The sequence below is a fragment of the Carettochelys insculpta genome, chromosome 3, assembly GCF_033958435.1.
Source record: "Carettochelys insculpta isolate YL-2023 chromosome 3, ASM3395843v1, whole genome shotgun sequence".
Classification (NCBI taxonomy): Eukaryota; Metazoa; Chordata; order Testudines; family Carettochelyidae; genus Carettochelys; species Carettochelys insculpta.
This window is the reverse complement of record NC_134139.1, coordinates 146,477,673-146,549,761: the sequence shown is the minus strand read 5'-3', so window position 1 is coordinate 146,549,761 and position 72,089 is coordinate 146,477,673. Positions and strand designations below refer to the sequence as shown.

The 72,089-nt window shown below is 44.4% G+C and overlaps 1 long non-coding RNA gene across 2 annotated transcripts; it reads right to left on the bottom strand.

The window, feature by feature from the left end:
- Nucleotides 1–16,160: 16,160 nt before the first annotated feature.
- LOC142010514 (uncharacterized) lies at nt 16,161–47,893 on the bottom strand. Of its 2 annotated transcripts, none has more exons than XR_012644822.1 (3): nt 47,792–47,893; nt 40,548–40,628; nt 16,161–16,339 (listed from the first exon to the last, which is right to left on the bottom strand). It is a non-coding gene; the product is annotated as an uncharacterized LOC142010514 (long non-coding RNA). The 2 variants fall into 2 exon arrangements; XR_012644823.1 differs by lacking the exon at nt 47,792–47,893 and adding an exon at nt 41,295–41,360.
- Between the last annotated feature and the right edge of the window lie 24,196 nt (nt 47,894–72,089).

Genomic DNA, 72,089 nt, shown 5'->3' with positions numbered 1-72,089 from the left:
TGTGTTCCTAGGACACACAGTGCCAATTATGGTGCCATGGATGATACCGGCCTCTGAATTACTGCTTTCACATCTGCTACCTGGGTTGCTGCTCCAGACTAACCACCAGATCAATTTTTGTAGGCCTCCTGCTCTGCTGCTTATGGAAGACAAGGGAGCACTGTGGTGAGACATGTGTAATAGGAACTAAGGGGGTACATGTGTGATGGGTGCCTTCTTAGCTGACATATGAGGAATTGAATCAGAGACCTCAGGAGCTAAAAGCACCAGCTGAGCTAAATTTGTATGTGTGGGTGCTGTGTGCAGTCACAATCTTTGCCGATCATATGTGTTCCATAGGTGCACCTGTCTTCACCTCTCCAAAGAAGATCTTTCCTTTTTATATACTTTTCTACTGTATAGTCCCACTGTACAGTGAGGGCTACTGTGTCCTGTAGTGTTGCTTGTGGATATCTTTGGTTGTGGAAACCACACTGAGGCCAGACCAGCCCTTTCTGAAAATCTTCCCTCCTGAGAAATGAGGCAGGTGACTCTGGGGACATTTTCATACCTCCTTCCACATCCTGTTAGCCTTCAGAAAATTCACCCCATATTCAAGGTGGCCAAAAAAGAGTGCCCTCTTCTACCACAGAGCACCCATCTCAGCACATCTGAAAATTTCACTTTCAATACTTTCATAGGGTCGCTGGGTTGTTTGAAACAAAAAACAGTCAAGTAGCACTTTAAAGACTAGCAAAATAGTTTATTAGGTGAGCTTTCATGGGACAGACCCACTTCTTCAGACCATAGTGTGTCTTTGCCATGTATGCCAATTTCACATGCAATTCTTTATCACTTAAGGGATGATTAGAGATGGGCCTGAACCAAAATCCAGCCCCTCGCTTCTTGACTCTGCTTCTCCACTGCTTTGAGTTCTATACAATGATTCATGTCCATGGAGAGCTGGTGTAAAGCACTAGCATTTTGTACCCACCTTTTACAGATGTAAATGACTCACCAGCTAAAAAGGTGTTAAAGGAGCAGGTCCTGCTTTCCTAACGTGATGAACCAACCACCTGAATCCAAAACATCAAACTTAGAGTCAACAAGTCCATAAGTCTGAAGGTCTCACCTAGCTGAGCACTGTCAGAGCATATATTCTGATTGCTGTAAACCTCTTCTGTCTTTAGTCCACTCCGTCTCTAGTTCTTTACTCTCCTTGTGTCTGCCTAACATTAGACTGTAATCTTTTGGGGGCAGGAGTCTCATGAAATGCTTTAATGTACTTTGTAAAGTGCCTGACACATTTCTGATGATGTTTAAATAATAAACATTTATTGTAATGACTCATTTGTAGGACTGAATGCTTACATTTAGTGTTTTTAAATAGAGTTAGAGATAAGAGCAAAACTGGGATATAATATTTTTATAACACAAGTTTTGTTTTTATTGGACTGTTTATATCCAACAAATCCGAAGGTCTGAGGTTACAGTTTCATTTGGGCTAACTGTATTAATGGAATTAAGTACAAATCAGAGTTTAGCATCTTGAATTTATTAACATTTTTGCATTCCTTTTTACTGCGGTAAGGTCCTTCTTTGGTAACCATGTACAGCTGAAATTGTGTGAATAATAATAATGTGCAGACTAGCAACATGGCAAATAATTGCCCTTATCAGAAAAGCAAAACAAATCCATAGCACTAATGTCATATATTTTTTCAAATGAGTTGTTTGTCTTTATAGAACTGCCGATTTTGACCTGATGGTTTGGCAGGTCACAGTCTCATTTAAAACAAAGAAAAGATGAAATAGATTCTTACTGATCTCACTGTAACCTCTAAAGCAGCTGTTGCTATGGGAAACATATTTCCTCAGTAACTCTCTTGAATATTGCATGATGACCTTAAACCCCACTATGCATGCACATTGAGAAAGAGTATTTTTTTTTCTGTCCTATCTTTTCATCCATTTGTCATGTTTGAAAATGGTACTGTTCAGGTACAAATGCATTGATTTATACTTCCAGTTCCTATCCCAATAATACAGATTCCACGTGTTGATGAGTTGAGGGAGAATTATTTTTAATATCCCCATCTTGCATTAAAAATGACTAAGCAAACTGTAGTAACAAAGAGGTAGCCGTGTTACTCTGTACTGCAGGAAACAAAGCAGCAGAAATGTAGCACTTTCAAAAAAATGATTTATTCAGTGATGAGCTTTGGTGGGACAGACCCACTTCTTCAGATCAATTTCGTTTCCAATACAGACTGACATTTATAAGTACAGAGGACCAGAAAAAAAAAAGCAAACTATGTACAAAATAAAACCAGTGTTGTGTTAATATGGGCCTACTATTGTTTTATTTCTGTAGGAATGCCAGCTAAACTTCCCAGGTGCAGCTCCTACCCTTCCGACATGGCGTGCCAAATCTCCGATCTAGTACAAATATACCAGTGCTTATAAAAAGCGCCCCCAAAATGTCTGTGCAGTCACCCAAAAGAAGCACATTTAAAGAGCCAGTCTGAGAGAGAATTTTGGAGGAGCTCTGAGCAACCTTTCATCAGCACTGTTCTCTGAAAAGAAATGTTTTCTAGTGTCGCTTCTGGCTCTTTATGAATGTGCTAACCTCAGACATTACCAGACACCCAAACAACAGGACTGTTTTAGACTCACACTGCATTAATAAATGATAAGGTTATGAGGCAAAGGGCAAACTGAATCAAAACAAAAACAAAACACCAATGGCCAAAAGCAGTCTGTCAGTTCCGTAGTTCTCTGAAGACTCAGAACATGTAAGTTTAATGTAATATGTGTGTGTCTGTGGGATGAAAGACCACCATTTATGAGCTCTTACTTCAGTGCTAGGGAAAAGAACATGTTTCCTGAGAACACATACTGCTTCCTGAATTAGTTACACACTGTTTGTTTTTATTTCTGTTAATGAAAGCCCAGCTGCCTTTTACAGGATCTAAATGTTGTAGGAAACGTCTGAACACCCAGTATCGAGGGGACACCTGCAACCAGCAGAAAGAGTGTGTAATGGGGGTACACATACTAATAGAGCACATGGATTTTTCCATAATATGTGAGGGATGTTTTCTATTGGGCGTGGGGATGGAACACAAATTGCTTCTTTCACTTGTTTTTTTGTGTCCTCACACAAGTTTTAGGAAGATTTCAAATGACATATTACAGCTGTTAAATAGGATGACTGCTGTCTATTGCCAGCAGTGATGTCAAAGCATTATCACAATGCTCTGCCATCAATATAGATCACTAGTGGCTTGGTTAAAGTGTGAGTATATTGGGAATCAAACGGGCAATGACTCACCCCCTTGTTTTCTGGCAGAATTGTTTTAATACACATGGAATACATTAAACATAACTTAACCAGTTAACAAAAAGACCTTTGCCCTGCACTTGTAATTAGAGGGAAAAATGATCAGGGCCAGTGGTCAGATTCTAGGAAATCTAGATTTTTTCACCATGTAGATTCCTTCTCCTAGTCCACCTGGCCTGAAAACTGAGCGGTCAGTAAGCAGAAGGTGTAGAGAGAAGAGAATTGTACCAGGCAACAATCATCTTTAATATTGCAAGATGGCAAACGCATCACCCTTGACACATTATCAGTGAGCCATAACATAAACAGCAGGTTTCACAAAAGAGGGAAAAACAAATGCTCTAAAGTTTCAAAAAAGCTGAGTGTTGGGGGAATATATGGACTAGGGAAATATTATTTAAGCAAAATAGTAGACCAGAAAATGCAGGTCTTTTAATTCCCCTCTTCTGAGAATATTGGATTAATGTAGCTCCTGCAAAAGTAACTCCACTAGTTGCGCTCAGTGTTAAATTGCTGCCATAAATCACGGAACTCAGTAAGAATTGCATCTGCTCATGTCAGGGGTCAGCTTAGTCTGTTTTTGACGCCTGTACCGAAATGTTCTTTTAGCTTTCTGTGTGATGCTTCAGCCTTTAGTTCCTGTGCTGCACAATGTCCTTTTTTGGCTTTGTACGTGTAATGTGCTTGGGAAACACGCCTGCATGCTCCCACCCACATCTGCTATGGTGAAAGAACGATAGCAGGATCCATGAAGCAACAAAAGTTAAAATATGGAGATACGCATCTCATAGAACAGGAATGGAGCTCAGCAGGTCATTGAGTCCAGTCCCCTGCCCTCTTGGCAGGACCAAGAACCATTCATTTTTTTTTTTTAAAAGAGACTACTTATTTGCCCCAAATGGTCCCTACAGGAATTGAACTCATAACTGTGGGTTTAAGGAGGGCAATGTGCAAACCACTAAGTTACCTCTCCCCCTCCCAAAAAAGGGGTTGTCTGGGACTTGAAACCTGACCCTCTCACACCCAAAGTAAGAATCATACCCCTAGACCAACAAAGCCCCTGAAGCTGTGGCCCTGCCCCCATCCCTATGGTCATCTTTAGCTCCGTCCCACAAACCCCCTATATGCAGGCAGAAGAGGAGCCCTTGGGAAGCTGGGATCAGCTCTGTACAGGTAGTCTATACTTGTTATATACCCCACTCTCCCTGCCCCCCACTAACATTCCCATGATCACAAGCAATATGCCAGTTTTGTTGCCATCTGAGCCTCGACAGACACTTTAGCCAGGGCTTTATTTACCATTTATTACTACTAATGAAAGATGCCAAAAAAGCAGGACTGGACATTATCTTTTTTAGACACGTAATTGGTACAGTGGCTCAAGCTTCCCCACACAATTCCCAGCTAACAAAGACCTTGATCCAGTACCCATCAAAGCCAATAGAAGGGCTCCTGTTGAATTCAATGGGTGTTAGATCAGGCCCCGTATGATCAGGATTATAGTTTGACTATGTGGACCCCTTACAAAGATAAGAGTAAAATTCACTCACAATCCCCTTTCAGTCCTTCTCAAGGACTCTCTTTCATGGCTGTGTTTTTGGAAAGTCAGTTATGTTTCTCCTGTGTGGAGGGGAACATCATGATGAAAAGGAGTATGATGAACTTCGAACATTTTCACTTTGGAAAAACATCCATTGTGCATGGGTCACACTTCCTAAGTGAACATCAGACAAACAGAACATTAAAACGAACTGTATGGTGGCCATCCTCAGCACATTTATGCAAATAAAGTTGTGCTGAGGGTATGCAGTTACCCCTTGGAAAAAGAGCCACAGAGCTAATAAACTCATCGAGTTTGACCATACAGAGCTGTCACTGAATTGCTCTGTATGTTAAATGTAGCTATTAAAGTTACATACATTTAAATCCACATCATTTGGATAACTTGCATTCAAGCATTTTAAAAGAGCTTGCTGAGGAACTTACTGGATCATCATAGTTGATTTTCAATAACTTGGGGAGCAATGGGGAAATTGTAGGAGACTGGAAGAAGGCTAATGATGTGCCAATATTAAGAAGGGTAAATGGGATGCCGAAGAGAGTTATAGGACTAAGTCTGATGTTGATCCCAGGAAAGTTCATGGAGCAGCTGATGTAGGAATCAATTAATAAAGAATTAAAGGAGGCTAATGTAATTATGCCAAGTAAAGTGTTTATGGCAAAGAAATCCTTTCAAACTAACTTCACATCTTTCCTTCTCTGATAAAGACAATATGGTTGGTGAAATATACTGGAGATTTGTAAGAAAGAAAAGGTGGGTAATAGCTTTTATTGGACCAGCTTCTGTGGGTGAGAGAGACAAACATTTTAGCCACACAGAACTCTTTCTCTGGACCTGAGGAAGCGCTGGAAAGGGCCATTGGGAAAAGTGTCTGAAGCTGAGGTGTCACATGCCCAGGGAGTGAGTCTTGTTTGTTTGTGGAGCCTAGGGCAGAGCTCTGAAGGTCCTGACTGCAGAGTGGATTGTTCTGGAGATCTTCTAACAGGGTAGGAGGAGATGACGGACTAAAATTTTGTCTAGGGTGGCAAATTGTCATAAGCAGTATATTTCCAACCTCATCTATAGGAGGGGGAGTCAGAGTCAGGAATATCGCCAATCCATTAAACAGAAGTGACAATCAAGGCCTTAGAGCCAGAAAGCACATTGGATTGCCCATAATAGTAGGGGAAAAATCATAGGTGCAAACTGCAATTAGTCACTTAATTCCCTTTTAAAACCAAAGAGAGCCAGGTGCCTAACTTCCATTTACAGCTTTGTAAGTCTTGTATGTAATAATAATGGCTGGCAATAAGCATTACAATGCCAAGTTCTTAATTTGTATGCCAAGTACCTATGGTGTTCTATGCAGGAGTGGCAAACTTAATGCTCCACATATAATTTTTCAAAACATAAGTATGATTTTTGGCACAAACTATATTTGATATAACCTTCGCTTTTCATCCATACAATGTGGAAGAGGTGTGCTGAGATTACCTATGTGCCCGATTTGGTGCTTTGTGTGTATTTGCGCTTCCAGGCTGAATTAATTTATTTCATGTCTTTTACAAGCACTGTGCTTGTTCGAAGGGATTAATTTATCATCTAAATAGAAGAGTTAATTTTTACTGCACATTTTTATTCACTGGTCTGAATCTCACTTTTAAATGGAGTTAGAGGTAATTGTCACTTCCTTCACAGAGCTTATAAAATGATAAAAGAAAAATGTTAATCAAATAGCAAAATTCATTGAGGAAAATTGGATTTAGAAATAAATTATTTCAACATGCATTACTTTTATCATGTTGCCAATGTAAATCTATGCAGTAGGTCACCAGAGTGGAATTGGTAGCAGCTAGTCTTGAGCTTCTTATTACACTTAAAAAAAAAACCATAGGTATTTAGCTTCATGGTCTTCTGGGGAAGCAGGGAGCTAAGAGGAGAATTGTTCTTTGTTACAGTACATACTGAAGAAGAAGCCATATAATACACTTTTGCTGCCATTAATAAGCTCTGAATAGTGACATTATGCCAAGAACAGCTATAATTTATTCTGTGGTCCAAGTCAGATGTATTTATCTGCAAAATCTCAGACTAATTTTTATTTGCGGTGGTCAATATTGACCACTTGGGCAATTTAGGTTGACATTGGTTAAGATGTATTAGTAAAATTATGATAACATTAAGTCCCAGGAGGATAACTGAATTTTTGTAGAATACTAAATATATTAGGATTAAAGGGGCACTGTTTGATATATTTTAAGAAGTGACCAATTTTCCTCCTGGTGTTACAGTTTAACAGATGTGATGATTTAGAGGAGTCAAATTAAAAGTGAGTTAATTTTTATTATTTGTGTGGTTTGTTTGCTTTTTTTGTTTCTTTAGCCTTCAGCAATGAAAATGCTAGTCAGTTTCACTTTCAGATTCGTATACAGAAACAGTATGAGGCAGTATGTGCATTAGGATCTCTAAATGTCATTTTAGTTAGGGGAACTTGTTTCTGTTTTAGAAGATATTTTAATTAGTTATTTTTAATAAACCATTGAAATACTTCTGTTTGTACCAGATTCTGTACAAGCTTGTGGGCTTGCAACAGCTTCACGCTACCTTTAAGCTCCTCAGATCTTTGGCTGGCTGTGTGCTGGTGTAATTTAGAGCGGCTTCAGAGCTGCTCTAACTTACTCTGGCTACAGCCAGAAGCTGTGCCAGCTGAGGATTTGGTAGAATGCCATGTGTTTTGTTACATCCTTACACCTATGTGGAAAGAGGGGATGTATCAGGGATGTAACAGAGCACAAGGCACCCCATGTCACAGAGGTGGAAAGAGGTGGAATGATGAGTTGCACAGGGCAGATTTCTGAGGACAAGAGCAAGAATTCCATTATTCATTAAATAAACATAAATAAAACAAAAACTAAAAACAAGCAAAAAGTTAACTTGATGAAACATACCCAAGGTTTGACTAGATGGTATCACTTAAAACAAATGCTAAGCATGTTGCAGTATAGAAATGTATATACCTGTGCAAATCTAGATTTTGGATGGGAGTGTGTTATAAATGTGGGAAAGAAGCCAGTATTGAATTACATGCCTGTTGTCTGAAAGCAGTGCTATTTTTGTTTAACCATATTTCAGCACCAAAAATGCAGTTTTGCTGGTACTCTGATGTTTTGGTGGCAACTCTGAGCATGAGGTAACATCGTTTTCACACTTATGTGTATATTTTCGCAGGAGACTGGAGACTCACATGTATACCTAGGCAGATTTAAAAGGGTAGCTGGGCATCTACTGGGATTTTCAGAAATACCTAGGTACCTAAAACTCTTGGATTCCATTGGATGTTAAGCAACCAGATTCTTTTGAAAATAATTCATGCAGCATGGAGCAGATATCTAAAGACATCCCTTCTTTCTCTTCTGGCTTCTCTCTAATTATTATACATGCAATGGTGCACTCATAGTTTATGTGCATAACAACTTAAAACATTTAACAAAATGTTATGACTTGTGAAATAAACAATCCTATATTACATATTTACACAATACTAGGGAGCCCTGTACACCCTTCTCAGAAGAAACAGAGCACTAGCTTATTCATGTTTCATACAGTGTAATATTTACCTCATTCAATAACAATGTTAAAATCCTTTTCTAATAATTTCTGATTTTTTAAAAACTGTCATCCAGCACAGTCTGTCAAGCTCTCAGATGGAACCTGCAAAGACAAAAGAGGAAGATGTTGGACAAGATGGAGAAGCTTGACTGAGATTGAAGAACAACAACTGGGATACTCCTGGAGTCAGCTAGAAGTTTTGTCCTGAGACAGAGTGAAATGCAGGAGACTTGCAGGTGACCTATGCTTTACCCAGAATACAAGGGTTTAAGTCAAGTAAGGCACTTTGGCTGCATCTATACTACAAAATAACTTCAAAGTTAACTTTGAAGTAAGGGGCTAATTCAAAGTAGCCTGCAGAGCATCTACATGCACTTTTTCTTATTTCAAAGTTAACTCTGAAGTACGGGAGGCTAACTTTGATGTCATTACACCATTCCCAGGGATGGAGTAGCGCCCAACTTCGAAGTAGGATGTGTAGATATTCTGCACTCACTACTTTGAAGTAAAGAGTCCGCCGTGGCAGCGGCCACCCCTGGAGTGAGGGAGACACTCTGGCCAGCCTAGGCAGGGCTCTATGGTCCGTGCCGGCCGCCTGACAGGAACTAGCTTAGGCAGGAAGGAAGAGTGTGCCACAAGCAGGGACAGCATGAGCTCCCTGTCGGACTGCCCTGCTCGAGGCTCCCACTAGCACCCACATCATCCAGTCACCTTGGCAGCATGCTAGGACCCCTCCAGCCCTCTGGAAGCCCTGGACAACGATTCTGAGGTCTCGCAGTGCCAAGGCAAGAAACTTGGAAGTTATTTTGTAGAGTAGATGTAGCCTTTAAAATACAATGTGAATTTTTGGAAGTTATTTGTTAAAGAGGCTAGTGAGTCTTTCAAAAAAGGAGCTGCAAAATTTTGACATCATAGCACTGGTCACCATTGAATGCTTTAAATTAAAAAATAAAGGGCACGTCCTTGAAATTATTTAGATGGCTATTTCCTTTTAAAAATCAATGTACGTTAGCTCCTAAATCACTTTAAGAATCTGTGCTGAGCTCACCAGGCATATAAGTGTGTAAACCTAAGCAAGCCTGGGCACCCAGAAAAAAAGGTAATTTTTTTTAATACTTTAATTTTTTTATGTTACTCTTGAGTTATAAGTGAAAACTTCTCCCAATCTCCAGGGGTTAAGAAAAACACAAAACGTTACTGATCTGTGCCCCAGATGCTCTGTTGAAAAAGGGTCAGAGAGTCCTGTGCAAGAAGTGGGATTACATCTCACAAGTTCCTCACTGTGTAAGGTGGCTGTTCTGAGTGTTAGACTTCAGAATTTATCCAAGAATACAAACAAAAAAACAACAAAGAAACAATTGGGTCCCTCCCATATTCGGAGAATTGGACAAAGTGTAGCAAAGTGAAGTGTTACATTTTGCTGGCAAATGCTGATTGGTTGATAAGCGATTAATGATTTATGGCTGAGATTTAGAATACTGCAGTGGAGGCTGGGTGAGAACAAGCAGTTCCAGATAAATGTGTTCAACTCATCTCCTTTTGTTTCTATCTGTGCTGAGAAAATTATTGACCACTGAGGCACTGATTCTCTCTGTAACTCAGTCACTTATGATGCCCTTTCCTCCAGTTCACCTTTCCGGTTGGTTGAAGATTACATTATATGCTGTGTTCAGAGGTCAGCAAATCCAGGTAAAATGATTGAAGGCTGGTGGGGGAGGTGAGATTTCACAATAGGAAAAGAGTAAGAGCCAAGCAAGATATGTGTTGAGTTTAGACACAACAAACCTTCATCTTGGCAGGAGGTTACACCAGATGAACCTTGTGGTCCCTTCTAACCTCTCTGACCTGAAATGCTCTAGGCCTGGCTACTTTTAGGCACCCACAACTTCCCCAGATGGTGTGGGTTTAGGAATGAAAGAGGGGAATAGGAGAAGCATGTGGGGGTGGGGAGAAGGCAGGTTATCTGAAGCCTTTCTGTCTTCCACACACACACACATGCCTCAGTTTAACAGGATTTATGAGGCTGCTCAACATTTCTCTTATCGTAGAGCTCAGGTTCTCTGCATTAGTGTCAGAACATTTCTGTGAACCCTCAGTGCAGCTGGAATGTTTATACCCCTTCACAACTCTTTGAGGAGGAGGGACCAAAAATGAATTGTATATCATTTTCTTTACTTTTTGTATCCACTTTCTTCCAATATGAAGATAAGTCTGGAGCATATATTGGTATTGACTTGGTACTTATCACTATTAACAATCCAGAAAGAGCATGAAAGTGGTCAGAAAACTGGATTCATTTTGGCCACTTGGACTTACCAGAAGGTCATGTTTTCCTTGCTGTTGCTGTGTCTTTAAGGCAGCTTGTTTTTATCCTGTTTCTGAGGAGTAGCCCCTGTGCTTTCTGTTTCAGTGACCCATCACTGGATGGGCAGCTCCTTTGGTTGTGGCTTGGAATCCAATTTCTTGGCAGAACATTCTTTTCAAAGTGTTCCTATTTTCTGACCTTCTCATCTTTCTTTCTATCTCCCTAGCAAGATCTTTGCCCTCAGAGCTTTAGCTGTTCCTCTTCTTTTTGCTCATTACATTTAGTTCAGGCAGCCCAGTTACTCCAGTATTTTGTGGAAGGGAGGAAAAGAGAGCATTTCCTACCTCAAAGGTGGTCTACTTAACCTGGGGTAAGATCTAGCTAGATCTGTCACTGGCTTGTGTGTCTTGATCACAGAGAGCGATTACCTTTCAGGTGAGTGCTCTGTTCGAGTTAACTGTAAGGTGGGGCAGTTAACATTCATTACATCTGGGTGTATTAAGACAGTACCTAGCTGAGCATTCCAGAAATTGAGAAGTGACAATAAATCTATGCTCCATTAACAGCTGCTAAGTAGAGCACAAGTGTGTTTTTTTCCACTGTTAAGTCTATTTTCCTGACCTACAAAGGTATTTTAATGTCTTTGTGGTATTCATGGAAACCAAGGGGCCTGCAGTGGTGGCTTATGTTTCATAATTATAAAATAGTTGACATTGTTTTGTGGTAACCATGTGGTAGTCACATGCAGCCAGTTTGTTTCATGTGAATCTGTGTTTAGAAGGTATCCTCCAGGTATACATCTATTCCTGTCTGTGTAGAAACAGGGCCATGTGACCTTGACTGGGAGGGGACAGATTTGTGGAATCGCTTTTTACAGAACCTTCTCCTCCTAAATTGTATCCATTGGGAATTCATGCTGTTGGGAACAATAGTAGTGTCCTGGAGATATTGTTCCAGTCGTGGGACCAACACAGGAAGGACCTACATCCACATGCACTCTGGAGGGCCCCAAAGCCATCTCACTGCATGACTCATTGGTAAGAAACTCAGCGATTACAGATTCACAGATTTATTTCTCCACCCCCAACCCCTAGTCCTGTAGGTTTCCTGATGGGAAGGAGCAATCAACCCAATAGCAAATGCATTACAAACAGTTACAAAAGTTAACATTAAAAAGCAATCATTTGCCAACAGCAACCCAGAGGCCTAGTCACAAATTGTCAAGTTTTGCAAAGTTTTTGCAGAAAGGGACTTTTTCTTTTTTTACAGAAGCTTCCACATTTTCCTCTCCTGCCCACCATTTTCCAAGCAGATCTAATTACTGCCTGAGATATTTCCTCTGTACAGAGGGGAATGTTGTAGCATCTCAGATACCTCAGTGTGGTGAAACATAGCAAATGTTAACATTTTAATGTTGACAAGGTATTGTCAATTTACACTATTGAAGTGTCTGTTGATAATTGTCTGTTCTACTAAAGTCACTCTGTATTTATAACTGTTAGGTGACTTCATAGAATTAAGAACTGAAATGGCTGATATTTCTAAACATTGTCTCATTACAGACGGAGGCCGTGTCTACAATAGCCAAAAACTTTGAAATGGCCTTGCAAATGGCCATTTCGAAGTTTACTAATGAAGCGCTGAAATACATATTCAGCGCCTCATTAGCATGTGGGTGGCCAGAGCACTTCGAAATTGACGCGGCTCCTGCTGCATGGCTCATCCAGATGGGGCTCCTTTTCGAAAGGGCTCTGGCTACTTCGAAGTCCCCTAATGCCTATGAGCAGATGGGAGTATGGGGACTTTGAAGTAACCAGGGTCCTTTTGAAAAAGAGTGCTGTCTGGATGAGCCGCGCGGCAGCGAGCTGCATCAATTTCGAAGTGCCGCGGCCACCCGCATGCTAATGAGGCGCTGAATATATATTTCAGTGCTTCATTAGTAAACTTTGAAATGGCCATTTGCAAGGCCATTTCAAAGTTTTTGGCTAGTGTAGACGTAGCCACTGTGTTATATATCATCCAGATCAGGTTTCCTAGATCTTCTGTAGCTTCTCTTCTAAAGATTCTGTAATTTTTCTCCCCACGTATAAAGATATTACATTTATGTTTCCAATCAACAGTATAATATGAGTAGTGTAGAACATTATTTGATCAGAGGGAAAACAACCAAATAATTGACCTTACATTCAGTGCAGCTGCTCAGGAAGAAATGGAAACATAGTTCCTTCTTAGATGGCATCCATCACAATGGTCTAAAAATCCGAAACAGAGATATTCTTGGCATTCATGGCCTCTTGAGAATGAAGGGTGCATTGTTTCTTGGAAACCCAGTGCACAAAGATCAAGAGTTCTTTTCATACATTTATATGCCAGCCAGAGAACCATTATTTTTTTCATTCCATGAAGCACAATTACAATTAAAACAAGTTAGATATTAGTCAATTCTGCCTCTAGATGCTTCTTATTCATTTTGTGGCTTGCTTACAACTGATTGAAAGATGTACAATTTCCAGAATAGCACACGGTCCCCAAACATGATAATCTCTTTTAAAACACAACCGTAATCAGCAGTCCAGTGACAGTCTATGGGTACCTTGCTGTAAGCTTAACTAACATATTTCTGTAAATCCCAGAATTTTTATAGATGCACTCTTTTTTCTTTTAGAATGTTAAAAAGCGAAAAAAAATTAATTTGGATGATGAAATCACCCCCTACTGTCTCTTTATTTTATTCTATTACCGTAATGGAACGCAGTATGATGGGATGTAACCAAAAAGAATTTTTAAAAAAGTAGAAGAATAAGTCCTCACTTGTCATAAGTAATTGTCATAAAATTTAAAAGGAGAGGAAGCCTGATAGAGACCACTACAGAGACAATTGTGCTAGGACACTATTTAAATGAGGGGGATCTAAATCCCTGGTCTGTTGACCATTTTGCTAGAAAAATATGAAGAGCTAATAGTTTGCCTGAAGTATACAGCTGAGATAGCTATTTTTTGTCCATTATAGTCCTTCTCAAACAGAATTTTACTTAAACAACCATACCATTTGTTCTGCCTGTAATGAGAACATCAGATTTTTTTTTCCAGATATGCTTGTATTCTGACTTGTTACATGATGGGAACAAATCTATACTATGTGATTACAACAGATCAGAGAATTCAGATTATTTTAGTTTTCTATGCCACATATAAAAATCTATAAAGTCAACTTAGTTCTCACCTAGGCTACACCTACACTAGAGAGTTTTGTCAAAAATACTTCTGGAATGTCGACACACAAAAGGCTTTTTGTCAACAGATTCAGCTCTTGTAACAATGGCATTCTGCCTTTCTATGAAAAGGAATAACACCTTTGTTGACAGTTCCTGTTGACAAAAAATCCATGCTCTGTTGATAGATAGTTCACTGGGAAGCTGTTTTTGCTGAGCTTCTGGTTGGCTGTTCTGTCGAAAGAATAGCCGGGAAGACCAGCCACTGACTGTTGACAGAGCAGATTGTTCTTTTGATCCCCTTTGTGCGTGGACGTGATCTGTTGACAGAAGTTTTGCCGGAAAATCTTTTCCGACAGTAACTTCTGTTGATAAGTTGCTGGAGTGTAGACATAGCCATAAAGTAGTATGGAGGCTCTAGTCACAACATAGGCAATAGCAATTCATTCATTCCTCCCTCTTCATTGAGTAATGGGCCCTACCCCGTCCTTGGTCTTCCTCTTGCTTCTAGGCTATGGTTACACTTCCAAGTTTTGCGGACAAAACCCTGCTGTTGTTGACAAAACTGGTGGAAAGTCCACACACAAAATGCGTTTTGTCAACAGTCGACAAAATTCAGCACTTTCATTAGGAGCACTGTGCCTCTCGACCATGAGGCATAACACTACTGTCAACAGATTCTGTTGACAGAAAAGCTGTGTGAATGCTCTGTGGGGCCTTCTCTCAACAGACAGGGCATCCAGAACAATGGGCAGCCTTGTTTGCTGTGCTTCTGGGGACCTGTTTTGTCAAGAGAGTAGCCAGGCATTCTGGATGCTCTGTCGATAGAGCAGAGTTCCCTTCCTGTTGGCTTTTGTGAGTGGCTGCCCTTTGTTGACAGAAGTTTTGTTGAAAAATCTCTTCCGACAGTGACTTCTGTTGAAAGAGCACTATCCTGTAACCATAGTCCTAATGTACTTGCAGAATTTTTTACCCTTTATTTCCCTAGCTAGGTTTAGCTCATTTTATACCTTCACCTTTCTAATTTTGCCCCTACATGCTTGTGGTGTTCATAGTCATCCTTTGTAATTTGATCTAGTTTCCACTTTTTGTAGGTCACCTTGTTGATTTTCAGGATCTCTGATTAAGACAGGATGTTTTTTGCCATACTGTCTGTCTTTCTTGCAAAGTGGAATAGATTGCTCTTGTGTCCTGAACAAAGTATTTTATTGTAAAACTGCCAACTGCCAGCTGTTTTGCCTCTTCAACTTGCTTCCCATGGGATATTGCCTACCAATTCCATAAGTTTCCTGAAGTTCGCCTTCTTGAAGTCCATTATTTTTATTTTGCTGTTTCCCCTCCTACTATTTCTTAGAATCAGGAACTCTATCATTTCATGCTCACTTTTACCCAAGCTGCTTTCCACTACCCAATTCTCAAACAGTTCCTCGCTATTTGTAAAAATCAAATCTTGAAGAGCCTTACTCCTTGTGGCATTGTCCTCCCTCATGAACGAAATGTGTCTCCAATACATTCATTGCCGGATAATCCGTGCTCTACTGCATTATTTTCTCAATGTTGTGTCTGGGTTGTTGAATTCTCCTATCACTGCCAGGTCCTGTGCTTTGGATGATTCTGATAGTAGTTTAAAGAAAGAAAGACAAAGAAAGCTTTACCCACCTCTTCTTCCTGGTTAGGTGGTCTGTAGTAAACCCTTGTATTTTACCCCTTTTATCTTTACTCAGAGAATCTCAACAAGTCTGTCTCCTAGGTCTATCTCAACCTCAGTCCAAGTGTACACATTCTTAATATATAAGGCACCACCTTCTCCATTTTTTCCTGAGCAAGCTGTACCCATCTATAACAATATTTCAGTCATTCATATTATCCTAAGTTTTAGTGATGCCAAGGATGCCATAATTGCATTCAGGTACTAGCATTAAGCATTTTCCTGTTTATTCCCCATACTTCTCACATCTGCATACAGACATTTAAGATACTGATTTGACCCCTCACTCCAGTTGTCTTGTCTCTCTTTTATCCCTGATATTACAGCCCATGCTCTGCCCAATTTCAGATACTTTTCTCAGGTCCCTGTGTTTTTGACTGATTTATGGGCTTTGGTCTCCTGCCCCCTTTGAACTTAATTTAAAGCCTTCCTCTTTAGGTTAGCCAGTCTCTATCCATATATGCTGTTGCCCTTCCTTCATAGGTGGATCCCATCAGTGCTTAGCGGTCCTTCTTCCTGGAACAGCATCCTGTGGCCAAGGAAGCCAAAGCTCTCATGGTGACACCATCTTCACTGCCCGGTATTCACCTCCAGGGTGAATCTGTCTCTGCCAGGGCCCCTTGCCTTCACCATATGTAGACTCCTACAAAAAACAACACAGTGCTGATCCAAATATTATGTTGCTGTAGGCAGCCTTGCAAGTATGTCATGTCAACGCATTTTGTAATATGTGACATCTCTTTGTAAAATACTATTTGGGATAATCCACCATGGAACAATCTTTTAGCTAATCCATTGTTAGCCAGGCCTTTCAACACCAACATCCTAATACATGTGGATCAGATAATACTATTGGTGGTTTGGAAAACAATGTGTACCAAAAATTATGAAGATTACTAAGGGAAACATCATATGTTTTGAAGATAGTTAAAAAAACAAAGATTTTGCTTCATTCTAAGAAAATGTGTTTTCATCAAGCTCACTGTATGTGGTTGCTGTCCATGTGAGTCTGGATGCATATTTTTAATGTGTGTATTGGCAAGTTCCTCCCATGGCCACGTACACAACAATCTGGTAGAAATCAGATGTTCAAAAATGTTCAAGTGCTTAGAAATGGGACCACCTACAGCCCTATGTGCTTAACGAAAAATAAATCAATACCAATGTATTCAAGTGACAAGTGATTCTAGGCACCCTGATTTTGAGACACTAGAAAATAGTCTGATTTGAAGAGAGTGCTGAATACCTTGTCTCTGGAAATCAGGTCCCTTTAAAAATTGATACCAGGACACCAGTCAAGTTTGAAAAGCTTGGCCAAGAAGCATGGGCCATGTTTCCAGGATGGGTTTTGTGCACATTTGTTTTGAAAAACTCATGTAATTGATCTGGCGAATACAAAAATCAAGTATCTGGTCTCCATTGTACTGTGCATTGTACAGGCAAGTTACATACAATGGCTCCTATTTCAAAGGTGTGACCTACCGAAGTTGTGGTAAGAAACTTCTTGGCTGAGTCATCTGACGTGGGTCAGGGTTATAAGAGGGGTTCTCAGATGCTGGTTAGAGCCATCCTGTCTTGAGTCCGAAAAATGTACAGATGATTTGGCAGTTAATAAGCTGTATGTTAATTTTCACACTACTTTGGAAAGAGAGGCTGCTGAACTCTCTTTTATATTCAAATTCAACACATTAACACGTGGTTTGAACTAGGATGCAAATTCTCTGGGACATTATAGGGGCTCTTTTGCGTACTTGGCTTAATCTAATTCTTGACTCCCCCCCCCTCACCCATCTACTCTCTGATTTGCTCACCTTGATAATTTTTTTTCTGATTTGTCCACCTTGATTGCTATTTTTGTCTCTCTATGCCTTAAATATTGAATCTGTTCTGGTATGGCTCTGGTCTGAAGAAGTGGGTCTGTCCCATGAAAGCTCACCACCTAATAAATTATTTTGTTAATCTTTAAAGTGCTACTTTACTGCTTTTTTGTTTTGTTTTATCTAGTGTTTTTACTCAATGCTTTCTACAACGTATAAAACAAGTTTTATTATCCGGCATCCCTGGGGACCTGGGGTTGCCTTGTAATAAAACACAATGAATATTCGAGCAGCACAGATGTAGCAATGGGCAGCCAGCCCTGCTCAACTGGCTCTGGGCAGGCAACGGGCTCTGCTGCAACTGGCCCCAGCTGGGCAACTGGCACCATTGTGCCCAGCCCCTGCTGGTCAGCCAGCTCTATGGTAGCCAGCCCTGACCAGGCCTTTCTGCTGGCCCCAGCCACTCAGCCGGCCCCAGGCAACTGGCCCCAGCTGGCATTCTGGTTAATCAAATGTGCCAATTATCCCAGTGCTAGATAACATAACTTTTACTGTGCACATTTGAGCTAGTTTTCAACAATCTATTATTAGAATTGTCCACTTTAGTTTGGATATTTCTTTATTGGGGCCTCATCCAAAGCCCACTGCAGCCAGTGGATAAACACCCATTGACTTCAGTAGACTCGGGAATGATTGAAGATTTATGTGGATAATGAGAACATCTGTGGGTAAAACAGGTAGAAATGGTTAAAACCCCTTTGTGATTGAGGGGATGAACCAACCAGTCAATGAATAAAAGTAGGAACCATCTTCTCCTAAATGCATGCTCTTCCATAATAATGCACTATGGGGAGTCTAGTATTTTCCTTGAAAGAGTCTCTATTTGTTTTTCTATTGGAGGCTGGATATCAGCCTAGTTGGACCCGTGGACTGAAATAATATGGAAATAAATCTGTACTCATATATCAGGCTTGTGCAATATTTATAAAGCTGGTCCACAAGTATTGTCAATGTAGTCCTAATAGCAACCCACAACAAGGGGAATAGCTTATGAAAGGAATCATGAACTGCACTGCAAAAATTATTGCCAGATAGTTCCTGGATGTGCTAAGCTAATTAAGATGTGATCTGTCCAGACATCTGTTTGGAAAGTGATAAGCCAAAATACACATCTCCAATAACTTCTTGGAATGTGTCAGTGACAATTTTTTGTTCCAGAAAGTGGAGGAAATAACCAGAGGAACAGCCATTTTAGACTTGATTCTGACTTCAAAAATAAAAGACTTTAACAAACTCAGAGATTCGGTATGTAAATTCCCAGGAGAAGAAAATCTAAGGGAAGATAATTCAGTGGCAATTCCTCAAGGAGGGAGTATTAAAGGCACAATTGCAAACTATTCTGGTGCAAAGGAAAGCTAAGAAGCATATTGAGTCTGATATGGCTCCACCAAGTGCTCTTTAATGACCTGAAAATCAAAAAGGAGTTCTAGAAAAAGTGGGAAAATTGGTGAGTACAAAAGAGCAGTACAAATATGTAGGGACAAAATCAGAAAGGCTAAAGCACAAAGGGTGTGTCTACACTAGCTGGGTACTTCGAAGTAGCCAGCACAACGTTGAAATAGCACGCTTCGCGTCTACATGTGCTGTGTGCTATTTCGACATTCAAATCGACGTTAAGCAGCGAGACATCGAAATCGCTATTCCCATCCGAAGATGGGAGTAACACCCTACTTCAACGTTCAACGTCGAAGTAGGATATGTGTAGACGATCCATGTCCTGCTACTTCAAAATAGTGGGGTCTGCCATGGCGGCAATCAGCTGTTCGGTGAAGACATGCTGTCCAGCCCCTGCGGGGCCCTATGATCTCTGCGCCCAGCAGATCTTAAAGCTGCACGGACCCGGAAACCCCATAGTAGGAAGCTGACACCATGCAGGCAGCAGCCGTGCCATGAGGTGCCCAGGCTAGACGGACACCATGGCAGTGAGCCAGCCTCCCGAGCGGCCCCAGAGCTCCCCCTCCGGGCCATCCCAGGGCTCCCAGGCCTCCAGCCGGTGGGTTAGGAAGTGGGGCCCCTCCTGGACTGACTCTGAGCTCCGTGACCTGCTGGGGCTCTGGGGTGTGGAGGAGGTGCTGCATATCATGGGGAGATAGAGGCGGAACGCAGAGGCATTCACCGAGCTGGCTGAGGGCCTGGCTGCTGGGGTCACCCTGCCCGCACTCCTGACCATGTCAGGAGTAAGGGCAAGGAGTTGTGGCAGGGTTATGCCTGGGCCCAGGACTCGGCCAGCCGGTTTGGGGCTGTCCCCGCCACTTGCCCCTATTACCTGGGAGCTCGGGGCTATCCTGGCCCCCCGGGGCACCTCCTTCCCCCCCAGCCACCATTGACACCACGGCCGACGAGCCCCAGCAGGCGTCAGAGCCAGGCTCGGGTCCGAAGGCCAGCCCTGCACCCCCCAGGCTAGAGCTGGGACCCTCCGCCCCGGCCACTAAGTGGTCCAGCAAGGAGGGGGAGCTCGTGCTGGACATCCCATCCCACAGCTCCAGCCAGGTGTCCGCTAGATGGGCCTCTCCTGATCCTGGCAGTGCACCGTCGGGTATGTACTCCACAGGGTACAGACCCCCTGAGCATGGGGTGGGGGAACCACTTGATCGGGGGCCCCCCACATCCCCACAAGACCCCAGCCTGCCATGGCCTGGGCAGACCACAACTCAGGGACGGTGCCACAGCCACCAGTGCCAAGCAGCACCTCCACCCATAGACAGTGCTGTGCCCCACCCCTGGTGGGAGGTGAGGGGGCGGACCACTGGAAGGGGCCACCCACAGGATCACTGCACGCACCAATGGGGGATGGGGGGGACCACAGGCCTTTGGGGGGATGGGGGGGTGGGCCATGGGTCAGGGCTGGGTACTCACGGCTTCCCTTCCCCTTTTCCCCCTATTTCTGCAGCCGCACCATCTGTGGTCCCAGACAGCCCCCTGAGGCCACCGGAACACCAATGCCCGGGGTCGCTGCTTGCACTGTGATGGGCCCACCCCTCCTGGGGCCACTGCCGCAGCACACATGACCTGGAGGTGGCTGCTGCCCTGCAGTGCCAGGTGGACATCATGGAGCGGAGACTCCAATTTGAGGATCGTGAGGCTGCCTGGTGCCGGGAGGCCTGGCGGGAGTTTATGACCACCTTCAACCTGGTGGCTGACACCTTTGAGGAGCTGGTGGCCCATCTGCCCCCCCCCAATGTCCTCCATGCTGCCCTCCCCATCTTCCCGGCCCCCAGCCGGCCTCGCCAGGGGACCCCGGCTCGGGGGGACCGGCCACCCGAACGCACTGGGGGTCGTGCCCTTCCACCCCTGCCCCAGAATGATGAACTGATGTGTGGCCTGCCCACTTCTCCCTCCCTGTTTATAGTTGTCCCCACCCTTGTATATAGTTATTTATAGTTGACCCCCCGTACATAGTTTATTATAGATGTCCCCACCTGTATATAGTTATTTTCAATAATTCTGTTTTATTTGGTTTATATATGCTGAAAAGAGGTGAAATTTTTGGTTATGTAAATAATGACAGTTTTATTTTTCAAAAAACCTGTGTCCCATGTGCTTTTGGTGAGGGTGGGGTATGGGTGCTGGGGCAGGGTGCAGGGATGGCCTGGGTGTCGCTGTCTAGGCCCCCTGGTCGAAGTATTCCCTCAGGGCCTCCGGGCCCTAGACCCCATCCTGGTGGGCCTGGCAGCTCGGGGCAGCGGCTGGCTGGGGTGTAGGCTGTTCCAGCCTCCAGTGCCCAGCCCTGCGCAAAGGCCTCCCCCTTGCTTGCCACCAGGTTGTGGAGCGTGCAGCAGGCACCCACAACTGGGGGATGTTTCAGAGGCCCAGGTCTAGGCATGCCAGGAGGCAATGCCAGCGGCCCTTCAGGCGCCCGAAGGCTCGCTTGACCACTTGGCGGGCATGGATGAGTTGGGCTTTGTAGCGCTCCTGGCTAGCATTGATGTGGCCTGTATAGGGCCACATAAGCCAGGGCTGGAGGGGGTAAGCTGCATCCCCCACAATGCAGAGGGGTATGGTGGTGTTATCCCCCAGAGGGATCTCCCTCTGGGGGATGTAGGTCCCCACCTGCAGTCGGCAGTATAGTCCCGAATTCCAGAAAATGCATGTGTCATGGGTACAGCCGGGCCAGCCCACGTGTACTTCCTGGAAGCGTCCACGGCTGTCCACCATGGCCTGCAGGACCACAGAGTGGCAGCCCTTCCTGTTGATATAGCGGCCACCACTGTGGTCTGGGGCACGGAAGGAGATGTGGGTCCCATCGAGGGCTCCAAAGCAGTTGGAGAATCCCATGGCGGTGAATCCCTCGACGACTGCATCCAGGTCCCCAACTCGGATGACCCTCTTCAGCAGCAGGGCATTGAGTGCACGCACCACCTGTGCAGAGGAAACATGGGGGCCTGTGAGGGTTTGCAGAGTGTGACCCCCTCACCCAGGCTGCCCTCACCCGGGCCCCCCTTCCTCAGGCCCCCCTCACCCAGGACCCCCTCCTCAGGACCCCCTCCCCAAGCCCCCTTCCCCAGGGGGTTCAGACCCAGTCCTCCTTACCTCCATCAGGACAGCCCCGACTATGGCCTTTCCCACTCCAAACTGCTGTCCCACGGAGCAGTAACTGTCTGGAGTGGCCAGCTTCCAGACAGCTATTGTGACCTTCTTCTTGATAGTGAGGGCGCGCCACATCCGGGTGTCGTGGTGCCTCAGTGCGGGAGTGAGCCACTGGCAGAGCTCCATTAAGGTCTGCCGGCTCATGTGGAAGTTCTGCAGCCACTGTTCATCAGTCCATTCCCCCATAACCTGGTGCTCCTACCACTCGGTGCTGGAGGGGTAGCTCCAGAGTTGGTGGGGCAGCTCCAGAGTTGGCGGGGCACCCGGCAGGGCGGGGTGGGGGGCGGGGGATCAGGAGGACCTGATGGTCTGGGGCGTCTCCTGGTGCCCCTGGGGAGGGCTCCCATTCCAGGAGCATCTAGAAGGGCGCCTGCTCTGTGGGAGGTGGCTTGGAGGGCTTCCAGCTGCTTCTGGACGTCCATGTCTGTGGGCTTGAGGTCTGCAAGGCTTGTATCACCAATGCAGGGCTGCTCATGCAGTGCAGGGTGGGTGTGTCTGGGAGGGGCCCTTTAAGGGAGTGGCTTGCAGCTGCCTTGGAAGGGCTAGTCTGCTCTGTGACCCCATCTGCGGGCTTTCTAGGCCCCTTATTTTGAAAGAGGGGGCTTGTGTGTGTGGACACTCCTCATTTCCTTCTGGGGCGGCTCCTTTCGACGTTCCCCAGCTCTACTTCGACGTTGAACATTGACGTCACCAGCCCTGGAGGACATGTAGATGATAATCGTTGAAGTAGCCTATTTCGATGTTCTTACTTTGAAATAGGCTACTTCGACGTAGTGTCCTAGTGTAGACGTAGCCAAAGTGAGTTATAACTTGCAAGGGACACAAATGTAAAGAAGAAGAGGCTCTTTTAATATATTAGGGGCAAGGGAAAGATGAAGAAAAGTATAGGTCCTCTGCTTAGCACAGGAATCATAGAATACTAGGACTGGAAGGGACCTCGAGAGGCCATCGAGTCCAGCCCCCTGCCCCAATGGCAGGACCAAGTACTATCTAAACCATCCCTGATAGACATCTATCTAACCTGTTCTTAAATATCTCCAGCAACGGAGATTCCACAACCTCCCTTGGCAATTTATTCCACTGTTTGACTACCCTGACAGTGAGGAACTTTTTCCTAATGTCCAACCTAAACCTCCCTTGCTGCAGTTTAAGTCCATTGCCTCTTGTTCTATCCTCAGAGGCCAAAAAGAACAAGTTTTCTCCCTCCTCCTTATGACACCCTTTTAGATACCTGAAAACCGCTTTCATGTCACCCCTCAAGCTTCTCTTTTCCAAATGGGAGTTAATTGTTGATAACATCAAGAAAACTGAGGTGCGTAATGCCTATTTTGCTTCAGTCTTAAGTAAAAAGATTAGTGATGACCAGACATGCAGTGGAATTAGTATTGACACCTGAAGAAATGAATGCAAGCAAAAATAGGGAATAAACTGATTTAGAAGATTTAGAAAAGTTAGATGTATTCGACTCAGCAGGACCTCATGAAAGTCATCCTACAACACTTTAAGGACTAGCTGAAGCAATTTTGGTGCTGTTAGCAATTATCTTTAAAAATGCCTGGAGGATGGAAGAGGTCACAGAAGACTGGAGATGAGCAAACAAAGGGAAGCAAGGAGGAGCAGAGAATGATAGACCAGTCAGCCTAACTTTAATACCCAGATGACACTGGAGCAAATTATTAAATAATCGGAATGCAAGCTTCTGTCAAACAAAACTAATTTCCTTCTTCAGTAGGATCACTGGCCTAGTGGATCATGTGTGTGGGTGTGTATGTGTGTGTGTGTGTGTGTGTGGGAGGGTTGGGAGTGGCGGGAAACCGTAGCTGTGATAATCCCTTGATTTTTAGTAAGGCTTTTGAGACTATAAGTCGCATAAGTAAGCTAAGGAAATTTGTTCTAGATGAATAAGGTGGGTGCACAATTGGTTAAAAGACTGCGTAGTCATCAATGGTTTTCTGTCAGATTGGGAGGGTGTGTCATGTGGGGTTGTGCAGGGATCATTCCAGGCTACATCCAGGGTATCCCTGTACTTCTTGGAGGGACCCACCAGTAGGTACGCTGCACATCACACAGTTCAGGGTGTAGGGCATGGGGAATGCTGCCAGGCTCGACTATCTTGTTCAGGCAGGAGCTCATGCTGCAGTGCCAGCCTGTGCAGCCAGGTGCAGGGCAGCATGTCCCACCCACTACCCACGTGGGGATCCCTCTTTGGCTGGATACCCGCTTGGCCACTAGCCAGTTGAGAGTGGGGGATGCAATGGTCAGTCCAGTCCCTGAGGCATCATCAAGTGCCCAAGCAGCAGGGCCTGCTGTGCAGGGCAGATGCCTGAGCTCCTGGGACATGTTCATCACTTGTCCTGCGCAGCAGTTAGTGCTGCTCAAGATGGGTGGGGTCAGGGCCTCAGAGGCTGTGTTGCATGAATGACTCATCATTTCTTCTCCTTCTCTTTCTTACAGCTCCACCATCCTAGGGCTGGGCCAGCCCCATCTCCCCACCAGGGCCAGACAGCCCTGTCCCAGAACTGGAGTGAGCCAGCCTGGAACCAGGACTGGAAGATCCAGCACCCCACCATGATGGGGGTGGACCTGTGGACAGAGAGGCCATTGGTGGACTGATGAGGACCTGCTCCAAGCCCACACCCCAGCCCTCTGGAGGCTCACTTACTTTTTGCAGTGGCGGCTATGGGACAACTGGGAGTGGTGGGCGTGGAAGCAGGAGTGGTGGATGCAGGCCAGGGACCAGCTCATGGCCTGCTTCAGTGCCACCACCACCATCTGGCAAGCCCCACTGGCCCAGGTCCCTGTGGCTGCCACCTCCCACTGCCACTGCTTCCCCCAATGTCACTGTTCCCCATCCCTGCCCCCCACACCAACCTGCCCTCAGGCATCCTGCAGCTGATGCAGTGGGTGATTGCTGTGGCCAGTGCTCCTGCTCCCAGGCCTCCCTGCCATACCAGCCCCCCAACATGCCTGCCCTGCCTACCCTGAGGCCCCTCCTACTCCTCCTGCTGAACCAGACCTCACCACAGGCCCCCACCTCCGTATCTCCCCATGTAACCATCCCCATTCGAGCCTCGACAGGGACCCTGGACCCGCAGCGGGAGGGGATCCTGAGGATGACGCCGCTTGGAGCCCTCCTCCCGCTCGGGGTGTGGCCCCCCCATTTTCTGCCTGGACTGATGTTCCCAACCCGTGTCCCAAGTGCTCCCATACTGTTCATAGTTATATCATTGCACCATGTAAACACTTTTTTGCCCAACATTTATTTTCCTCACGTTCATATTTTTTGTCAGTAAACAGGTTGTTTGCTCACCTTCCCCATGTCCTTGTTTGTTGGGGAGGGGTCAGGAAGAGGTAAGCAAGCAAAATGAAGGGTTCCAATGGGGTCCAGTTGGGTCTGTGGGCTTGAAGTCCCAAATGTGGCCCTGGGGAGGGTTACTGGGATCCTTGGGAGAAGGTCTCCCTTAGGGCTTCCTGGATCTGCACCCCTGTGAGCTTGGTGGACTGGAGCCATTCCTGGCTGCTTGTAGCTGCGGTTGGCATCTGCCCCCACCCCAGGAGGAAGGCCTTCCCCTTCCCCTCCACAATGTTGTTCAGGGCACAACGTGTGGCCAGTGCTTGGGGAACATTGTGCTCCACCACATCCAGGCGGGTGAGGAGGCATCTAAAATTGCCTTGGGGTGGCCAAAGGCACACTAGACCTGGTTCCATGCTCAGTTTAGGTGGGTATTAACCAGTCTTGGGATGGGTCCAGGTGACCAGTGTATAGCCTCATGAACCAGATCATGAGGGGATAGGCCACGTCCCTCACAATGCAGAGTGGCATTTGCAAATCCCCGACCGCCAGCTCCTGGCAGGGGATGTAGGTGCCTGCCTCCATCTGGCACAGGTCAGAGTTGTGGAAAACACACGTGTTGTATGCCTGGCCTGACCACCTGACATACACATTGAGGGACCATCCCCAGTGATTGGCCAGGGCCTGCAGCACAATGGAGTGGTACTCCTTCTGATTGATGAACTGGCCTGTGCTGGGGTCTGGGGCATGGGTGGGGATGTGAGTCCTGTAGATCACTCGAAAACAGATGGGAACCCCAGGGTGGCAAATCCAGCCACAACTGTGTCCAGCTCTGCAAGGAGGATGACCCTCCAGAGCAGGACGGAGTTGATGGCTGTAATGACTTGCAAGGGGAGGAGACCAAACACATGCATCAAGGACTAAGGGAGGAGGGAGACCCTGGGTCCAGGTGCACTCCCTGTGCCCCTCCCCTCCCCTCCCCTTGAGCTCTCAGTGAACCCCCTTTGGGAGCCACGCACCCTGGCTGCAGGTCTGTGTGCGGGTGGGAGGGCACAGTCCCCCAGGGATGGGATTCCCTACCCCTCACCCCTCACCCCTGAGGGCCCCTCCTCGGGTGGGACCTCCTCCTTCCCTGCATGCAGGGCCTCTGTCCCAAGAGTACCTTACCTGCATGAGGATGGCCTTGACGATGGACCTCCCCATGCCGAACTTGTTCCCCACAGAGTGAAAGCTGTCCAGAGTGGTAAGCTTCCAGAGGGTGACGGTGACTTGCTTCTGTGGGGGGATGGTGGGCCTCATCCGGATGGCCCGTCTATGGAGGGTGGGGGTAAGCTGGGTGCACAGCTCCAGGAAGGTATCCTTTCTCATTCTGAAATTCTGGAGCCACTGCTGGTCATCCTGCTACCCTGTGATGAGGAGGTCCCACCAGTTGGAACTCATGGTGTGCCTCCAGACCCACCTGATCTCCTGGAGGGCGGATGTGGGTGGGGCCGTGGGGCACAGAGGGTGTGCTCCTTGATACTGGTGTCAGGTGTGCCCCCCCCCCAGAAAAGGTGGAGGACGGCTGTGATCAGCATGAGCAGCAGCTCAAGAAGGTGTGAGTGGGTCCTATACAAGCCCAGGGGCTGCTCTGGCACCATGGCTAACTGGAAAGTGCAAAGTATCTCTCAGAGAGCCTGTGAGCCCTGCAGTAGCTATGCTCTCCCTCGTGGAGGTAGGCAAGTCTCAGCATGGGCAGGGAATGTGGGTCGGGGGCCCTTGAAGGGTGTGCCTGGCTGGGGCTCCCAGAAGTGCTTGCAGGCCATGCAACCCTGGCTGACAGGGTTCTGGGGCCTGGTCTGTTGAGAGAACGACTGGGCAGTCTGGCCACTTTCTGCTGAATGTCACATGGGCCACAGCTGTGTGCAGATGAGCCCTCATGCAGCCTACAGTTTGAGAACCACCAAAGATGATATAATGAACCCTTAAACTCAATAAATCTATGAAAGGCAAGGAAAAATGACACAATGCTGGTTTAGCAGGCCTTGGGCACTACAGCAGAGAGAACACAAAATATTCCTATACCAATGCAAAAAAAAAACATTTTGGGTGCAGCCCAACTTCCTCTGAAACCAGTGAGAATCTTGGGAAATACCTGGGCTTTGCCCCGTTAGCTTTTATTTCTGATAATCTTATGTGATTCAGCAAAAATATGTTTTTGAAATAAAGAAAATCAAAAGTAAAGAAATTCAAAGTATCCTGTACCTAGCAATTTCAGTGTTTCCTATTTAGCTATATGAATTCAGCCAGTGTCTTTCTGTACAAAAGTTAATCAGTCTGTCCCACAAATGGCAAATATTTACTTTACAAATTTGGTTTAATTATGTGCAAGTATGAAACATCCCAGAGAGTAATTACATATATGCCATTTACATTCATGTTCACTGTGTTAGTTGTTCAATCATTACTTTTTTTTTTTTTTGGTGAAAACTGGCACAAAAAAGGCATTCAGCATTTTGGCAATTGCCTGTGTGACACATGGCCAGAAAGGGTTAAGCAAATTCAATCTTTAGGGACATATTGGTATAATGTTTGAGGGTTTTTTTTTTGTGTTTTCATAAATTTTATTCGAGGTTAACAATGTAACCAAATGGTTCCTGTCTATGCTGTAGTCTGCTAATTCAGCGATGAAAAGGAGAGCTTAGCATTTAAATGAACTGTAAATATAATGCTATCACTGTACTGATTTCTCTTTGAAGTATATAGTAAATCAGCTGTGAACGGTGGAATACATGCAATTGCCAAATGTTAATCAGTGTAGCTAATTACCAGTGATTTTTAGGAAATAGTGACAGAGAGGAAGCCGTCCTAGTCTATACACTATCAAAACAAAAAGCAGTCAAGTAGCACTTTAAAGACTAGCAAAATAATTTATTAGGTGACCTTTCATGGGACAGACCCACTGGTCTGAAGAAGTGGGTCTGTCCCACGAAACTCACCTAACAAATTATTTTGCTAGTCTTTAAAGTGCTACTTGACTGCCTTTTTTTTTTTTTTAAAGGAAATAGTTCTCCTTCAAAGTGGATGATTGCCGATTGTTTGTGTAGGACACGGAGCTGCCGCGAGAAGGCCTGGAACTGTTCAAAAAATTCTTGGGTTCTGATCTCTTTATCTCAGATCTGCTTGATGCTTTATCCAGGGGAAGCTTGAGTCATAAGACTGAGATTTCCAGCCCTGTCTGGATCACACCAAGTGAACATTGGACTATTACCTATAGACTAATTTTGAAAGACCTCTTTGCAGCTATAAAGCTCACCATCTCAGCACTATACTCGTGCCTGTATGTATACTCATATTTTAACCCATACACTCTCTGTTTATTTAAAAGTTAATTTTGGTTTAGTTAGTAAGAATTGGCGGTATGCCGGTGTTTGGGTAATAACTGCAATAGTCATTAATTTGGGAGGTAATGTGTCTGATACTTTGGTTGTGGACACACTAGAGAGCGATTTCAAAATAGCTTATCCCTATCTGTTATTTTGAAATAAGCCATTTCTAAATAAGTGGCATGGAAGCAACTACACACGAAATGCAGATCGACATTGTGATCTGCAACACTGAAATGACTCCCAGTCATTTCGAAAGGGAGCGGCTACACTGCCACAGCTTCGTTTCGAAATAACAGGGCAGGAAATGGTGAGGGCAGGGCAGGCAAGCCAACCCCTTAAAGGGCTCCTCCCAAACACATCTCCCGTGCACATGCTGAGGATGCTGGCTGCTTGTAGCACGCAACCTCCAGCACAGCACTCAGCAGAGCCTTGGTTAGCCACCACACCACTGCCTGCCATGGACCCGCAGCACTTCCCTGATGGGGAACCTCAGACATCATGGCAACCTGATGGCCATCTGACAGCATCCGGCTATATGCTGCCCGACACGTGGCCAGCTTCCTGCAGGGTCCCCCCATGGTGCATCCAGAGCACCCCCAGTTCCAGCCAAGCCGTCACCTCTGGTGGTACCCCACCAGCGGGGAATGGTGGGATGACATCGTCCTAGGAGAGTGGAATGACGAGCAGTGGGTCCACAACTTCTGGGTGACTCAGGCCACCTTCATGGAGCTGTGCCATTGGCTGGCACCAGCATTTCGCCACCAGGACACCCACGTGTGGCCCGCACTCCCCCTGGAGAAACGAGTGGCCATTGATCTGTGGAAGCTGGCCACCCCGGACAGCAACGGCTCAGTTGGCCACCATTTCGGGGTGGGGAAGGTCACCGTCAGGGTTGTCCTCCTTGAGGTAAGGCACCTGGGTCCACAAACCCATGGCAAGTTCCTGGGGAAGGGGAGTCCCAAGGTGTGGGGCCCTGGGGAGTGGGGTCCCTGGGAGGGGGTTCCCACAGAGGGGGTTCCCAGGGAGAGGGGCCCTGGGAAGCAGGGTCCCCATATGCTATCACACACTCATGGGTGCCTGTGCCCTCTACCCTACAGGTTGTGGCCGCCATCAACAGGATCCTTCTGTGCCGCCTGATCCACCTTGGGGATGAGGACGCTGCCATGGCCGGCTTCCAACAGTTGGGATTGCCCAACTGCATCGGTGCATTGGACAGCACCCACATCGCCATCTGTGCCCCACCACACAGCGAGGGACGGTACATCAACCGCAAGGGCTACCACTCCATTGTCCTCAAGGCCCTTGTGGATGCCCGAAGACATTTCAGCGATGTCTGTATGGGCTGGCCAGGCAGGGCCCACGATGCCTGCGTCCTGTGGAACTCGTGGCTTGGCCGCAGGATGGCAGAGGGCACCTACATCCCCCCACGGGAGCAACCAGTGGGTGATGTGACCATGCCCCCGTGCATCATAGCGGATGCTGCTTACGCACTCCGGCCCTGGCTAACACGCCACTACACGGGACACACCAGTAAGAGCCAGGATCTCTTCAATGCCTGCCTCAGCCACTCCAGGAACACCGTGGAGTGGGCATTTGGTCATCTGAAGGCACGTTTCAGGTGCCTCCTGTTGCACCTGGAGGAAGGCCTGCTCAGCGTGCCCGCGGTCATGGGTGCCTGCTGTGCACTGCATAACCTCGTGGAGAGCAAGAAGGAGCTCTTTGTGGCACACTGAGCAGCCGAGGCTGTGCCGCACTACGAGCAGCCAGGTGCAGTCCCGTGTCACCAGGTGAACCGGGACAGGGTGTGTGTGCAGAAGGCCCTCTGGGAGACCTTTGCCTGGTGGACTTCACCCTTGCCATCCCCACCCAACGCAGGACACATACACCATTAAATAAATTCTATTGCTATATTTGGAACAGATGGAACGTGTAACTATTTACAGGGCGGGGGAAATATTTACATGGGGGATGGGGTGAACTATATAAATGAGGAGGTGGGGGGCCTCAATCCTCCATTAGAGTGGCTGGTCGGGAGCCATGACATCCCCTGGAGCCGTGACTGACCCAGGTCCAGGGACCACGGCAGGGCTGGGATGAGGCAGGTGGAACAGGGAGGTAGGGCTAGACCAGGGTATCTAGGTGCTCAGACTTGTGGGGAGGAGGGGGGGAGCCACAGATGGGCAGGGCTCGCCTGGCCACAGCCAGCACGCCAGCTCCCACTGCTTGGCTGGGGTCATGTTGGCTGGGAGCAGAACTGCAAGGGCTGGGGGGGCAGAAGGGGCATGGGGGGGCTGGGGAACAGGGAGGAGCTGAGGAAGTGGGGGTGGGGAAGAGGGAGAGGCTGGGGCGGAGGGCAGGGCTGGGGCAGAGGGAGGTGGCCGGGAGGAGAAGGGTACCTGGGAGGAAGGGGGTGCTGGGGCAGAGCGGGGTGCTGTGGGAAAGACCATCCATGTGGTGGGCGGTTGGCGATGGCTTGGGTCAGGGTGTTGAGATACCCAGCCACCTGGTCCCAGGCCACCGGCTTTGTGGAGAGCCATTCCCTCAGCAAGTGGTTCTGCTCCCACCATGCAGCTGTGTGGGCTGCTGCCAGATCATCTGCCCAGTTGCAGTGGTGGCTCCTCCCACCATGGTGCCCGGTGCGGGAAAGTGTCGCACCTTCACCCTCCTCTGCTGCTGTGGGGCTCCTGGGCACATCCAGGGGGCTGGCGTGACTGGCAGATGCTGAGGCTGTGAAGACATAAGGTGAAAGGGTGGTGCCCCATCAGTCATGAGCCTGGGTACCGTGGGCCAGTGGCCTTGTCCCCACTGCCATTCCACCCTGCCTGTGGTGAGGGGCTCTGGGGTGGCCTGTCTTCTGTGCGGTCCATCAACGTGGGACTGTTAGAATGGTTGCCCCAGCCCTGCCAGGCTTCTGACCCTCATGGCATCCCATGGCCCCGTGCGGGCCCCACTCGGCAGCGATGACGGCCATTCCCGGGTCCCTGGCCCATGGCCGTGTGCCCAGGCCTGTACTGGCTGCATCAGGGACTGCCCCCTCCCCCGCATGACCAGTGCATCCCACGCCCGGTCCTATCTGAGGGTTCCTAGGGTGGCTCAGGGGAGGCCCAGGTGGAGGTAGCCCAGCTAGGGCCCTCGGAGGGCTCGGCCATGCACAGCAGTCCCTCACTCCTGCTGTCGCTGTCCCCATCCCTGGTGCCAGCAGGTACCTTGGGGCCTGCACTGTGGGGGGGCATCGAGGGTCCTGGCCGGGGCTCTTTGCCCTGCCCCTCCGGCTATGCTGTGTCCAGGATCTCCCTGAATGGTGCAGCCTCCCTGGGTCCCAGCAGCTGGTGGAGCTCCCTGAAGTAGGGGCAGGTGTCCGGCACTGCCTCTGACTGACAGGCTGAGTCCGTTGCTTGGGTATAGTCCTGCTGCAGCTCCTTCACTTTGGAGCGGACCTGATCAGGGATCCGGAGGGGGTGGCCCCTTGCAGCGAGGTTGCTTGAGAGGTGGGCGAAGGTGTCCACATTTCTCTTCCGTCCCTCCATCTTGAGCAGGATGTCCTCCTCCCCCAAGACAGCCAGCAGGTCCCAGACTTCAGCTTCCAGCCAGTGGGCCCCTTCCAATTTGAGGGCTGCCCAGAGCCCTGGGAGCCCCGCTGCCCGGACCCCATAGCTCCACAAGGATCCTGGGGGTCTTGGCTGCTGACCATCGGCCCAACCACAGTGGGGAGTCGCTTTCTGGGAGTGCTAGGGAGTGTTGTCTGGCCACCTCGTGCTCCTATGGCTGCTAGCACACTCTCAGCTTCCTGTACGGGGTTTCTGCATCCCTGCAGCTTTAAGGCACTGGCAGCTGACAGCCATACAGCTCTGGCTGCTGGTGGTAGGGGCTGGCTCTGTGGAGGACTTGTCATTTTGAAATGGCAGCCAGAGAGTGGCTACGCACATTTAATTTCAAAATTAACATCAAAATGAGGCATTATTCCCAACATGGGAGTGGAATAACCATTGCGAAATGAATGCCTTTTAATTTCAAAATTAATTTCAAAATGAGCAATTGCTGTGTAGCCACTCTCCTGCTCATTTCGAAATCGCCCCTCATTTCGAAAATTATTTTGAGATGAACTGCAAGTGTGGCCACAGCCTTTGAGATTGATAGGACTTTCTTATATGGGGAATAAGATTAAATAATGTTCGTCATATCTGAGTTGGGCATCTGGGTGGAGACCCAAGGCTGGACTGTTGTAAGGGAGTGGTGTGTGGCTTCTGGATAACCAATAGGGTACATAGAAGCTGTTTTGTGCTGACTTGGTGCATTTAAGTGTTGGAATATCCACCAGCTTTGTGGATTGTCTGCCCCATTCTTTGTCATTTGCCCTAACTGCATAATTTCAGTGTCTTCCTCTGGGAGCCCTGTCACAGCATCATTTTCTGCTATTGATTTTCCCTGCTGAGTGAGTAAGTCAGCTACCCTGGCAGCTGCATGGTTTGCAAATTGGCTTGCTAAACCCAGGGGCTGTGATCTCAATGCTTGAGGAGATCATTGAGGGGTCTAGGTCCAACAGATCTTAAAAAAAAAGAAATCTGTCAAGGATGGTACTTGGTCCTGCCAAGAGAGCAGGGGACTAGATTCCATGATCTCCCAAGGTCCATACCAGCTCTACGAGATGTGTGATCTGACCTGTGTATTTGTGGTGTGCTTTTCTGTGACTCTGTTTATCTCTGGCTACTTTAACTTTGTTTTGTGCCATGGGCTTTCTGATTTTGACCTAATTTCTGTTTCTTGTGTGACATTATAGATCGGTGCGTAAGGAGACGGACAGCTTGTTCCATACTGTGCTTTGGTGGGCTATTGTAGATACTAGCTAATAACCCACCTTCTGGTTTATCTATAAGGACATGGATCCACAAGCACTCAAAATAATTTTCTTCCAAGTTATCAATAGCTTGAAAACAGGTAATGAGCAGAGGTCCCCATTCCCTTCTCTTTATTAACTTTAATCTTCTCACCATGCAAATTATCTCCTAGATTTTTCTAATATTGACTAGTGTGAATTTATGCGTATTAATGGGCCTCATGTCTGTTATCCTTGGACCTCATATTGAGGTGTAGGCAATTAAAAAATTTCTTCTCTTCATATCATTGGGTCCCTTGATTAATTTTCTTCTCATTGTCTCAATTTTGTGCTCAGCGCCCATCTCTTTTTGCCTTCTAATTTGCTATTCATTTAAGAGGGGAATGACTATGCCTATACAAAAGTGAGAGACTGATTCCTCCTTTCTGGACATATTGTAAACGTTGAATGCTAGTGTCCTCAAGCAGACTACACTTTGTTCATCAGGAGCAAAATGACAAAGTACGGATGGATTGTCTTCTAAAAGGAGAATACAAAAAAACTGCTGTAGCATGAGCTCATATTGCTGGTTGTTAGTCTGTCCCTTTATAAGGACCTATAAGTTGCTCATAGGGCTGCTGTGTTCACTCCTGTGATGGAGTCTGCACCTAAAATATCCAGTGTTTGCGTATCAAGTTTTTTTTTTTTAAAGTGTTATTCCTATGTTTGGAATTACTGTTCTCAAAGGTAAGTAAACACCAGCCATTACTCAGTGCCCAGAAAGTGAATGAATAGCCAAATAAAACTAGACAGGTATTGAGCAAGATATTATCCTTTACGCCAGTGCAATGATCCATAGCTGCATGCGGACAGGCAGCATTGTCGTCAGCCAAATCTCCTGCATGACTCATTATCAGCACTGGAAATAGAGGCCTCTCCTTAGCAAACTAAAGGAGCAGTGCTACCAATCTGAGAAGCAGATAAAATAAAGTCTATCCTATGAACACTCTGAGAGGTTCTGTTCCTGAGCCCGCCCTAGTAAAGTGTGTGCGTGAGAGAGAAATCTCATTCATGTGAAGACTGCAGTTTTCTCTGGTGACCTTTTCATCCCCAGTCTCCCACCTTCCCTCTAGACCAAACTAAATAAGAATAACAACAAACACCTGGATTATTTTATACGTGAAGTAACTACAAAGCATGCTCTCTTCTAACACCATTAGCATTGGAAAGTTTGTTCAAGAACAGAACAACGTTCTTTGCATCTATAATGCTGGTTATGTTGGTGCCAATGTAAGTTAATCCTGTTATTTTAGTTATGTGAGTTAGACCTCCAAACCGTGCTTCAAAGGCAATTTCCCATGTATGAAACACTGGGGAGGAAGGATGGTCTTGTGCAGGGGTGCCCAACAGGAGGCCCACAGGCCAGCATTTTTATCTGGCCCGTGGGGGGCAGTTGGCTCAGTGGCACCGGCTTCCATGGGGCTTGCTGCTGTGGTGGGACCAGCTACTGCAGGGCTGGCTGCCACCATGGGACCAGCTGCCTTACAGCCCCAGTGGCTGGGATGCGGCACCACTGCAGGCCCTGGGGACAGAGCCCCGGCTGCAGTGCGGGTCTGGCAGCAGTGTGGCTTGGAGTTGTGAGGGGAGTTAAGCCTGGGTGTGGCCGGGGACAGTTTGGGGCTGCAGGAGGTTTAAGGCTGGGGGTTACAGGGGGTGGTTTGGGGCTTTGGGGAGGATCTAAGCCTGGGGTGGGAGAGGCAGTTTGGCGCTGCAAGGGGGTTAAGCCTTGGGGGGTGGTTTGGCATTATTTTGCATTCAGCCCCCCAGAACACTTAAAATTGTCATGTGACCCCCAATTAAAAACATTTGCCCCCCCCAGCCTTGTGTTTAGGGGGACTCAGGAAATCTGGGTTCAATTTCTGGATCTTGCACGCACTTCCTTTGACAAGTGTCTCTCCATGTCTCTTTCCCCAGTTTCTTTAAAACAGTGACAATAAAAGAGAAATTTCCTGTGTGTTGACTAGGTAAATAGCCCCTATCCTGAAGCATTTGCAATGTGTTTGCACATGGAGCTCTGGTCTGGTTTGCTCTAAGGGGCTCTGCTCTCAGTTGGGGCCTCTGAAGATCACTCCATGCAAATGAGAGGATATCAAAAATTGGTTGGCTGCCCTGAATTGTGATGAAACCAGAAGTCCTTGGCAGTAACTGTATGAGTAGCTTTATTTGCAAAATGAAATGTTATAGCTCTTGAAAACTTCTCCTCTAATTCAAGGTCTCACTCTCGTGAGACTACTTTCATTACTAACCATGCCATAATATTTATGTTAACTGCATGGAGGCTTTCACTTAGGAAATTGAAGTCTGATATGCTTTAACGTCTGGCAATGGTTATTTAAAGGGAACCTGACATCTGAGAAAAAAGCCCATGTAATCTTTTAACTGAAGTGGAGAGGAAAGAAATTTACTTACAATGACAACCAGTGCTCCACCAGTCAGTATTAACATCAACATGCATTTTCTCTTAGTGACTATTTAATTGCAAGAATATTAGTTTTGAGTATATGTTAGCTGTATTAATTTATGTTGGTTTTAAAACACAGAAAGTTCCACTTATAGAGCTTTAGTTATGAAATCCTAGCTCCATTGAAATGAATGAGACTTTTGCTGTCACTTCAGTGGGATCGCAATTTCACCCCAGGTATTTTATCTATTACTAAAATCATAGCCCTTACAACCAAGTCTAGAGTCATGGTTTTGAAAGTGGCTCCTACCATCTGCCTCAGAGGAAGACGCTAGAAGCTCTGCAGTAAGTAGTTATGGAATAATATCTCAGGGTGATTTTTTTGCTAACCCCCGTCATAATTGGTTTATGCCTTGAAGCAAGAGAGTTCATAACCTTAACAAAGGTCTTAGCTTTATTTGCCTTTTAGCCAGTGTCATATAATCCACGCAAAAAAGAAAAACAACCCATTAGCAAGTCCTGGTCTGCCTAGGGAATCCTACCATTTTTCAGAAAGAGAGCAACTCCACCCTCCCTAAACAGCTCAGCTCAAAAAGTCTTGTGTTTAAAGATAAAATATTGTAGAGAATAAAGAAGCATGTAATGCATACAAGCATTAGATGTTTGTCCCAGATAGAATTGATAAAGGAAGTTGTGCAGTTATGTTATTTTAACACTGCTGGAGATTTTTGGGATTGCAAAACCTTAGCCAGGCAAAGAGGAAGTCTTAGTGAAATGCAGGCAGGATATAGAAGATTGGTGCTATAAATGTGATCCCTGTGATGCAAAAAGAGTCCCCCTAAGACCAGGAAAGCCCTGGTGCCTCGGTGTCTCAAGGACTCATCAATGGAACTCATTGCTGTTGACTGTGTTTGGGTCATTGTGGCACTCAATATTTCTCAGTCACCAGACTATTTTGCAACATGGCTTGAAGCTCACCTAATAAAGCATCAAGAGTCTGTGACATTTGCACCCCAGAAATATGCCAGTTTACGCTGCTCAAGAATCCCTGGGACAGTGCAATCTCACTAGTTAATTCACCACTCCAAAAAGGGACGTGGACATGGAATAAGTTCATGTTAGCCTCAGGTGAGATTCTCCAAATACCTCAACCCAAGCCACATTGTTTTAGATAAAATTTAAAGCAGATTTATTAACTGCTAAAAGTTTTTCAGTGATTGTAAACATCAGGCACAGAGATCAAAGTTGGTTACGTAGAAATAAAAAGGAATGTGCAGTCTAAATTATACTGACTGAGCAAGATTTGAATGAAGCAATTTCCCACCCTAATTGATGTTACAGACAGCACACAGTTCTCAGTACATAGGCTCGATTCCCTTCACACTCAGGGTCCAACCCCCACTTCAAGCTTCCAGGTGTTGATGTGTGAAAGGAGTGAGATAAAGTGGTGGTACTTCCCTCTAAGTTCTAGAATGACCTTTGGTGACAAGGATCCACTTGTATGTGCCCTCTGCATATGTGCCCTCTCTAAGGAGCCTCTGGGAGGGTGGCATTTTCTTGATGGGCCATAAACACCTGTCTGGACAGTGATGGCTGTGCCTTTGTCTCTGCTGAAAGGCTGGCTGTGGGCAACTCCAAAACCCAACAACAATTTCACACATGCATAGTAATACTTCATAACTTCACCTGCAATAATAATATGTACAAGTCAATAGGATATTAGTAGTCAACAAACCAAGACTTAAATGATACCACATAATGCATACTTTGTACAAAATGCATGTGAATCATGACAGTGGTGAATATGAGGCAGGGGTACCCAGTTCTACTTTGTGGAACTGAGTCACAAATGTCTAAGCAGGGTATTGGATAGCAGGAAAACATGTTTCCTGGCAGGGGAGTAGTATGGTTGGAGATGTCGGCTTCTAGGGTTTAGTGCACTGCTGGACATCAGCATAAGGTAGATGGGGCCTGGAGGAACGCCACCAGTAAATAGAGACAAGGCTGGAGTGTAGATGTGACATGTTATCAGACATGGCCATATAGGGTCAGGTGCAAATAAGTTTTACTGAGAGCATGGAGTGCGCCTTTCAGGTAATTCCCAGTTTATTTCTGGATTATCATGGTATAGGGTTGGCTGAATTTTAGGAAGCCTGGGCCAGGTTGCTATGAGATAGCTAAGCAGATGCTGGCACCTCTTTATGGAAGCCAACAAGTGCAGCAATTTGCTCATTTAGACTCCTAATCCAAAAAAGATAGCATAGTGGACATGCTGAAGACACCTCCTTACAACACAATGTGTCCAACCTTCTGGATGCAAATTCACACCAGGGGCAGACGTTCTCCTGGGGGGACTGCCCTGCCAACATGCTTACAGAAGAGTGGACTAGTGATCTAAAAAGTGGTGGAAAGCCAGCAGGTGAGAGAAGGAACTCAGAGATTCTCCTCCTCTGATGACTGGCTCCTCCTCCAAGAACTGAAAAAGGATGAATGGAGAATGAATGACTGCCCCTCAGACAGGAACCTGAGATTTAGTTTGACTAATAAAAAGATGTAGGCTGGTTAAACCCCTTTCCATATGTCCTTGCATTCTTCCCCACAGTGAGTACACCAACACTTCAGCCTACAATTTGCCTATTGTTGGAATTTCAGAGACACCCAGCAATGTAGCTGGTCTGTGATTAAGGCACATTAAAAATCGAAGTATTGCAAGCTATGCTACATACCTTTATCTGTCAGTAGATTGATTGACCTGTTCCAGGGCATGAACACAATATATAAAGTTTATACAGATTTCAAGTGTGATATTCCCATTTTATGAAACAGTGTAATATACGCTTAATTGTAATTGCCTCTAAGTTTAAAATGAATTTGCCCATGGTTTGAGACCACCTAATGTAATATATAGAACTGTATTAACAAATCACTGTTTGTATGAAAAGTTAATTTGTACTGATTTCATTAGTGCTTTTTATGTAGCTTGTTGTAAATCTAGGCAAATATCTAGATGAGTTGATATATCCCTAGGAAGACCTCAGGAGTATGTGTGCTCCTGGTTGAGAACCACTTTTATATGGTGACAAGTCTCAGAGAGGTAGCCGTGTTAGTCTGCAGCTGCAAGAACAACAAAAGGTCTTGTGGCACCTTATAGACTAACAGATATTTTGGAGCATAAGCTTTCATGGGCAAAGACCTGCTTCATCAGATGCATGAGTGGGGGTGGAGGTGGTTTCAGAGGGGTATTTAAAGAGTGGGTTCCCAGTAAAAGGGAGGGCCAGAGCTGGAAAGGTCTATTCAGCAAGGTGGAAATGGCCCAGTATCAACAGTACTTATCAAAAGAGGAAAAAAACAAGTCAGATCAAACAGGGGGATGTCAGCCTTTGTCAAAGCCTTTGTCCCCATTAGACTCTGACAAAGGCTCACATCCCCCTGTCTGATCTGACTTGTTTTTTCCTCTTTTGATAAGTGCTGTTGATACTGGGCCATTTCCACCTTGCTGAATAGACCTTGTCAGCTCTGTCCCTCCCTCTTACTGGGACCCCCACTCTTTAAATACCCCTCTGAAACCACCACCCCCCACTCATGCATCTGATGAAGTGGGTCTTTGCCCACGAAAGCTTATGCTCCAAAATATCTGTTTGTCTATAAGGTGCCACAAGACTTCTTGTTGTTCACTTTTATATGATGGCTTTATTACAAACACTTGAACAGTTCAGACACTTTGGGTGGGGGGATTAAATCACTGCCAACAAGTTTGTTTTCAGCTCATGGAACCTATCCTTTGATTTCCTTTAAAAACATGCAAAATAAATATATAGTACATAAGTATTACACAAATGCAATTATTTTCAAGTACCTTAATCACTGTGTACTGTATAGGTTAAATATCATCTGTATATCTTTATGGCACATTCTGTAGTGAGAGAGTGACTGTGTTTTTGAATGTAAAATTTTAAAACACGACCTGGAACTCTTACTCACCTCAATAAGCCAATTGGGGTAGGGATAGTTCAGTGGTTTATGCATTGCCTTACTAAACCCAGGGTTATAAGCTCATTCCTTGAGGGGACCATTTAGGGATCTAGAGCAAATAGTTTTTTAAAAAAGTATGGTGTTTAGTCCTGCCAAGAAGGCAACAGACTAGACTGATGATCTCCTGAGGTCCCTTCCACCTCTATGAGATGTATTCCTCTCTCTCTCTCTCTCTCTCTATATATATATATTTGAAATATATAGGGTTGCGCATGTGTGCATGGATTATTCAGATTAAAGATCCTGAATTCTCACATCAAGGCAGCATCACTTGTATTCCTTTCTATGCATATTTTCAGCACAGTTCAGACCTTTTTACTTCCAACCCTATAGAAGTTGTAGGAGAACAGTGGTGTTATTCAGAGGTAAGTGGTTGTTTTCAAGTTCTACAGACATATCTTAAATTGTTAAATATACTTACAATTTTCCAATCCAGCAGGCATGGAATTTTTCCTTCTTGTCTTGCCTGTTACAGCTGCCATGTTAAATTTAGTCAGGTGCTCTGAAAAAAACACAGATTGTTCACCACTAGTAGGTGAAAACAGGAAATGAAAATATTGACTCAAGACTTTTACAGGACAATTAAACAGCTAATGAAAGGCCTGCAGTTCCTGAAAGCACAGTGGCTGGGCAAGTAGGACTGAGTATCTCAATTTGATCTACTTTTGACATCAACACACTTAGCTGTGGCATTTGTAATGCCATGGTGCAGAGGGTCATGAGTAGCAGTAAAACAAAAGAAAGCTTCCTGGACCATTTCTCATTCCAAAGAGACATTCAGAGCCTCTATTTTTATTCTTCCAAACTGAAAGTTTACACTGCATTTACCTTTCCCTTAGATAGATTGTAACAGAGAAGCTTAATGCAAAACAATGCAATACAATATTGTTACTTCCCAAGGGCTCTTTCCTATTGCACTGGCGCAGCCTCACCTTGTGGTGAGGGTTGGGGTGGGAGGCTTCCTCAGTGGAAGTTCCAGGATGAATTCTGTCTCTCAGACCTGGGCTGCGCAGGGTGAAGCTAGCAGAGAACAGTTACATCTTTCCATTGTAATTCTTCCCAAAGCCAGCTGGGGTAGTTCCCTCATTGCTGTTCTCCCTTAGCATACAGCAGTGGCAGGCAACCCATGTCCTATGGACCATATGTGGACCACCAACAGGCTGTTTACCTTGCATTTGCAGGTATGGCATCCCATAGCTCCCACTGGCCACAGCTCACTATTCCCGGCCAAAAGGATTTGTGGGAAACAGCACAGGATGCCAGGGCTTGCTGGACTCTGCTTCCTGTTGCTCCCCTTGGCTATGAGTGAGAGCTGTGGATTGCTGTACCTGCAAACATAAGGCAAACAAGCAACTGACAGCTTTCCCTGACAGCTGTGTACAACCTGGGGCTGCAGGTTGCCCGTCACTGGCATGCAAGCTGCTGTACGTTTCACAGGCACGCAGGAAGTAGGAAGGAAAGAGCCCTGGTTTTATTTCTTCCTGTTGCTTCTGGAGTGTCTTATTTCTCAAGGGCATGCAGGCGTGGCTGTGCATGTATGCCAGACACAAAGGGAACTAGCAAAGTCCAGTGGCTGTGGAGGAGCTACAGGAGACTGCTCCGATTCATCTCCCTCTTGCGCAAGTGCTAGACAACTGGGCACAATTTGTCTCCAAGCTAGTGCTTATAAACTGATACCTCAGGGTTCTGTGCCTGCTACTTTAAGTCTGCAAACAGAAGTTGGTGCAGTGAGATCTATTACCTCACCCACCTTGTTCATCTAATATCCAGGGACTGACACTGCATACTTTAACCCTTATTAATTTTAGATAACTTGCTGATAAATCTGTGTGCTCATTCTCATGCGACGCTGCTGCCTGCCTCCCATTCCACTGTAGAAATTTAACTACTTAGAAATGCTTGGATTGAGCCATACTCCAGTCTGGCCACTGCAAGCAGCAGCCCTGGAAAATGAGAATTTAGTGATGTCACGTTCAAAAAGAAGTATGTCCCAGGTAGTCCTAGTAACAGGGCAAAAAATGCTTTTGAAACAACAATTAACACCTATTAGCTGCGTCTACACGTGCATGCTACTTCGAAGTAGCGGCACCAACTTCGAAATAGCGCCCGTCGCGTCTACACACATCGGGCGCTATTTCGAAGTTAACTTCGACGTTAGGCGGCGAGACGTCGAAGTCGCTAACCTCATGAGGAGATAGGAATAGCGCCCTACTTCGACGTTCAAAGTCGAAGTAGGGACCGTGTAGACGATCCGCGTCCTGCAACGTCGAAATTGCTGGGTCCTCCATGGCGGCCATCAGCTGGGGGGTTGAGAGATGCTCTCTCTCCAGCCCCTGCGGGGCTCTATGGTCACCGTGGGCAGCAGCCCTTAGCCCAGGGCTTCTGGCTGCTTCTGCGGCAGCTGGGGATCTATGCTGCAGGCACAGGGTCTGCAACCAGTTGTCAGCTCTGTGGATCTTGTGTTGTTTAGTGCAACTGTGTCTGGGAGGGGCCCTTTAAGGGAGCGGCTGGCTGTTGAGTCCGCCCTGTGACCCTGTCTGCAGCTGTGCCTGGCATCCCTATTTCGATGTGTGCTACTTTGACGTGTAGACGTTCCCTCGCTGCGCCTATTTCGGTGTTGGGCTGAGCAACGTCGAAGTTGAACATCGACGTTGCCGGCCCTGGAGGACGTGTAAACGTTATTCATCGAAATAAGCTATTTCGATGTTGGCTGCACGTGTAGACATAGCCTTTGTGTTACACAAGTTCATACGCAGTGGAAGAACATTACTTCAGTTCAGCTCCATTAACTTGTATCAGGTGAGTACTTAGCACATGGTTTGAAAAAATTAGTTTTTTTTTTCTTATAGCAATGATTGTAAATTGTGTGAGAGAGTATGTTTGTGCAGAGGGAGAGTTCTGCTTCACAAAATCAAAAACATCACCACGTTTCATCTGTGTGAGGAATTAAGTTAACCAAGGCCTGTTCTGTGACATTAGCGAGATGGAAATAATGAATATAGGCATAATATACTTCAAGTTTATAAACCAAGATGTTTCAGTCTTCTTATATAGGTAGAAGGGTGGTAATGTGTGGGATTGTGAGGCACAGCATCATGCTTTAAGTACCACAAGCATGTGTCAATCAGCCACATAAACGCCTGTGATAGAAGAACTGGAGTATGAGGTGGCATAATCAATTTATGATTCAAAAGTTATGATTCAAAATGGCACATTCAGCTGGCAGGTATTTTGACGGTCTTCATCTCATGAATTACTTATCTATTATAAGGGGCGGCCTTCTCTGACACAGTTCTCAGGAGAGTCCCTTTACTTCAGGGGCATGCTACAAACTGTTTTAACCACTCTGGCAAGGAAAATGGAAGGAACAAATCTCTTAAGCTCAGGTAGCCTCTCTAGATGGAGATGCAACCAGATAGACCTCCCAAGTGAGTCCTTTCCCCCTGGGTGGGGTTTACCTTCCCTTACCCTTTTTGTCCCAAAGGGCTGTCTACCAGACAGGGCTCTTCCTTCCCTTTAGGAGATACCTGCAGGGTTCCCTCCCACCTTCTGACTGTGTTTGTGCTGTTCAGCTCCCTTACAGCTCACCCTCCTGACACTCTATTGCTTTAAATCAATGGGAAGCTCTCTTTTTAACTAGTTCCAGCTAGTCCCCAATTGGCTTCAGGGGGGTCAATCAACCTAACTGCCTAACCTGACTTCCTCAACTGAGTTCTAGGAGGCACTTAATTGATTCTAGATGCCTTAATTAATTTGGAGCAACTGCTGTTTGGTTACCATGACAACGGGGATTTGTTCCACTGAGGACAAATATAATCTGTCTTGTATTACTTTCTAATCACCACCTGAATTTTCCCTATGACACCGTGCTATGATCCAAATATAGTCAGTCCCAGCTCTGAGGAACAGTCTAAGGACAGACAGACAAGTAAGACAGGTGGGTGTTGGGGCAGGGGAGCAACAATAGCCAATTTATACACAAGTCGAGTCAATGGTTTATAAGTAACATGGCAGAAGAAGGTTTTTAAGAGGCACTTAAAGGTGGACCTGTTAATGGCCTGCTGGATGAGTCAAAGATGGTGAGTCAAGCACAGGGAGTCACATGAAAGAAAACGTGGTGGTGAGAGGTAATAAATGGCTGGACGAGGCTGTCTACCCAAAAAATGGGGAGGTGCTGGCAAAGCAGAAAGGCCAGTGCAGGTAGGTGCACAAGGTATGCATATTTATGCACAACACGAAGCTTGAGAAGAAAGGATAAATAGCAGGTGGGGCACCTTACTCGGAACTAACATGCCACATAGTCCCCTTGTTCTATTCTACTTTCTTTACCAGTAGCTGGAGTGTGCATAAGAGAGGATAATGAAATTTAAGTGGAAACGATATTTGGCAAAATGATTTTTATAACATACTAAACATTTATACAGTAGTAAAGATTTTATAGAAATTACCTTCTGGGATCTTGCTGTAGTATTATAAGAGAAAACTAATATTCCAATATATTCATTCCTCCCTTCCTTTTCTGTTGCTAGTGGCCAAGGACATGCTGGGAAATATAGTCCCTTCCCTGCTCCAGGGCCAGCTTTCTAGGCAGGAAGCTGACCAAGGAACTACAGCTCCCATGGTGCCTTGGGTTCCCCCATCATGCACTGCAGGCTCCATCTGCACAGCACAGCAGGGAGGAAGGGAGAGAAACTGGACCAGGTGGGGGCCTTTGCACCACTCCCACTCCCTGCATATGGGCCTGTTGTATTATAGATAAACTTTTATTCCTAACCCCAGGTAGAGAGCAGTTTATGAATGGAAACATGAGGAATGGTGGCCTTGTCACCTATCCTTGGGTGCATAACTGCAGATGTTACTGGGTCAGAGGATTTTATTTCTTTTTCGCTTCATGAGTTCTGGGCTTCCTCCCACTCTTTATCTCTGTTAGAAACCTGCATTATGTGCCATTGATAGTTCAGATTCCTTCAGACACACACGTGATGATCCAGGCATTTAGTACAGAAACATGGATGTTTTTGTGTACCAAATTTTTGCATTAGCTGGCAGGTGGAAAGATTTGTCATTCAGAATTACCTTGCTGATGACTTATTTATTTTGTGGTATTGTCCAATCTCTTTGAAAGTAACAATGAGCAAATTTTACTTTGGCCTGAGTCAGATTACGTTCCAGATCTCTGGAGGTTAAAAAATGAGTATGTCATCTGTAGCGACAAGTAATACTTTTTATGAGGGAGGGGGAAAGATCTTACTGTTAATAAGGAAAAAATATGTATTAGCCTTCAAAAAAAAACCCCACATGAATTTACTTTAAAATTAAATAAAGGTATTGAAAGAGCTTTGTTTTTCTCCTGGTGTAAAGAATCTTTATACATAATTCACAGCACATGTGAATTCCTGTTCAGCATGCTGCCACTTCACATATTACCTTCATTCTTTATCAGCATTATAAATAAATCACCCAGTATATAATTCAGACACAAAAACATGATGATTTAATGCAACTGTCTATAGGAAGGTAGAACTCAGGACCTCAGTGGAGGAGCTTCAACAGTTTGAGATAAAGCCAGGGGCTGCTTAGCTAATGGTGTGGAAGAGACTCAGTCTTTCTATCTGTACATGGTCAAAGGGCTGCTATGGCTGTGTCTATGTTAGCTCCTTCCTTTTGGAAGGGGCATGGTAATGAGTGAGTTGGGAAGATGCCAATGAAGTGCTGCCATGTATGTGCAGCACCTCATTAGCATAATGGCAGCCACACGCGATTCAAAAGTGCTGCTTTTGTGTAGGATCCCCCTGGATCAAAAGGATCATGTGGGATCAAAATGATCCCCTGGACTTCAAAAGCCCCTTAAACCAAATAGGAAGAAGGGGCTTTTGAAGTCTGAGGCATCCTTTCAAAAGACCCCCATCCACATGGGTGGTGCATGATTTGAAAGCGGCACTTTCTAGTCATGCGCAGCTGCCGTTATGCTACTGAGGTGCTTCATATTCATGGCAGCACCTCATCAGGGTCTTTCCAACTCGCTCATTACCATGCCCCTTCCGAAAGTAAGGGGCTAGTGTAGACATAACCTATGTGGGTCAGTGAACCACACTGAGTAGGTGGGTGGGTTACATTAATAGAAGAGGAAAACAGTTTTCAGCGGCCAAGAAAGGCTGACTAAAATGGCAAGTAAATCTACTGAGTGGGGGAAAGTGTAGAAATGTAGTCTCTTGGGCTGGGTCTACACGTGCCCCTTCCTTTCGAAAGGGGCATGTTAATGAGCAGGTTCGAAATATGCTAATGAGGTGCTGCAATGAATATGCAGCACCTCATTAGCATAATTGCATCCGTGGCGATTCGAAAGTGCAGCTTTTTGAATCGCGTGCTACCTGTGGAGACAGGACCTTCTGAAAGGACCCCCTCCCCATTCTCAAAAGCCCTTCTTCCGATCACCAGATAGGAAGAAGGGCTTTTGAAAACTGGGGTGGGGGGTCCTTTTGGAAGGTCCCGTCTCCACAGGTAGCACGCGATTCAAAAAGCTGCACTTTTGAATCGCCGCAACTGCCATTATGCTAAAGAGATGCTGCAGATTCTTTGTAGTACCACATTAGCATATTTCAAACCTGCTCGTTAACATGCCCCTTTCGAAAGGGAGGGGCACGTGTAGACCCAGCCTTGGTATCTGTCCTCCTGAATAATTCCTTTCTGCAGCATTTTCTTATAAGTGGGAACTTTCTGTTTTATCACAGAAATATATTTGGGATTACCTGAGTCCATGGTGTTACTTTAAAAAGTGCCAGATCATATTCCAAAACATACCTTACCTTGACTTCTCCATTGCCTCAGGTGTCCTTAATCATATCTAGTCTTAGTTTCATATGAGTTGAGTACAGCCAGATCCTGAGTCTGAAACCTTTACTTTTGTGAATAGAGCTATTAAAGTCAATGGTCAGACTTGAGTAAGGCCTGGTCTATACTAGGGTAAAAGTTGATTCCAGATACACAGTTCTAATTATGCCACTAGTGTAGCTCGAATCAATGTTATCTGAATCAACTTTCTGCCCTAATATAGATTGGGGCTCGTCATACCAAGGTCAACGGCCAAGCCCAGAGATCAATTTTGTTGCATCTTCACAAATGGGGCAAATTGTGGTGCATTGAATTCCAGGTAAGTATAGACGTACCTTCAGAACTACTCAGGAAACTAAAGGTGTGCAGGATTGGCATTTTAGATTTGCTAATATTAGAGTGATAGCATTTAAGGCTAAGAATGGCCCACTAGTTAGTCTAATATTCTGCATGGTACAGGAAACCAACATCATCCAGCACCACATACTAAACACAAACAAAAGACAAAGACAAATTCTTTGCATTCAGTGTATCTCATTTTTCTGCTTCTTTACCATCAATCTATTTTGGCACCACCAACATACAAGCTATTTGTGATAACTGGTCTAGGTGAAGGGCATGAATTTCTTACTTGTTTTTAACTCAAGTTAAAATACCCTAGAGACAAAGAATGAGTAAGACTTACATAAGCACTTCGTAATTAGGCCAATAGAAAACACCAGGTAAGTAAGTAGGTAAGTATGTCAACGGGAGTTATCTTTCAACTCTCCATTCACTTCAAGATGTTCTTTCTGAATGATTGTATCTTTTGGACTCTTGTTGTAAGGTACTTGCCTATTCCTTATAGTCCCAGAATCAGGAGGGGAGCTTTCTTGTTCAGGAGTAGTTGTGCTGTCAGATCTGTTTGCTGATCTTCCTCAGTAAAGTCTGGATCAGTGCTAGATGGGTTAATCTGCAACATGGGTCAATTTGCTCCTTTAAGGTGCTTGATCAAAAGCAAACGTGTTAGGCACATAACAGCAAGTACATACATTCCCATTTTGCTTAGCATAATGGTACTTCTATTAAAAGCATTTCATGTTTTAAAATGTGTCTTCTAATGGTTTCAGGAGTTAGGTTTTACATCTTCTGTTTTCTTTGCTCTTACCTTTTAAGTAGGAAAAAACTTCAATTCTAAATTAAAACATGAGCTGGCTTAGGACATGCCAAACACAGCACAAGACATATTTTTCTTCTGTCTTTTCCTCCAATAACATCACCACAGTGAAGGGTATAATATGTCAGTGGTATATTCCATGGCATTATCATACTATGAAAAGAATTCCAGTATTTTCAAGTTGATGCACATTTTCCATTGGGAAATCCATATGGGGGAAGACACATACTATTTGTATTGGCTTAGTTGTAATTCAAATAACCTTGTGCAGTTCTACTAAGCTAATCATGTCTAAGAGAGAAAACAGAGCATTGTTAAATAAATGCAAAGGCTTCCTCGAACCAGAATATAGGAGATATAACCAATACTTATCTAGTACATGACTGTTTAAGTTTTGCAAAAGATGTAGAGCTGGATCTTCAGCTATTGTGTATAATCATAACTCTGTTGACTTAGAGGACCGTTGACTTCAATGGAACTACACTGATATATACCCATAGCATAACACAAATGTAGTTTAATTATATTGAATAAGTAAACAAAACAAAGTTATTTAATACTTTTATTGAATTTACAGGGTTCACTTTGAACCCTCTTGTTAAGTAACTTGCAAAATGCAAACTACTTTTGACCAAAGCCCCAGATAGTCCTATCTTGATCATTTAGGCTTCTGAAGTTGTCCACACCATTGGGGAAAGTGACATTCATTGATATGTCATTGTCTTAATTTTGTTTATATATTATAGATTGTTGAACACCAGCATTATAGACACATGTAATATTATACATAACTGCACTTCAAGCCATAAGTCTGTCATCAAGGTAAGAGAATGCCTACCTATGTGACTTTTGAAAACATTAATAATTTGCATAGAATGAACTTTCAGCAATAAAGACAGTATGTTGATAGTCTCTATATTTGACATACTGTATTGCAGAACAATCACGTAGGTGCAAAGAAAATGATGCAAAGTTATTTTTGGAAGTAAGGCCTGGTTTTTTTCATGACTGGAAATGGCAAAACTAGCCTTTCTAAAGGCAATGGCCTAAAATTGATTAGAAATAGTACAAAGTAGTGCAAAAATGTGATAACAAAGCTCACGTTGGCTACGTGACTAAGCTGCAAAATAAAATGAATTAGAAAATAAAATTCTGTTAGAGATGCAAAATTAGATTCGTCCTTCTGCAGAGAGCAGACATGTACTGCATATGCTAGTGGTAACATTCCTTTGTCAAGTGGTAGCTCGAGCTTTCCAAATACTGGCCTGGGTGGCAAAACTGTATTAGTAGGGAAATCAGGATGAAAGAGTGTCTTCTCTGCTCTTCCTTCAACCTGTCATGCAGAGGCAGGGCAAGATTCCAGGGGCTTATGTATGTCAATTGACATACCACTGCCCTTTGAAAGTATGCATCCGCAGGGACAAACCATGTCACCTCTCTCTTTGCAGCCCACCACTGGCTCTCCTTTTCTGTTACACCAGACATAAAGCTACCTGTCTTTACTTTCAAGGCTTTTCACAGCCTATCAGCATGCTTTCTGTCATCCCTCACTCACTATCAAATTGTTGACATGACTCTCTACTCTGCTTGCCGGCATCCATCTCCCGCCTGTTAAATTTCAAACAAGTACCTTTATGCTTTCTCCCACACCACTCTGAACAACCACATCACTAATATAGACTCTTCTTTCAAAACCTTCCTCAAGACTTTCCTTTGCCATGATGCCTACAAAAATCTTGACAATGGTTTGGCCACTGGTGTGCGGACTCCCCTACTTATCATGCAAACCATTATTGTCTCTTTTCCTTGTTCCCCCCCACCTCTCTGTATCCATGTATTGTCTCCCATTATATATTACTGCTTGTTAGCAGCTTTGGTGCACAGGTAAAGCATGTGGTATGATAATATAAATAGAGGTTGTAGCAAATCCACATTTGGCTGTGAGTATGCTCATGTCTGATACATTTAATTTCTTTTATTCAGTTTTCAACCCAACAGCAACACTGTTATACAGGTTGAACCTTTCCAATCCAACACCCTCAGGACCTGACCTGTGCTGGATGAGAGAATTTGTTGGACAATGGGAGGTCATTATTGTCTAGCAACATTACCAACACTTCCAGTGGTTACTGGGCTCTTAGAAGACATGTAAGGGTAAATTAGAGCTAGATAACAGCACAGAACACCGAAATCCAGGACTAATGGCTGTAAACAAGCTTTATGGGACCATGGGGAACTTGGCCACATCCATTACCAGTGGTCATCCAGCTAGCTAAAATCGTGCTGGATTGTGGATGTTGCCAGATGAAAGAGTGCCAGACAAGAGAAATTCAACCTACGCTAGACACTGTGGCTACCCACTCTTTGCCATCCCGCCTTTCGCTGGTAAAATCATTCTTACTAATGCATGGCTAACCTCACTTCCTTACATGGCACACAGCAGTAAAAATCAGACTTTTATAGCAAGAATATTTTGAACACTGCATATTTTCTGCTGAAATTTGGAAATACCAGACTGGCTTTCAAAACACATAGCCACGTCTACACTAGAGCAGTCTGTCAACAGAAGTTTCTATCGGAAGATATCTTCCAGCAAAAGTTTTGTCAACAGATCATGTCCAGACCACACAGAAAATCGAAAGAGCGATCTGCTCTGTCAACAGAGTGGCTGCAGTGCCCAACCACTCTATTGGCAAAACAGCCAACTGGAAGCACAGCAGAAAGGGTTGCCCAATGTCCCAAAAGCATTTTCAGGCATAAGGGGCTGATGACAGAGGGGGCTTTTGCCAGCAGAGGCACATCTACAGTCCGTTTACTGCCAGCAGCACCCTCTGCCAGCAGTGAGATCTCGCACAGCTATAGTAATGAACCGTGGGAATATGCTAATGAACACCCATTTGCAATTGTAGCACAGCTCATTAGCATGGAGCTGCCTGCAGGACATCTCTGTGTAGACCCAGCCACAATGTGTTCTGTTGTGTTATAGTAGCTTGATAAATACCTTGTTAAATTTATTGCCGCTGTTAAAGGCTGAATGAACCAAAGCAGGTCAGATGAGGAACAGCCTGAACCTTCAGAGAAAACTTAAAGTACTCCGAATCTTTTAAAAGCGTTGTTTAAAGATTAGAAAACTTTAAAGAGACTGTCTTACTGTTTTGGCCAGAGTGGTACTTGTTTTTATTTGTGTCTGGATGATATGTAAAATCTCCACCCAAGATAGGCTAAGGTTGTTCGTACTATATAAATAGTTGCAGTGTTGACCACATAATCAGCTCTAAAAACTCAATGATATTCAGTATATTAAAGAAGAAAGATAAAGGGAAAACAGAAAAAAAAGTGGGGGCTACGTCTACACTAGCACAGATCTTCGACATGGCCATGTAAATGGCCAATTTGAAGATTTCTAATGAGGCACTGAAATGCATATTCAGCACCTCATTAGCATACTGCCAGCTGCGGATCTTCGAAATTGCCGCGTTTCGCTGCCGCGCAACTTGTCCAGACAGGGGTTCTTTTCGTAAGGACCCCAGGAACTTTGAAATTCTGTTATACCCATCAGCAGATACGAACAACAATCAGCAGATAGGAATAAGGGGATTTTGAAGTTCCCGGGGTCCTTTTGAAAAGGAGTCCTGTCTGGATGAGCTGCGTGGTAGTGAAAAGCGGCAATTCCGAAGAGCCACAGCTGGCGGCATGCTAATGAGGCACTGAATATGCATTTCAACACTGCAGTAGTAATCTTCAAAATGGCCATTTGCATGCCATGTTGTAGATCTGTGCTAGTGTAGATGTAGCCAGGGAAAAGATTATTCACCTGCAAAGGAACATAAACACTCCCAAATTAACTGTCATAATGTAGTAAGAAAAGCCAAAAAAGAGTTTGAGGAACAGCTAGCCAAAAATTCAAAAAACAATAGTAAAATGTTTTTTAAATACATTAGAAGCAGGAAGCCTGCTAAAAAAGCAGTGGGGCCCTTGGATGATAAAGATATAAAAGGAGCGATCAAGGAAGACAGTGCCATTGCGGAGCGATTAAATGATTTCTTTGCTTCAGTCTTCACGGCTGAAGATGTTACAGAGGTTCCTAAATCTGAGCCAGCCTTTTTAGGCGACAAATCTGAGGAACTCACTCAGATTGAAGTGACATTAGAGGAGGTTTTGGAATTAATTGATAAGCTGAATAGTAACAAGTCTCCAGGACCAGATGGCATTCACCCAAGGGTTCTGAAAGAACTCAAATGTGAAATTGCGGAGTTATTAACAGTGGTTTGTAACCTATCCTTTAAATCCACTTTGGTACCAAATGACTGGAAGACGGCCAATATAACACCAATATTTAAAAAAGGCTCTAGAGGAGATCCTGGCAATTATAGACCGATAAGTTTAACATCAGTACCAGGTAAATTAGTAGAAACACTAGTAAAGAGTAAAATTGCAAGGCACATAGAAGAGCACGAATTGTTGGGCAAAAGTCAGCATGGTTTCTGCAGAGGGAAGTCGTGTCTGTCTAATCTATTAGAATTCTTTGAAGGGGTTAATAAACATGCGGACAAGGGGCACCCAGTGGACATAATATACCTAGATTTCCAGAAAGCCTTTGACACGGTCCCACACCAAAGGCTTTTATGTAAATTAGGTGGTCATGGGATAGGAGGAAAGGTCCTTTCATGGATCGGAAATTGGTTAAAAGACAGAAAACAAAGGGTTGGAATAAATGGTAAATTTTCACAATGGAGGGGGGTAACTAGTGGTGTTCCCCAGGGCTCAGTCCTGGGACCGATCCTGTTCAACTTGTTCATCAATGATCTAGAAAATGAGGTAAGCAGTGAGGTGGCAAAGTTTGCAGATGACACCAAGTTGTTCAGGACAGTCAAAAGCAAAAGGGATTGTGAAGAACTACAAGGAGATCTCAGCAAACTGAGTGATTGGGCAGCAAAATGGCAAATGAAATTTAATGTGGGTAAGTGTAAGGTAATGCATGTTGGAAAAAATAACCCAAATTACACGTACTACATGATGGGGTCAAATTTAGCTACGACAGATCAGGAAAGGGATCTTGGAGTTATAGTGGATAGTTCTCTGAAGACATCCACGCAGTGTGCAGCGGCAGTTAGTAAGGCAAATAGGATGTTAGGAATTATTAAAAAAGGGATCGATAATAAGACAAAAGATATCATACTTCCCCTATATAAAACTATGGTACGCCCACATCTCGAGTACTGCGTGCAGATGTGGTCTCCTCACCTCAAAAAAGATATATTGGCATTAGAAAAGGTTCAGAAAAGGGCGACTAAGATGATTAGGGGCTTGGAAAGGGTCCCATATGGGGAGAGGCTAGAGAGACTGGGACTTTTCAGTTTGGAAAAGAGGCGATTGAGGGGCGATATGATAGAGGTATATAAAATCATGAATGGTGTGGAGAAAGTGAATATAGAAAAATTATTTACCTTTTCCCATAATACAAGAACTAGGGGACACCAAATGAAATTGATGGGTAGTAGGTTCAAAACTAATAAAAGGAAATTTTTCTTCACACAGCGCACAGTCAACCTGTGGAACTCCTTGCCCGAGGAGGCTGTGAAGGCCAGGACTCTATTAGGGTTTAAAAAAGAGCTTGATAAATTTTTGCAGGTCAGGTCCATAAATGGCTATTAGCCAGGGATAAAGTATGGTGCCCTAGCCTTCATAACAAGGGCAGGAGATGGATGGCAGGAGATAAATCACTTGTCTTCTGTTCTCCTTCTCTGGGGCACCTGGCATTGGCCACCGTCGGCAGATGGGATGCTGGGCTTGATGGACCTTTGGTCTGACCCAGTATGGCCATTCTTATGTTCTTATGTTCTTATGTTCTTAATTCTTTGTTTCACTTAAATACATGTGGATTAAAATTATAAAAGTTGACAGAAATTTAGGGCACTGCCAAAAATGAGAGCTACTCTGGCTTATTTTGACTTTTGTCAGGTAATATTCTGAATATTAACATCATGGACTTAGTGCTGCATTCTCAGGAATCAGGCAACTTTAGCTCCTTTTGGATGGAGAAACTGGAAGAAGTATTTACATATTCTAACCTATTCATAGAACTACTGGTATTGCTGTCTTGCACCTGTTTCCTTTCCCCTTTACAGCCTGTGTCTTTTCCCAGAGTTTCTATTACCATTCCTAATGTTGGTATTTCCCCACTCCCAACTTGCACTCGTACCATAGATTTGTCAACAATGGCTTGCACGAAGTCCTAGTTCAAACAGACTGGATCATGCAGACATGGGCAGCAGCCCCTTAAATCAAATCAAAAAGAGACAGGCTCTAGAAATATAACACAATTGAGTCCAAAAATGTCGGACTGTTAGGGTTTCTTTCTACACCTCCCTCTGTCATAAACTAGGGCTCAGGTTACACTATAGCACTCTGTCAACAGAAATCACTGTTGGGAGAGTTTTCCTGACAAAACTTCTGTTGACAGAGTGCGGCCACATACAAAAGCCAATCAGGAGAGCCCTCTCTTCCATTGACAAAGCAGCTGGACTGCCCAGCTGCTCTTTTGACAAAACAGGCACCCAGAAGCACAGCAGACAGGGTGGCCCATCGTTGTGGATGCCCTGTCTGTTGAGAGAAGGCTCCCACAGAGCAGCCACACAGCTTTTTGGTAGACAGAATTTGTCAACAGCAGTGTTCTGCCTTACAGCTTTGAGGCAGAATGCTGCTGGCAAAAGTGCTGAGTTTTGTCCAGATACCATTGACAAAATGCATTTTGTGTGTGCATGCTCCACGAGTTTTGTTGACAAAATCGGGGTTTTGCTGGCAAAACTCGCTAGTGTAACTGTAGCCTAGCAGATTTTAAATCTCTTGTTTCTTCCTCTTTATACTTGGGTTTGCTATACCAGCTGGAAGCGGGGAGGGTATGTGAATTTTTTAGCTGAGCCAGGTTGGGGCCAAGTTTGCTGTCTGTGGCTACGTCTACACTAGCCCAATCTTCAAAATGGCCTTACAGACGGGGATCCTTTTTGAAAGGACCCTGGGAACTTTGAAATCCCCTTATTCCTATGAGCAGATAGGAATAAGGAGATCTCAAAGTTAGAGGGGCTCTTTTGAAAAGGACCCCTGTCTGGACGAGCTGCGTGGTAGCGAAAAGTGGCAATTTTGAAAAGCCGCGGCTGCCGGCATGCAAATGAGGCACTGAATATGTATTTCAGTGCCTCATTAGTAATCTTTGAAATGGCCATTTGCATGGCCATTTTGAAGATTTGGGCTAGTGTAGACATGGCCTGTATGATAGACATTCCATAATCAGAATTTAGTTAACACTTCTGCTGATGATACATAAAGCAGAATAACACTCTTTGTAGTGTTAACAGCAATAAAAATATGTTATCATTGCTATTAGGAAGGGGTGGGTGAAAGCAAACTTGAGCCAGAGACTGATAAGGCTACATTTCCTCTTACTCATCTTGGTAGCTCAGGAATAAATATAACGAAGTGAAAGGAATTATACAGGTTTGACTACAATGTAAGTAAAACGGGAATCAGGCTCAGCAAGTAGACAAATTGAACTAAAGATCATTTTTGAAAGGTCATTCTTCTTACTATATCTGCACTTTAAAGCCTATATATTAATCATTACATGATAAAAAGTCCCTGGAAGACTTATGGGCTCTACATCACTTCTGCCCACTTCAGTCGGAATTGCACAAGAACAAGTAAAGAGGTTAAACATTTGCAAATTAATTTGTTCTGAATATTTAGTCTATGAACCACTGACACTGATTTTTAAAAATTCTTGGAGGGCTGGAGTAGGTCCAGAGTATTGGCAAAACAGCTAATATTCTGCCAATGTTTTAGAGGTTGTATATAGGATGGCCGAGATAACTGTAGGCTAGCTAGTCTAATATCAGTCTTGGAGAAAAATAATGAAAAAGTTGATTTGGGACACAATCCGTAAACCATTAAAGGCCTATCAACATAAGGGCTTGGAAATAATTCTTGTAATACTGGTTGAACCTCTCTAGTCTGTCACTTTCTGGTCTGGCAACTTCCGTGGTCTGCGATGATTTTAGTTAGCTGGATGTCCAACAGGCTGCAGTGACAAGAGGTGCCATGGGCCTGTGGGCAAAGTGGGAGGGGGAGCTGGATCTCCACCCCATAAAGGGTGGGGCCAAGGGCAAAAGGGGCAGGGCTTTGGGAAGTCAGCTCCAGGCCCTCATTCCCTCTGAGCCACCTGCAGAGTGCTTCCTGACACTCCATGGTGTTTCAAAGGGGCTTGGGGGAAATTGCCCCCTTTGCCCTCTCCATTGGTGGGCTTTCCAACAGCGGCTTCTGTTAGTGCCTATGTAGCATCTGTCTTTAGCTGTCCATACTAAAATGAGGAGCAGTGCCTCAGACCTCCCTCTCTGCAGAAAATGTCTCAGGATTTTGCTGATCCTACCTCTCCACATGAGTCACTACAGTTCAGTTCCCCTTTTGAGTATATCAGAGTCCAGTCTATTTCCCCAATGGCTTTTGTATGTATATATGGTGGATGATGGGGGGGCAATGCAGGTTTACCATGTACTCAAGATTCAAGCTTTGAGACTTATAGACAGCAACTCTATGTCCCTTTAATCTAAACTATGCTGCTGCTCTAGCTCCCCAAGCCACTTACCAGTAGGCTATGTCTAAATTACAGAAATTTGTTGACCAACATTTTTGTTGGAAGATATCTTCTGACAAAACTTCTGTTAAAATATCACAGCTAAATTGCCAAGTGGATCGCCAGAGCGATCCACTCTGTCAACAGAGTGGCTGGACTGCCCAGCTGTTCTATCACCAAAATGGCCAACCAGAAGCACGGCAGGCAGATCTGCCTGTTGTCCCAGCAGCCCTGTCTGTTGACAGAGGCACCTCCTGGATCATCCAGACCAGCTTTCTGTTGACAGATCTGTCAACAAAGGCATTATTTCTTGTGGGGAGCAAGGTACAGATGTTGACAAAAGTGCTGCATTCTGGTGACTTACTGTTGACAGAACACCTTGGGAATCTGGACACTGCTGGTTTTGTCAGCAAAATGGAAGTTTTGCCTACAAAACCTTCTAATGTAGACATAGCCATAGATACAGCACATTCTTCACCCTTACCTCTGGGTCTTGTCTTGCTGGAGTCCCAGTAGCCAGTCCAGAGCTCCTTCTTGCTCTCTCTAGCTTCAAGAAGAATTGTCCTCTCTGAGGTTCTGTAGCTTCCTCCGTTATCCACACTCCTCCAACCAAATTTTACTCTCTCCCTGCAGCATTTCATTTCAGTCTTGATTGGCTGCTTCTCTAACAGCCACTCTAGGCAGCTTGGAGGATGTTTCTACTGCCCTTGTCTGGTGAATGGTAATGCATGGTCACAAGGTGTCCAATGGGGGCCTTCAGACCTAGTCCAGCCACGAAAGTCAGAGATATGACTAAGAATTACATGGCTAACAGCAGAAATATCACATTATCAAATTGTGAACTTGATATGGTAATCAGTTCAGAGAAAATATAACTGAGAAATAAAAGAAGTGGAAACAGAAGTAAATATATATACACACACATTTTCTAGACCTCTTGATTAACTGCAGTTAACCCATGTGATTAACTGAAAAGAAACCTCAATTAGAAACACTAATTGCAGTTCATCACAGCTTGAATCACACTGTTTAAAATAGAATATCATTTGAAATTTACAGAATATTTTGAATTTTTGACATTTTCAAATATATTCATTTAAATTACTGTACAAAATACAAACTAAGTGATCACTTTATATTTTATTACTGATATTTGTACTGAAAAAATGATAAAAGAGGTAGTATTTTACAATTCATCTCATACAAGTATTGTAGTGCAGACCTTTTACTATAAAAGTGCTGCCTACAAATGTAAACTATTTGTGACATGCAGTTATTTCTGAGTACATAATTCTACATTTGTAAGGTAACTTTCAGATGAACAGTTTACAGTACACTACTAGTAATGGGAGAATTGAAAAGTACTATTTTTTGTTTTTTACAGTGTAAATATTTGTAATAAAAACAAACTTAAAATAAGCACTGAACACTTTATACTCCATTTTGTAATTTAAGTAAATACATTCAAAATAATTAAATAAATGGTATTATATTATTAACAGTGCAATTAATCACAATTAGTTTTTTAATTACAATTATGATGGATATTTTAATCGCTTGACAGCCCTAAATATTTTGGATGTTTTCATATATTCTCTACATATTGTATTGCTTGTCAAAATTGAAATTGAAGTGTAGATTTTTTATTACCAATAATTGTACTGTAAACTTGATAAACAAAAAATAATTCAATCTCTATGATTTGAAAGTGCAATTTACACATGTAATTTTGGTTAATAAGTGCACTCAAAAACAAAACAATATAAAACTTCAGAACTTACTAGTCCACTTAGTACTACTTCTTGTTCAGCCAATAACTAAGACAAACAAGTTTGTTTACATTTACAGGAGATAACACTGCCTCTTCTTATCTAGAATGTCACAAGAAAGTGAGAACAGGCATTTTTTTTTGCATGAAACTTTTGTACCTAGCTTTATAAAGTATTTACGTGCCAGTTATGCTGAAAGTTTGTATGTCCCTTCATGTTTCAGCTACCATTCTAGAGGACATGCTTCCATCATCATCATCAACCATGGGCTCAGTGTCTGCTGCCTCTCTCACTATTTTCTTCCAGCTTTCCCAGTCCAGTGTGGAGTGGCTTAGTTTCTGTAGACGAGATCCGCACCAATCTACAATATCATCTACCCATTCTCTCTGGGGTCTGCCTCTCCTATGCAAACCATCCATTATGTTGAATACCAGGGTCTTGATTTTTTTGTTCATTCATGCTTACAACACTCATTAAAAATACATGAATTGTTGGCACTGACTTCCCCTGTAGCTAGGGAATGCTGGGTGCCCCCTCAGCCCCAAGTTCCACCCACACTCCATCACTTCTTCTGTTTCACCTCCCCACCCCACTTCTGCCCTTGAGTGTGCTTTATCCCCACTCCTTTCCTGCTTTCCTGGAGCTTCCTGAATGCTGTTCATAATGCTCCAGAAGCACTGTGAGAGAAGGGGAGGAGTTGGTGAACAGAGCCACCAGTGGACAAGAGACATGGAGTGAAGGGAGACAGAGGGGGAGTGTGGATGCTGGTGGGTGCTCACCACCTGCTAATTTTTCCCTGTGGGTAGTCCAGCCTCAGGGCACCCATAGAATTAGTGCCTATGGCATTAATTAAATGTAACCCAACTCCTTGTGGGAATATTGTATGTCTCCTGCTCCATGTTTTGCTTGCATTCTGGCATTTATTACATGTTATAGCCATTTTGGATGGTGACCCAGCATATGTAGTTTGTTTTAAGAACACTTTCTCTGCAGATCTGGCAAAATATGAAAAAGGTACCCACGTGAGATTTCCAAAGATAGCTTCAGTACACAACTCAGGGCTTAAGAATCTGAAGTGCCTTCCAAAGCTGAAAGTGACAAGGAGAATAGCATGCTTTCAGACATTTTAAAAGAGTAACACTTTCTTGTGCAATCTCCAGATCCTGAACCTTTGCAAAAGAAAATGTACCTGCTGGAAGCATCTGACACAGATAAGGAGGATAAACAGCCTGCACTGGTTTGGACTGTTATTGAGCAGAATCTGTCAGGATGGACTTGTGTCCCCTGGAATGGTGGCTGAAGCATGAAGGGACATGTGAATCTTTAACACATCTGGCATGTAAATATCCTGTGATGCCAGCTACTAGAGTGTCATGCGAATGTCTGATTTCCCTTTTGGATGACATTTAAACAAGAAGCAGACAGCATTGTCTCCTGCAAATTTAAACAAACCTATTATCTGAAAGATTGATTGAAGGGTTGGCAGGTGCTAAAATGTTATACAGTTTTAGTTTTGAATACAAGTGCTTTGTACATACAGTACAAGCTTTCTTATCTGGCACCCCTGGCACTGGGGGTTGCTGGGTAATAAAATATGCTGGTTGTTTAAGCCAGCCCCATGACCCTTCACTTCATTGATGGCAAGCTTCCAGATAGTGCGAAGATTGCGTATAAGGAATGTGCCAGAAGGAACTCAATGCTGCTGAAGGCTGGGAGGAATGTGTCTTCCAGAGATCATTTGCATGAGAATGCAAAGGTGTGCATATGTGATACCTTGCAAACAAAGCCTGATGGGTAGGAAGGAAGTAATGAGATTTTGTCTATTGTAAACACATTGTTGTAAAATCACAATTTATGCTAATACTCAGTATAAGAATTGTGAAAGCTCACCAATGCGCCAAGTTATTGTGGGGGACACAGCAGTCATCATAACTGCATAAGACATGGATTACACAGGGCTCCCCTGGTTTAAAGCCCTGTAAAGCTAAAAAGAAAGAATATTGGTTGGGCTACCTACCTAGGTAAGTGTTTTGGTTCTGCCTCTGCCATATAGCTATAATCCTACTTTGATTAGCTCTCCCCACCTGTTAAAAGGTATAGCTGGATACTAGTGTTTGTATCTTGTATGAGATTCAGTTTTAATAGATAGTGGCTGTGTATGCACTAGCCAAAAACTTTGAAATTGCTATGCAAATGGCCATTTTGAAGTTTACTAATGAAGCACTGAAATACATATGCAGTGCCTCATTAGCATGTGGGCGGCCACGGCACTTCAAAATTGACATGGGTTGCTGCTATGTGGTTCGTCCAGATGGGGCTCCTTTTCAAAAGGACCCTGGCTACTTTGAAGTCCCCTTATTCCTATGAGCAGATAGAAATAAGGGGACTTTGAAGTAGCCGGAGTCCTTTTGAAAAGGAGTCCTGTCTGGATGAGCTGCGAGGCAGAGAGCCGTGGCAATTTCTAAGTGCTATGGCTGGTGGCATGCTAATGAGGCGCTGAATATGTATTTCAGTACTTCATTAGAAAACTTCAAAATGGCCATTTGCATGGCCATTTTGAAGTTTTGGGCTAGTGTAGCTGTGGCCTGGGTGGCAGCTAAGGCCACTGAGAGCTGAAATCACAGGGTTTTGCCTCAGGCCAAACCCACAGCAGACAGTGCAACCAGCAGATGCACAGTAGGAACAGCAGCGGCTGGCTGGCCGGCCAGCATGACTGGAGGCTGGCCTGTAGAAGCAGCGGCGGTTGGACCGACAGCACGACTGGCAGACAGCTGGTAGGAGCGGTGGACGGATGGACGGCGTGACTGGCGGATGAACAGTGTGGCAGCTGGCAAGGAGGAAGCAGAATGCTGGACCAGCACAAAGGTGGCATTACCTCAGGTTCCATGAAGGAATGCATCAATGTGAGGTGTCAGGGCCTGCATGGACTGGACCAAGTTGTAAGTTGGGCACTCGAAGTGGGGGTATGGAGAAAGTTGAGTGTGTGGATTGGCTGTTTACAGTATTGGACTGTTGAGCCTGAGAAGCCCAGGCCACTGCTCAATCCATTTGAGCTGGGACAGTTACCTGAGGGTTGGTTATGAACTCTGGGTGTGATATTTTCCCAAGCTTATGCTAATTGACCTTTCTGCCTCTTGCATTAAGGTTCTTTTCTACACTCAGAATCTGTGCTTGCGAGCAGGGAAGCATTGCCTCTCTGAGGTGCCCAGGAGTGTGTGAATTTCCTCGGCTAATGGGTGGAGGCTTGAGCTGGTTCTCTGTATAATGGATGAAAAGGAACCCCCCTAGATGTTGAACCCAGTCCTGGCTGCTGCTGGCTTCTTCCAGCAGAAGGGTTACATTTTTGCAAATGTTGTGCCATCTGTCCATCCACTGCTCCTCCTACCAGCCAGCCAGCAGTTGTACTGTCTGCTGTGCGCTTGGCTTGAGGCAAAACCTTGTGATTTTAACTCTTAGTAGCCTTAGCTGCCAACTAGTGATTTCAGCTCACAGTATCTTCCAAAGTGGAGTCTTATACAGGATACAACCACTAGTATCCAGCTCTACCTTTTAACAGGTGGAGAGAGTTAGTCAAATCAGGTTTATAGCTATATAGCAAAGGCTTAAAAACAGGACCAAAACACTTACCTATTTAGCTCAAGCCATATTGCTTCCCTTCTGCTTTACGATGTTTTAAACCAGGGGAGCCCTGTGTAATCCAAATCTTATGTAGTTATGCTGACTGCCCTGTCCCCCACAATGACTTGGAGCATTGGTGAGGTTTCACAATTCTTATACTGAATGTTAGCATAAATTGTGATTTTACAACGTGTTTACAATAGACAAAATCTCATTGTTTCCTTCCTACCCATCAGGCTTTGTTTGTAAGGTATCACATATGCACACCTTTGCATTCTCATGCAAATGATCTCTGGGAGACACATTCCTCCCAGCCTTCAGCAGCATTGAGTTCCTGCTGGCACATTCCTTACATGTGTATAGAATGAATTGAAAGCTTTTCAATCTCAGCAGACTGAAGGCTAAAAGCAAGACTTCCATGACCTCAATCATAGAACTCCAGTGTGCAGATGATGATATAGTTGCTGCTATTTCTCCTGGAGTCCTTTAGACAATCTTAAGTGCTTTCACCAAACCACAGGAGAATCTCGACCTCACACTGAATTTCAAGGTGTTCTATCAACCCTTGCTGACAGGACAATCTCATGTACCTTCTATTGAAGTCAATGGAGAACTACTGGAAAAAGTGGAGCATTTCCTATGCCTTGGAAGTCATTTCTCCCCAAAAGTCAGCACTGATGTAGAAATCCTACATTGTCTGAGGTGTGCAACCTCTGCTTTTGCATGCCTGAGACAAAGGGTCTTCAAGAACTGGGACATCTGTCCCAAGATAAAGCTCCTTGTGTACTGTGTTCTTGTTATTCCAATGCTACTGTACACATGTGAAGCCTGGACAACTTCCAAGCATCATTTGAAGACACTTGAACAATTTCATCAATACTGCTTCAGAAGAATCCTAAATACCTCTTGGGAAGATAGGTGCACGAACACTAGATTCCTGGAAGAGTTGAACATGACCAGCATTGAAGCCATTGTCATTCATCAATGATGTTGTTGGACTGATCATGTGATTTGGATATATGATCAGAACCTCTCAAAACAGATTCTATTTTCCGAGTTGAAGGAAGGTGAAGGAGCATTGGGGGGCCAGCAGAAGTGATATAAGGACATGCTGAATGCACACATTAAAAAGCACAGCATCGGTGTCAACATTTGTGGGAACCTTGTCCAAGACTGTCCCCAGTACAGAACGGTAATCCAGGAAGGGGTGGTGCAACTTGAGTGATCCTTTCACAGTGCAGATGAGGAGAGGGGGAGAAGAAGAAGAAAAGAGCAGCAAGAACTTCCCTGCATCCTCCAACAGCTACCAACACCCGCCCCTTCTGTGATAACACCTGGGCTCCAGAATCGGGCTGATCAGCCATCAGCAGTCTCACAAGTGAGAGGATGATGTGCAAATGTCCTACTCACTATTGAGTTACTGCCAAGAGATATTAATATTTAATACCAGTTTGTCCATATATACCCAGTGTCTTACTTCACATTTCCCCCACAAATTCATTTGTTTCAGTGACCTTTGACTTTCTGACCTCTGTTCTGGACATCCTCCACAAACTCTAATATGTTCAATTAATTTATCAGGAAAAAACCAAAGAGGTGCTTATTTATATGAGTATGTGAAATAAAAGCAAGTCTTCCAGTCACTCACTTTTTAGCAGTCATCTTTTTATACCCTCTTCACTTCACTTTGGTATTGAAATTCTCCCATCTGGTGTTATGCCTAGAAGTTAAGCTCCTGGCAGCGTATAAGTATCGTCCAAATCTTCTGAAGTACTATGCACTTGTGTTGTTCTCAGTTATAATAATTGGCAACATTTTCAAACAACAGCTTCCAGGGTTACTCACAAAGAAGAAAAATTATTTTATGGTGTAGGCAATCGGTTGGGAGTCCATATAGGTGGGTTCATCTCCTAGTGATGCCCCAGGCTTCCTATCAGACCTTAAGCAAGTCATGAAATTTGCCTCAATTTCCCACCTATTAAACAAGAACACTAACACTCCCTTCTCCTACTGCCTTACTTCAGGATTTCCCAGATTTAGGATAATCAGGCCTGAAATTCAATCACCGTAATGATTTTATGCCTTAAATTTTTCCACTCCTTGACAAGTGCAATTGATTATGTGCCCAAATTACAGAGTTTAGATCTTTTACAACTTGCTTCTTAGGCATGAATGGTAGTTGTGATCAGAAACCAGTTATGTATCTGCAGTTTAACTCTGGCGTCAGAAAATTCACATCTGTAACTGATTGTTGAAGGGGGAAAAATAAGGCCCTGAATTAGAGGTTACATTCAAGCTCCTTTGAAAACATGGCTCCACAAATATTAACTAAACAGGAACAATCTTATCCTTGAGTCCTCCATCCCACTCCACATCCTAAGTATTGATGGATTTGGCTGAATGAGTTACTAGGAAATGTGGTATGGATGTACATTTGTAATTTGATTGTCTGGCTTTATATAGCAAGTACTGTAATGATATAGCATTATCGTGTATTATATAGTGCTGTCTCAAATGCCTCTGTGGAGATCCACCCTGGGTGGAGAGCATGAAACATGATTAAACAGAGTTGTTTTGAGTGAAATACATGTTTATGACCTTTACTTTATCAGTGACTGAAAGTCATGAAACCAAATACTTCCTAACTTTTCAGCAAGTGAAATAGTTGGGTGTACTTTTCTGGAATATGATGGATTTCTGTTGAAACGGTGGACTGTGGGAGAGTTTTCTGTTGCTTTTAGGGTTAGGAGTTAATTAGATACCATCCATCTAAAACCTTCCTTGTGTGTTATTTTGGCTAACCTTTCTTTTGCAAAAAATTCTCTCTGGGTCTGGTAACAGTGGAAATTTTTATTTTTATCCTGAAAGAAAAAATAACTTTGGTTCAATACTAACTCTTCTTTTTCTCGTCTCCTTTCTCCCTGAGAGCAGGCCAAGCATAATACCCCACAGGAGAGACCATAGCGTATGCAATTTATGTTCACCAAAATTCTAAAACCCATTCAGGCCCTTCTGGTTGTTTAAAAAGAGAGAGCTGAGTGGGTCAATTATTTTTTCTTGGCTGAGGCGGTACAAGATCAGCATTGCTATTCCGACTACTTTAGTTGCCTAGAAAAGTCCTTGCCTATATTACAATTCATGCTGGCATATTTTATGTCACTCAGGACTGTGAATATCCTCCCCACCCATGAGTGACATAAGTTACATGAACATACAAGGTCATGTAGAAAGCGCTATGTCAGCCAGAGAAGTCTTCTTATTGGCAAAGACCATCTTCACAATATTCTGTGGGAGAGTAACGTGCATAAAGGCAAATATTATCTAAATTGCCTGAACTCGGAGCTTGTTTATAGGGGAAGTTATTGTGCAGCAAGATGTGGTCCAACTCTTCCATGCTTCAGTCAGCTGCATGTGATGGGTAATGTAGACCGCCCGCTAGTACTCACTGAAAGTTCTGTATTCTGTTTTGATGTACTGCTGTAGAAAAGCTGAGAATCATAGAATCCTAGGCCTGAAAGGGACCTTAAGAGGTCACCTACTCCAGCCCCCTGCCTAAAGCAGAATCAACCCTAATTAAATCACCCCAGTCAAGACTTTGTCAAACCAGGACTTAAAAACCTCTAGGGATGGAGATTCCGCCACCTCTTTTGGTAAAGTATTCCAATGTTTCACCACTCTCCTGGTGAAATAGATTTTCCTAAGATCCAACCTACACCTCGTCCTCTGTAGCTCCTCATTTTGCCATCCATCACTACTAAGAACAGTCTCTCTCCATCCTCTTTAAAGCCCCCCCTTCAGGAAGTTGAAAACTGATATCAAATCATCCCTCACTCTTGTCTTCTGCAAACTAAATGAGCCCTAGTGCCTCAGTCCCTCCTCATTGGTCATGTACTCCAGCACCCTAATCATTTTTGTTGCCTTCCGCTGAACCTGCTCCAGTGCATCCACATCCTTTCTGCACTGGGGGACCCAGAACTGGATGCAATACTCCAGGTAAGGCCTCACCAGTGCCAAACGGAGGGGAGTAATAACTTCTGTAGATCTGCCGGAAATTATTCTCCTAATGCACCCCAGTATGTCATTCGTGTTCTTGACTACAAGGGCATGCTGTTGACTCATATCTAGCATCTCATCCAATGTAATCCCCAGGTCTTTTCTGCTGCACTGGTACTTAGTCAGTTCCCAGGCTGTAACAATGCTTGGGAGTTTTCTGTCCCAACGGCAGGACTCTGCATTTGTCCTTGTTGAACCTCATTAGATTTCTTTTGGCCCAATCCTGCAATTTACCTAGGTCACTCTGGACCCTAGCCATACCCTCCAACACATCTACCTCTCCCGCTAGCTTAGTGTCATCTGCAAATTTGCTGAGGGTGTAATCCATCCCCTCATCCAGGTCACTAATAAAGATGTTGAATAATACTGGCCCTAGACCCAATTCTTCGGACACTTCACTTGAAACCACTGCCAACCAGACGTTGAGCTATTGATCACTACCCATTGGGCCTGACTATTTAGCCAGCTTTCTTCATCAAAATGTAGTATTGAATTTCTAGTATGTATGGGGGTGGAGGGGCTCCACATGGATAGTTAGTGTGTGGCAGGCTGTAGTGCTCTAGGTTTCCATCCCAGCATACTGAATACTAACTCTCCATGCAGACAACCCCTCATGGTTCTAAATCTATATCTAAGCACAGAAATAGGTAACACCCAGCAGTGCCCACTGATTTTGGTAGGGAATTTTAGGTACTCAACACTTAAAAATCAGATGCTGAAAACAGGGATGTAGGAGCCTAAATTAGTGACCCATTTCTGAATCTTGATGTAAATATGATAGTGTTATACTGTATGTTAAGTATCTTGATGTATCAAGATACTTGTGGCCCAATCCTCCAATTTACCTAGGTCACTCTGGACCCTAGCCGTACCCTCCAGCACGTCGACCTCTCCTGCTAGCTTAGTGTCATCTGCAAATCTGCTGAGGGTGTAATCCATCCTCTCATCCAGGTCACTAATAAAGATGTTGAATAATACTGGCCCTTGAACTGATTCTTGGGGCACAAAATGTGATATTCTAATAATTATTGAAAGAATGTGTAGAGAGTAAGCAAACAATTCATCATAACATTATCATAGAATCATAGAATAGTAGGACTGGAAGGGACCTCGAGAGGCCATCGAGTCCAGCCCCCTGTCCCCATGGCAGGACCAAGCACTTTCTAGACCATCCCTGAAAGCCATCTATCTAACCTCTTCTTAAATATCTCCAGTGATGGAGATTCTACCACCTCCCTTGGCAATTCGTTCCAGTGTTTGATCACCCTGACAGTTAGGAACTTTTTCCTAATTTCCAACTTGAACCTCCCCTGCTGCAATTTAAGTCCATTGCCTCTTGTTCTATCCTCAGAGGCAAGGAAGAACAAGTTCCCTCCCTCTGCCTTATGACACCCTTTTAGATACCTGAAAACTGCTATCATGTCCCGCCTCAATCTTCTCTTTTCCAAACTGAACAAGCCCAATTCTCTCAGCCTTCCTTCATAGGTCATGTTCTCTAGACCTTTGATCATTCTCATTGCTCTCCTCTGGACCCTCTCCAATTTCTCCACATCCTTCCTGAACTGCGGTGCCCAGAACTGGACACAATACTCCAGCTGAGGCCTAACCAACGCAGAGTAGAGCGGGAGAATGACTTCTCATGTTTTGTTCACAACACACCTGTTTATGCATCCTAGAATCATGTTTGCTTTTTTTGCAACAGCATCACACTGTTGACTCATATTCAACTTGTGGTCCACTATAACCCCTAGATCCCTTTCTGCTGTACTCATTCCTAGGCAGTCCTTTCCCATTCTGTATGTGTGACACTGATTGTTCCTTCCTAAGTGGAGCACTTTGCATTTGTCCTTGTTAAACTTCATCCTGTTTACCTCAGCCCATTTCTCCAGTTTATCCAGATCCTTTTGAATTATGACCCTATCCTCCAAAGAAGTTGCAACCCCTCCCAGCTTGGTATCATCTGCAAACTTAATAAGTGTACTTTCTATGTCAATATCTGAATCGTTAATGAAGATATTGAACAGAACCGGTCCTAAAAGAGACCCCTGTGGAACCCCACTTGTTATACTTTTCCAGCAGGATTGAAAGCCATTAATAACTACTCTCTGGGTACGGTTATCCAGCCAGTTGTTCACCCACCTTATAGTAGCCCCATCTAAGTTGTATTTGAGTAGTTTATTGATAAGTATATTATGTGAGACCGTGTCAAATGCTTTACTGAAGTCTAGGTATATCACATCCACCGCTTCTCCCTTATCCACAAGGCTCGTTATTCTATCAAAGAAAGCTATTAGATTGGTTTGACATGATCTGTTTTTAACATGTTTATGTTAAATCATTGGCTAGATGCTAGACAAGAGTACAATAAAATTAAAAAAACCCCATATGTATGCTTTGAAAGTCTTCATTTTACTGAACTCTCTGGGCTCAGCATAAGTACAGAGATCCACCAGTGCATAGCTTATATGTGTCTCGGAAGATCATAGCTTAAAATACAACCAAGTCAAAAATTAAGGCATGGAGAAAAGTAAAACACATCTCTAAACCTATTTTAGTGATTAGTGGGCGTGACTGTACCTCCCAAAGTTTAATAGGTCCTGAGTACTCTTTACTAGCAAACACAGATTCTAAACCAGAGGGCTACATCTACACAGCTCGCTGCTTCTGGCAGGATCATGCAAATGAGGGCACTCAACAATGCAAATGAGGCTCTAATTTACAAATGGTGCACCTCATTTGCATACTGTTGCATGATTGCTGTCCTGGCAGAGGCTTCTGTCGCCACAAAACAAGCTGTGTAGATGGGGTTCTGTCAACCAAACCTCGCCTTGTCGACAGTCCCTCATCCCTCATGATTTTTGTCAGAGATAAGGGGCTGTTGAGAAGGGGGGGTTTAGTCGACATAACTCCATCTACACGACTTGTTTTGTGACAATAGAAGCTTCTGCAGGGTCAGCGATCACCTGAGAGGTGCACAAATGAGGTGCGTGATTTGTAAATTACTACCTCATTTGCATTGTTGAGTGCCCTTATTTGCTTGATCGTGCCGATGGCAGTGCACCATGTAGACATAGCCAAGGGGTATAAATGAATGTCAGGGGTCCTGAGTAAAGTTGTTTCCGTATCTGATTCTTTTTTGTTTCACTGAGAGACCTGAAAAGTACAAAAAAAAAAGTTTCAGGTGATCATGAAAATATTCCTACCTTTTGGCAGATCAAAATCTTGAAAAGTGAAAGAAGAGGAAAAAATTATTGATGGGCATTATGTTCCTCAAAACAAAAACAAATTTGTTCACCATCTTTATTTAACTTTGAGCAGTCTTGACTTTTCTTACTTTCCTCACCTCCTCTAGAACATACAGAAAGTGGATCTGAGATCTTGCACAAACCCTCAGTTTTCCCAGATTGAATATTATATACACGTTTCAGCATTATTTATGTTGGAGCACCCTGAAAGATACAAATCACTTCTTAGAATATATCAGCATACACACACACATACAAAACTATTCTTATTTGTCTCCATAGTGCAAATAACTCTATCACAATCATACCTGGAAGAAAAGCCTAGAGTAGTACAATATGGCTACGTCCGGTGTTTTGTTGACAAAACCCGGGAAGAGTCCAGATTCCTATGGCATTCTGTCAACAGTGAATCGATAGAACACAGCACTTTGTCTATAGCCACATCCTGCTCCCCATGAGGCAGAACATCTCTGTCGACACAGATCTATTGACAGAAATCAGAGAAGTAGCCGTGTTAGTCTGTATCTTCGAGAACAACAAGAAATCCTATGGCATGTTATAGACTAACAGATATTTTGGAGCATAAGCTTTCATGGGCAAAGACCTGCTTTGTCAGATGCATGAGTTGGGGGATGGGGGTCAGAAGGGTATTTAAAGAGTGGGGTCCCAGTGAAAGGGAGGGCCAGAGCTGACAAGATCTATTCAATCGAGGTGGAAATGGCCCATTATCAATAGTATATATCAAAAGAGAAAAAAACAAGTCAGATCAGACAGGGGGATGTGACCCATTGTCAGAGTCTAATGTGGAGTCTTAACACCCAGGGCAGAGAAGCTGCTTTTGTAAGGGGCCAGCCACTCCCAGTCTCTGTTTAATCCTTGGTTGAAGGAGTCAAATTTGCCAATAAATTGAACTTGAATCTCCCTGGACACTCAATAACAGATTTAAAAGTAGCAGTCCTAAAACAAAGAAATTTCAGAAATCAAATGGAGTGAGAAATCTCTGAGAGGCAACTGTGGACTTCCCCATGCCAAAATTGTTCCCAAAGGATTCACAGCTGTTGGAATTAACCAGCTTCCAAGGGGTGATGACTACCCTCTTCACCAGGGCCATGGTGATCCGGAGGTGTGTGTCCTTCCTCTGGAGGCTGGTGGGTGAGCCAGGCACATAGCTCCAGAGAGATGTCCTTCTGCATGCAAAACTTCTGCAGACTATCCCACTTGCCCATCACTAGCCAGTCCCACCAGTCTGAGCTGCTGGTGTAGCGCCAGACATGCCTGATGACTTGGGGGCATGGACACCATCACAGCAAGGCAGCAGTGATGGTGGCATCCTCCTCATGGGAGAGGTCATGCTCATCCCTCCCCCTTCTCTGGAAGAGAAGTATGGCAGGGATGACAGGCTGCAGAAGCTGCAGCAGCCATGAGTGTGGCCAGCACAAGCATGGGGGCTGTTCTGGCAGCATAGCTAACTGGAAAGTCCCAAGTCTCTCTCAGTAAGCCTGGGAGCCCTGCACTAGCTTTTTCTATCCCTCCAAGAGGTATGCAAGCCTCTGCATGGGCAGGGAATGTGGCCTGGGGCTGGGCTGTTGCTCTAGAAAGGGCTCGGCATCCATGCAACCCTTACTTCTGGGTCATTGGAGCCTGCTCTGTTGACAGAGCGGTGAAGGTGTGTAGACTCTCTGTTGAAAGAGGGTGTTGACAGAGGGGACCCCTATTAGGTGTAGACATTTTCTGTAGACAGATGTTCTGTTGGGGAATATCGGTCTACAGTGACTTCTGTCTACTGCACGCTGTAGTGTAGCCACAGCTATAGAGGCCAACTTGTTATTACACCCTTTGAAAAGTGGCTTTCCATTCATCTTCACAGTCTACTTACAGGAAAATAATTTGCTTTAATTTTGGCAATGGTGGGAATGAGTTATATTTCTTTCACATGATTGGCTAGTAAAGTTATATTCTTTTCTTCCACCAGATTGTATAAACAACTTGTTAAAACATGATAAACTTAATTCTCAACAAGCTGCTTGTGAACAAGTCACGTTAAATCTGTTATGGAAGGAAATAAAAGTATTTCCTGACTAAGTGGCAGCAGACCATTTGTAATAAAACAAAAACATCCTACGTGAAGGTAAAAGTAATTGCTGTACTAATTACTCTGAGTAGCCTTTCCCCCAAACTGCCTGCAATCCTGTTTGGTATAAGGTTCAAGGAAGTAGTGAGTCGTTTGTATTGGATTACACTCATATATCCACTTTTAATTAACATTTGGAGGAAACATGATAATAGTGAGAGAAAAATAACATAGCACAATTACGTAAGCTAGTCAGAAGCTGTCTGCTTTCTCAAGACTTCCAATCATGTTCACTTTCTAGATGGCTTTATCTGAAAAGGGCAAGGGCCATATGGCACAAAACAGAGGGTGAACTTCAGTTTTTTCTGCTCTGCTTGACTACGTTGCATTTCACTGTTTATAGAAGCAGGAATCTGTGAACAGATGTACAAAATTAAAAGGACTAGCCCAGAGTAAAGGGAGTGGAGAAAAGAAGAAAAGCCAACCAGTAGGAAAAAAATAAGGCTAGAAGAGGATAAATGTTCAACTATACATCTCTATTTATTTACATATAATTTCCCATTTATACTGCTCAGATTAGAGGTAAATTTTTCC